Genomic DNA, 72,089 nt, shown 5'->3' on the forward strand with positions numbered 1-72,089 from the left:
TAGAGAATTAGGGCTAAATATATAAGGCTTGTGTAAACCTAAACTGTATAATCTTTCCCTATTATTTTTTTTTGGTCGATCTCTCCTCCTCTCCCTCTCTTGGCCGTCGCCCAACTCACACACACACACACACACACACTCAAACTCAATTTTTGATTAAACCTCAAGAACAAACGTTGTAATTCCCGATCTCCTCTACGCGTTGATATAGTTCTTTTAGCGATCTAAGGTATAATTGCATAAACTCTAATTCTTAAAATCTGATTTTTATTAGAGTTTCATAGTTATGTTGTCAATTGCTCAAGTCTATACGCGTACGTGTTAATTGTAATCGTTATTTTGATTGTTTGATGCGCTAGGGTTTAAAAATGAATTTGTACTTGTTTGACCAGAAAAATTAATTTTTTTCAAATGTTAATTATTATGTTATAATCAGATTCCTTACAAAAAAAAACTATTGAGTTTAGGCTTTGGATTCGCTTGATTTCGTTTCCGTATGATTAAGTTATGTCAATTTGAATTATCGTTGTGTTTTTGTTGCTTGATCAGAAATCTGGTATTGATAGACAATGAATTGGCATGTGAGACTTATACAACTGGAAAGATAATTTAAAAAAACTCAAGTTAGACTAGGATATCATGTCGTTTGCTTATGTATAGCTCGAGATATGCTTGAATTAGTGTAAAAGTAGTTTTATACAGCACTTGCATGAAAATAACATTGTATGATAAAATATGTTAACTTCTGTGATTAAATATTTGCATATTTGAAAAGTAGACAAAATGTAATTCATCTTTCATGGGGATATCATAGGCTAATTGTATCTAGATCTTCGGATAATCGCGTGCGAAGGTGACTAACTAAATGAGAATCGAATCCGTAAATTGATCACGGTTTTGTACTCTGTGGATTATGTGAATTGCATGAGCATGTATGCTTATGGGAAATGAAACTTAACATGATATGTGACTTATTTGTGGTTTATGTCAATCTCTGAAACCTTATGCATTGGGCACAATAGAGCCATACTTTATGTGAATTCTGATTTGAGCTGAAAACTGAATGTTCAACTTGCACGAATAAACTGTACAAATTGGCTAAACAAAAGTTGCTAGAATTTTGATATGTATTACTTCGGTTTGTCCTTGAACTATGGCCACTGGTCTTGTATCAATTGCATGTTCCTAACTCTGGTTATAGCCAAAATGAAATCAGTGCGCGGTCAGAAACTGACTTGCAAACCCCAAATGTATCCCTTCTGATTCCTGACTTTTAATTGTCGTATGAGTCTCTGGCCAGACTTTTTGGAATAAATTTTAAGTATATTTATGATCTGGAGTTTGCCATATTTATGTGAATTTTGTACAATGAGATAATGTCCTAAGTTTGGCATATTAGAATAGACGAGTAGGTTGTTGTTTGTTTTGCGTTTGTGGGTCTGTGTGTTTGTGTGTTTACCTGGACCTCTTCTTGGTTTTGTGTATGTATGTATGTGCTGGTTCGTATGAGTTTGTTTGGTTGTAGGGTATGTATGTTTGCTTGTGTTGGTTTGTTTGCATGTTTATGTTTAGGGTTTGGGTTATGGTTGCTAGCATGTGATGTAGGTATGTTTTTGGGTATGCATGTTTATGTTTGTTGGTATGCGTGCTTTTTTGTTGGCCGTCATGTCTATGGTTGTATGCTCGTATGTTCTCGTATGTATGTATGCGTATGCAGGTATGTTGGTATGTAGTGTAGCATTTCCCGTCATCCCTTGAGCTTCCCACGGCAGTCTAAGGTACGTTCCCATATATATATATATATATATATATATATATATATATATATATATATATATATATATATATATATATATATATATATATATATATATATATATATATATATATATATATATTTTATGGCTCTACTAAGTGAGTCAACGGCAAGCATCGATTTATTGGCGACTTTACCGCCACTTAGAGCCTAAATTAAACCCCAGGAATGATGTAAAACCCATGAAGATTTGATCTCACCATTTTCATGGCGTCTCGTTTGTATCGTTTTTTTTTTTTTTTTTTTTTTTTTTTTTACTTTCTGGCCGGAGGTCCCTGGAAGCAATCTCTCTATCTGACGAATATAGAGAGAAAGGAATTTCTCTACTCTTGGGAGTGTTACACTCGGGGTGGAGAAATGATCGCTCTTTATTCTAGGATAGAGGAAGGATTGTCTACGATCAACCTCCCCCATACCCCACATTGGTGGGATTGGGTATTGTTGTTGTTGATCATTCATGACCTAAAACGTATTGTTTGACTTAGGTTTGACATGTTGACCAATATTTGACATGAACCAACTGATGTTGACTTTAGTTGACTACTTTGACCAAGTTTGACTTTGGGTTTGACTTCGGTTGACTTTGTTTGACTTGCATGATATAGTTGACTTTTACTTTGAAACGCGTCGAGTCGAGCAATAAGACAACGTACACTATGAAACCATACTTATTTAAGATACATATATTGATCAACCTACATACGTATACTTAGGTTGCATTACTCGGCTATAAACCGTGCAAGTTAATTGTTCACTTTTCAATCCGAGCTTATTCAAAGGTGAGTCTACAGTCCCGCTTTTTACATGTTTTCAGGGATGAGAATACACGCTGTTATATTTACATTTTCAAATACTTTTGTATTGACATGAGTACTACACATATGCATAATGAGTTTGTTCAAAAAGCCTCTAGCTTAAATACTTTTAATACCATCGGTGTAAGCACAATTTAGATGGACGGATCCGTTAGGTTGACAACATCACCCGCTATAAAAACTGTGGTGCATTTACTTTGAACATTAAATACATTTGAACAAGTGTATAATATTTTACAAGGTAACGCGGGTATAGTGGCTTCTATACTCGGGTCATTGCTAGTATTCAGGTGCTCGGTTTATGCAAACGATAGAATCTCGTGGTCAAGGAAACTAAACTATTTTTCTGATAACTGCTTTTCAGATACTGTTACATTACTTTAAACCTGTAGATTCACCAACATTATTTGTTGACCTGTTTTTGCGTGTTGTTATTCTCAGGTCCTTAAGAGGTATGCTTCCGCTGTGTTTGCTGCCTGTCTGGCCATGGAGTCAGCATTTGATTTAATGAACATTATTTACTTTCGCATTTAAAACTTTTATACTGTTTAAATACTGTTGGCTTGTGGTTACGATCACAACAGTGTTTCTATTTTTGGGATTATTGACTTATGTTTTTAAAAGTTAATTTTTGAATAAAATTAAATGCGATTGCTTTAAACGTCTCATATAGAGGGCGTAACTGTTAACTGTGGGACCTGAATTAACACGCCATCAGATGGTAATTTGGTGGGGTGTTATAGCTGGCATCATATTAACGCTTGCACCCGAGTCTAACTTTTCCGCGTAAATCTTTTCATTTTGAAACTGACATATAACTGAAAACTCCCCCGGATCTCTGTATCTTATATGAGGCTTGAATTCACATTGTGATTTAGGTTTAACATACTTAACTTTAATTGTCTAACCCTCATCATTAACAAAAGACGTTTTGGCGTTGTTCATGAACTTGTCCGTGTTTTATTTACCCCACATATTCTCAAGCGTCTCTCGAATCTCTTCTACATCTACATTCGGTTCCTTTTCTAATTTAGGTGCTTCCTTAACCATGTTAACACTAATGGTTTCAACTTTGCTTGAACTCGCATCACTCTTCCTTTTCAATTGCCTTTCCAAGTAGTGCGGAAAAGACTTTTCTTCTTCAATGATATCTAAAAGTACATCATGTTCTTCCGGTCTTAATTTGAACAACATCTTCTCGGTTAGCTTGTGGTCACCCGTAGTTTTCTTGAACTCTTTATACTTTTGTTTCATGGAGTCATACAAAATTTCAACTTTTGCATCTTCACTCAACTCAAAATCTAAGGGTTGATCGAGGCGAATACCCTCACACTCAACACTTTGATAGATCTCGTCCATGTCTATAGTATCTTCTACCATTTCTTCACTAACCACTTCATTCGCATCAACCTCTTGTACCCCGAGCATCATGCAATAGCCCTCATCAAATTCTCTCTCAACTATATATGCCGAGGGAAACCGCATATTTTCCGAATTATAAAATCTAAAAGTTCCGTTCCCTCATTCAAAAGTGATAGAACCCGCCCCCGGGTCTATTTTACAAATCGCGGTTACAATGAATCCACGCCTTACTAATAATGGAACATCTTCATCCGTTGGCATATCAAAAATGGTGAATGGTACTGATAATGCTAAAAATGAACACATATTTCATAGCATTATCCTTCAAGAAAGACAAGCTTTTGGTTGCAATTGTTCTATTTACAAGTGATATTCGTTTAAATAATAAAAGGTGAAGACAAAAGACAGATTCGACGATTTGAAGATGCAAATGACAAAAATGCTAAAAAGTACAAAGTACAATCCAAGTGGTTCAATTTATTGATGAGAAACGTCTAAAAGTTACAAGAGTACGAGTCGCGAAACGCAAAGTACAAGATATTAAATCGTACGAAAGGACGTTCGTAAATCCGAAACCGGAACATGAACCAACTATCAACGCGCGACGCAACGGACCTAAAATTACAAGTCAACTATGCACAAGAATATAATATATATATATATATATATATATATATATATATATATATATATATATATATATATATATATATACATATACATATATATATATATATATATATATATATATATATGTATATACATATATATATATATATATATATATATATATATATATATATATATATATATATACATATATATATACATATATATATATATATATACATATATATATATATATATATATACATACATATATATATATATATATAATTATATAAAATTATATATATTATATTATATATTATAATAAAACTCAGCAGCCCACGTTTTAATCGACGTGTGACCAGTGGAAGGTGGCCACGCGAACGCATGACCATGAAGGCTTAATCCCATGCGATCGCATGGGATACTGTTTCTGGTCAGGTCTATAAATAGCAATCGAATTCGGACGAGAGGAGTACACCATAAATCTCAATTACTCTCTATCTCTCAATATATATATTTATTTTATAATTATAATTTTAATATTAAGTTAATAATAATAAGGTTATAGTGGCGAATGTTTTAAGTTTGTAAGTCGAAATTCTGTCCGTGTAACACTACGCGAATAATACTCATTGTAAGTTATGTTCAACATTTTTAAATTAATGTCTCGTAGATAAGTTATTATTATGTTTATTTATGCTGAAGTAATCGTGATGTTGGACTAACTATAAAGACTGGGTTATTGGGCTTTGGACCATAATTGGGGTTTGGACAAAAGACCGACACTTGTGGAAATTGGACTATGGGCTATTAATGGGCTTTATATTTGTTTAACTGAATGATAGTTCGTTAATTTAATATAGAGATTTACAATTTGACGTATCTATAAATAACCACATATACTCGATCGGATACGATGGGCGGGATATTTATAAATACTAATAATCGTTCATTTAACCGGACACGGGGATGGATTAATAGTCAATGGACTCATTAAAACAGGGGTGAACTACATACAAGGACACTTGGTGTAATTGTTAGCAACATATTAAGACCTTGGGTTACCCGCAGTAGATAACCTGGTGTAATCATTAACAAAGTATTAAGACCTTGTTACAGTTTAAGTCCCCTAGTAGTTGGAATATTTGACTTCGGGTATAAAGTTAATTTGACGAGGACACTCGCACTTTATATTTATGACTGATGGACCATTATGGACAAAAACCAGATGGACATATCGAATAATCCAGGACAAAGGACAATTAACCCATGGTAATAAATTAAAATCAACACGTCGAACATCATGATTACGGAAGTTTAAATAAGCATAATTCCTTTATTTTATATCTCGTCGCACTTTTATTTATCGTCATTTTAATTATCGCACTTTTAATTATCGCACTTTTATTTATCGTCATTTACTTTACGCTTTAAATTAAGTTATATTTATATTTAATATTTTACATTAGGTTTTAACTGTGATTTAAATCTTAAAATCGACAAACCGGTCATTAAACGGTAAAACCCCCTTTATAATAATAATACTACTACTTATATATATATATATATATATATATATATATATATATATATATATATATATATATATATATATATATATATATATATATATATATATATATATATATATATATATATATATATATATATATATATATATATATATATATAAATATAGTTTAAAATATATATAGCGTTAAACTCAGCTAGCTCCCTGTGGAATGAACCGTACTTACTAAAAACTACACTACTCTACGATCAGGTACACTGCCTATAAGTATTGTAGCAAGGTTTAGGTATATCCCATTCAATAAATAAATAATTTGTGTAAAATTGTATCGTATTTAATAGTATTTCGTAGTAAAATATAATCTATTTCGTACTACACCTCGCACACATCAAGTATTTTTGGCACCGCTGCTGGGGACTTCATCAACACCGAAGCGAAACGCTATATAAAAAAAATTAGTTTTTAAGCTATTTTTGTAAAAATATATTTACATAAGTTTTAAATATTAAAAACAAAAATATAAAAACAAGAAAAAGAAAAAAATATATATCTATATTTTTAAAGTTTAGTTAAATTAAAAAAAAATTATATTTTTATTTATTGTTAATAGTTATAAAAACTAATAAGTAAATATTTTTTTTAATTTATAAGTTTTATTTAAATTATTTTATTTCTATAAATTAAAAATCAAAAAAAAAATAAATTAAAAGTATACGGGCCGTACTGTAGCAGCCCAAACTTCTGGCCTAGAACCCGAAGCCATGCGATCACTTGGCCAGAACAAAGAAACCTTATGCGGTTGCATGAGGTGATTTGACAGGCCTGAATCATCAGACGTACGATTAGGGTTACGTATTATTAATTATTATTATTAATTAATAACCTAATTAGGGTTTAAGTATTTAATTAGTTATTAATATTAGTTTATAATTAGTACTATTAAGTTTTAATATTATTATTAATTATATAAATTAATACTTTTATAAAATAATAATATAAAAATAATATTTTTTTAAAATTTATATTTTTATCATTTTAGTTATAATTTGTATTTTTATCGTTTATTTCGTAATATTCTTTTCATTAGTAACTTTTATAATTTTTCGTTCGTAATTAGTTTTAAACTTAGTATTTTGCCATAATATTTCTATATCTTTTGGCTTTGCCGTAAAATCCCTTAAGTACTTTTTTTTTAGATTAAGATTTAGGCGCTTTAGAATTTTATGACGTCACTTATCGCTTTAGTATTTAAGAGATTTTAGTACCTTTTAAGTAATTGCCGTTTTTCGTTTAGAATTCCTTTTAAGCTTTAATACCTTTAGACGCAAGTTTTAATATTTAGTTTTTAGGCTTTTAAGTTTCGACGCTTTACTTTCTTATTATTATTTTTTGACCTTTTATTTTTTGACTTTTTCGACGCACTCTTCTTCTTTCTCATTTCTACGCTCTAGTTTTTAGGACATAGAATTTTCTATATCTTCTTCAAAATTTTCTCAAAAAAGATAAAAATAAAAAAAATTATTTTAAGTTAAATTGATAGACATCCAAAATTTTCTAGTTCGTAGTAATAGTTGGATTTGTTAGTGGAAAGTTGCGGGCTTCCGATATAAAGGGTCCTGGCTACCTGCTGCATCTATTGGCTATTCGAAACGTGGGGAAAATCAGAAAAGTCTATTAATTTGATAACTTATATAATTTTTTTTATAACTAATAGGATATTCAGTGAATGCACCGAGAAAAACGCTCACCACCTTTCATAGGTTCACCACCTGTAACTCAATCAAGACATCTAGCCAATATTGTCGCCGTTGATTTTTCTTTAGAATCATCATCTAGTCGACCAAGTACTCCAATTAAAATTTCCGATAATCCATTTTTTGAACCCGACCTCACAATTGAGAACCCGGAGGATATTCAAGGACAATTCAGAGATCCTGAACCACTAATCATTCCTCCTGAATCACAAATCATTCAACCAGAGATTGTCGAGGAAGAAACCATTAAATCAGAATCCTCTAGTGATTCAGATTCAACAAATATAATCATAGAAAATCAGGAACCTCTAAGTATGGAAGATCGAATGAGAGCTATACGCACTGGCCAAGGTCACGCAATTACTCAACCAGATATTAATGCGCCAGATTATGAAATCAAAGGACAAATCCTACACATGATAACTAATCAATGCCAATTTAGTGGTACACCAAAAGAAGATCCAAACGAACATCTTCGTACCTTTAATAGGATCTGTACTTTATTTAACATCAGAGAAGTTGAGGATGAACAGATCTATCTCATGTTATTTCCCTGGACTTAATAGGGAGAAGCCAAATAATGGTTAGAATCGTTACCTGAAGGGGCGATTGATACATGGGATGTTTTAGTTGAGAAATTTCTTAAAAGATTCTTTCCGGCATCTAAAGCCGTGAGACTTCAAGGAGAAAACTTTCACACAAAAGCCAAATGAAACTCTATATGAGGCATGGACAAGATTTGGAAAGTTGTTGAGAGGATGTCCTAAACATGGTTTAGACACTTATCAAATAGTACAAATATTCTACTAAGGATGTGACATTACTACACGAAAAGACATCGACATAGCAGCTGGTGGTTCCATTATGAAGAAAACCGAACTGAAGCTTACAAAGTTATTGATAACACAGCCTCCCGCTCACATGAGTAGCATCAAGAAAAAGACATCGTTAGATCATCTAAAGCGGCTAGAGCCGATTCTAGCCATGACTTTGATTCCATTTCCGTAAAGTTAGATGCTTTCGAGAGACGAATGGAAAAGATGACTAAAGATATTCACGCAATACGCATTAGTTGTAAACAGTGTGGAGGACCACATTTGACAAAAGATTGTCTCGGTATTGAACAAACAATGGAACAAAGAGAGAATGTTTCATACATGAACCAAAGGCCTGGAAATAATTATCAAAATAATTATCAACCGCCAAGACCAAACTACAATCAAAATCAGAATTATAACCGAAATGTTCCATACAACAACCAACAAGGTCCTAGCAATCAACAAGTATCTAATAATACTTACAATCAGCAAAGACCTATTTTTCCAAATAAACCACTACAAACCGATGATAAAAAGCCAAATTTAGAAGATATGATGTCGAAGCTAGTTGAATCTCAAACGCAGTTTTTCACATCTCATAAACAAACTAATGAACAAAATGATCAAGCATTTAGAAATCAACAAGCTTCTATCCAAAATCTGGAACAAGAAGTAAGTAACCTAGCTATGTTAATCGGAGAAAGAAAACCAGGGAGTCAACCTAGCCATACAAATGCTAACCCCCAGAATGAAACAGCTAAAGCCATTACCACAAGAAGTGGTATTACACTTAAACTACCTGAAATGCCTGTAATTTCTGATGACTCTATTCCCACTACACAGGCACCACAGCCTGAGTAAGATAAGGAAACAGAACCGGTAGTTGAAAAGGTTAATGAAGATAACATAGTTAAGGCAAAGCCTTATGTTAAACCATACCAACCACCGCTTCCTTACCCGAGTAAAATGAGAAAAGAAAGACTTGAAGCCGAGCAATCCAAATTCTTGGATATGTTTAAACAAATAAATGTCAATCTTCCTTTCATTAATGTGATTTCAGGAATGCCAAGATATGCTAAATTCTTGAAAGATCTAATCACAAATAGAAAGAAAATGGAAGAACTCTCAGCTGTTATAGTGAATGCTAATTGTTCTGCAGTGGTGTTGAATAAACTACCAGAAAAATTCTCAGATCTAGGAAGTTTCACAATTCCGTGTTTTCTAGGTAATCTTAGTTCAATAGAAGCATTGGCAGACTTAGGTGCTAGTATAAATTTAATGCCGTATTCACTATACGCTAAACTAGACCTCGGAGAATTGAAACCAACACAAATAAGCATACAACTAGCCGATCGATCAGTAAAATATCCTAGAGGGATAATGGAGAACATGTTAGTTAAAGTTGGTACTTTAGTATTTCCAGTAGACTTTGTTATTCTGGATATGGAAGAAGATTCTCGAGTTCCTCTTATATTAGGAAGACCATTCTTAAACACGGCTAAAGCAATAATAGACGTGTTTGGTAAGAAACTGACCCTAAGTATAGAGGACGAGAGTGTTACCTTTTCTGTTGATAGAGCCATGCAACAACCGCAATCTGCAGATGATACATGTTATTATATTCAACTATAGATTCACATGTAGAATTGTTACAAGAATTTCCAGAATTACAAGGAACGGGAGAATGTTCTTTAGGAGAAGGAACTGAACCAATTGATGAAGCTGAAATGGTAGCTACACTTATGGCTAATGAATACGAACCAACAACAGAAGAACTTCAAATGTTAAAAGAGGAAGACAGATATCGATACAAATCATCGATAAAAGAACCACCGATATTAGAGTTAAAGCCACTTCCAAACCATTTGGAATACACTTATTTACATGGTGAATCTGAATTACCTATAATAATATCGTCTTCTCTTACGGAAAATGAAAAATCTAAACCCATTTCTGTGCTAAAAGCTCATAAACCAGCTATTGCATGGAAGATTCATGACATTAAAGGCATTAGTCCTTCGTATTGCACACACAAAATCCTTATGGAAGAAGGTCATAAAACATATGTGCAACGCCAACGAAGACTAAATCCAAATATGCAAGATGTTGTTAAGAAAGAAATTATTAAACTACTCGATGCAGTTTTAATTTATCCAATCTCTGATAGTCCATGGGTAAGCCAAGTTCAATGTGTACCTAAGAAGGGTGGCATGACTGTCATCACAAATGAAAAAGATGAGGTTATTCCTACTAGGACTGTAACAGGATGGCGTGTCTGTATTGATTATAGAAAATTAAATGACGCCACCAGAAAAGATCACTTTCCCTTACCTTTCATTGATCAAATGTTGGAAAGGTTAGCTGGGAACAGTTACTATTATTTTCTTGACGGTTTCTCTGGATACTTTCAAATTCCAATAGCACCCGAGGATCAAGAGAAAACCACGTTTACGTGCCCTTATGGTAATTTTGCTTACAAACGCATGCCATTTGGACTTTGCAATGCCCCTGCAACCTTTCAAAGGTACATGATGGCGATTTTTCACGACATGATAGAAGAATGCATGGAAGTTTTCATGGATGACTTTTCAGTTTTCGGTGATACTTTTGAAACATGTCTAGTTAATCTTGAACGAATGCTTATTAGATGCGAGCAATCAAATCTAGTACTTAATTGGGAGAAATTCCATTTCATGGTTAAAGAAGGCATCGTTCTTGGTCATAAAATTTCAAAGGAAGGAATTGAAGTGGATAGAGCTAAAGTAGATGTAATTTCTAAACTTCCACATCCCACCAATATTAGAGGAGTTAGGAGTTTTCTAGGGCATGCCAGTTTTTACCGACGTTTCATAAAAGACTTTTCTAAAATTGCCACTCCTATGAATAAACTCCTAGAAAAGGATGCTCCATTCATCTTTTCGGATGAATGCATTAAATCTTTTAATATTCTTAAAGAAAAACTCACTAATGCGTCGATCATGATAACTCCAAATTGGAATCTACCATTTGAACTCATGTGCGATGCAAGTGATTTTGCAATGGAGCCATTTTAGGTCAAAAGATTGAAAATCGATTTCAACCTATATATTACGCTAGTAAGACGTTACAAGGAGCACAAATAAATTACACAACTACTGAAAAAGAACTCCTTGCTATTGTATTTGCTTTTGACAAATTTCGTTCATATCTCATTCTAGCTAAAACGGTGGTCTATACCGACCATTCTGCTCTTAGATACCTATTTTCAAAACAATATGTCAAACCACGATTAATCCGTTGGATCTTACTCTTATAAGAGTTCGATATTGAGATCCGAGACAAAAAGGGAGCAAAAAATCTCGGAGCTGGTCATCTTTCTCGTCTTGAAAATCCCGAATTGGAAGTTCTAAATGAATCAGCCATACAAGACAACTTTCCTGATGAATATCTATTAAAGATCGATTATAATGAAATTCCATGGTTCGCAGACTATGCAAACTACTTAGTATGTGGATTCCTTGAAAAAGGGTTGTCGTACCAAAAACGAAAGAAATTCTTTAGTGATATAAAACACTATTTTTGGGAAGATCACATTTATTTAAAAGTTGTCCCGATGGAATAATACGCCGATGCGTATTCGGAGATGAAGCCAGTCAAATCTTAAACCATTGTCACACAGGACCAACAGGAGGGCATTATGGGCCTCGGCTTATCGCAAGAAAAGTTTATGACGCTGGATTCTATTGGCCTACAATTTTCAAAGATGCACTCCTTCTTTGTAAATCCTGTGATGCATGTCAAAGGGCCGGAAAAATAAGTCAACGTGATGAAATGCCACAAAATGTCATTCAAGTATGTGAAGTATTTGACGTTCGGGGTATTGACTTTATGGGTCCATTTCCAAAATCTCATAATAATCTCTACATTCTCGTTGCCATTGATTATGTATCTAAATGGACAGAAGCACAAGCTCTTCCAACTAATGATGCACGAGTTGTAGTTAACTTCTTAAAACGTCTTTTTGAAAGGTTCGGAACACCGAAAGTTTTAATAAGTGATCGGGGTACTCATTTTTGTAATAATTAACTTGAGAAAGTTCTCAAAAGATATGGAGTAACTCATAAAATCTCCACTACTTATCATCCACAAACAAGTGGACAAGTTGAAAATAGCAACCGAGCTTTAAAAGGTATTCTAGAGAAAACTGTAGGATCAAATCCAAAGGAATGGTCCATGAAATTAGAGGATGCACTCTGGGCTTTTAGAATAGCCTACAAAACTCCAATTGGCACCACACCTTTTAAACTTGTTTACGGAAAAGCATGTCACCTTCCAGTAGAAATTGAGCACAAAGCAATTTGGACTTTAAAGACATGTAATCTTGATTTACATGAAGCCGGACGTTTAAGATTAAGTCAACTAAACGAATTAGAGGAATTAAAACATGATGCATATGAAAATTCATTAATCTATAAGGACAGAACAAAGAAATGGCATGATAAAAGAATCAGAAGTTCAAAAGAATTTAAGGAAGGAGACAGAGTTCTTCTTTTTAATTTACGATTCAAGCTATTTCCTGGAAAATTGAAATCAAGATGGTCTGGACCATTCATAGTCAAAAGAGTTTTCCCATACGGAACAATAGAGTTAATAAATTCAAACGGGATTGAATTTAATGTTAATGGTCACAGATTTAAACATTACATAGATAATTCAATGGAAGTTGAAGATGAAGTTAATCACAATTTCGACACCACAGCTAACTAAGTGTGGGGAGATTCAAATGTTTTAAGGGATAATATAATGCTGTCTAGCGTTAGATTATCTGTTTTCATGTAGTTCTCGAAAATGGAATCCGAATGGTCTTTCCCTAGCAGACCCTTAAGAACTAGTCTTCTCCCTCCATTCTGAATTTTTATTTCTTTTAGGTTTTACATGATGAAGAATTCCTTTGATTTGAACCATGGTCTACTAATACACGCTATGATTACTAAACATAATAATAATATCTTCCCAAGTGAACTGGTATCATTCATAAGAGGAAAAATGGACGAAGTGAGGAAAGAACTCAGGAAGAATCATAATAAGATACATTTTGGTAAAGGAAAATCAAAATCCGCAACAAAAAGAAGAGCACGACACCTTGAAAGATGTCATAAATGCGGAAAATGGTCACACGAAGGTAAATATTCGAACAATCAAACACATTCCAATACCTAGTTCGTTACTCTATGCAGAGAAGGACCGTTCATATGTTTAGAAGAAAAGTTATTGAAAAATCGTGGTTACGCCTATGTAGCTATGGAAAACCAAATCGAATGACTCTCTTACGAGTCAACTAAAGCAGGTTTCTAAGAATTCTTTCTCACAGGTAAGTATGTACAGTTTTTATTTGTTTTTATTTATTGCTTTTAACCTTTTGATAATAAACGCTGAATAGTTCGCTATAAAGTATTAAATTGATATTCAATAAAATTATGTATGCGAAACCGAAATTATTAATATCATACAAAAATTTAATTCATCACTGCGAAATTTACCGTTTATTCATAAGGTATAAATATCTTTAATTAATCAATCCAAAATATTTCAGAAATTCGTCAGGAGTAAAACTAGGTAATATAGCCGAAATTACTTTACCCAAAAGAGGGACGTATATTTTTGTAAATATTTGATTGATTAAAGTGGGATAAAAGACCAAAAAGATTTTTATTTTTAATTTTACCTTGTTTTTAAAATTAATATATAACTATATTATTTTAAATGTAAGATTGTAAAATTAATGTATATAAATATTAATAATATTTATATGAAATTTTATGCATTTTAAATTTAAGTTTGGTGTGAATTTAAAAAAAAAATTTACTTTATTTCATTAAGTTAAAAATTTGATATCTAAAATTCATCGTGAGTTAATGACTAGGTCGTTGAACCGAAATTGCTTTACCCGAGGGTGGAACGAGAAATTTTATTATCATTATTTTTAATCTTATTGATTTAAAGTATGCCAAAAACATTTAAAAAACTCAAAAATCTTTGCTTTTAAAACGATCGCATTAAAATGACAAATTTTAAAATTTTGGCGAGGGACGAACTATGTAAACGTACCGAAACGACCTCATTCTAAATATCAAGGAACACAAAATTTTAAAATTAATTAATTAATTTTTTTATTAGTTAAAGATTTATAAAAAAAATTTACTATACCCCATGCGATCGCATGGGGTTTACACTGCCAACCCATGCGATCGCATGGGCTGGGAAATCTGGACAGGATCAAAAAGAGCAGCTCGCTGCTCCTGCCTCTCACTTCAACAAACACATACACGAACACACACTCTAAAACACTCCTCAAATCTTCAATTTTTCACCAAATTCAACGAAATTTCGTGCTATAATCCGCTATATTCATGCCTTTCTTCAAATGGGGAGCAAAAATGTAGAAATTTCACCCCTAAACTCTTTAATTTCTCAATTTTAGTGATAATTACCTAATTTAATTTTGATGATTTCTAGTTTAATTAGAGTTAAATTGTTAGTATATTATGCTTGTATAACCTAGATTGATGCTATTTGTCATGATTTGAAGCCTTAAACTTCAAAATTTTTAGAAATCTAGGGTTTGTGTTCTTGAGCAATTTAGGGCTTTTTGATATAAACAGGTTATGGCCAATTTTTGTTATGAATTATTGCTAAATTAAGTAGTGTAATATATTTAGGTTGCTAAATGATCTAAACCTTGATCCTAAACATGATTTTTGAGCATCAAAGTGGACTTTTTAAGTCTAAAATTCATGAACTTGATTATTTTGATATAAATGCCATTTGAAACTTATTTAATTGCTAGTAATGGTTATTTTAACATGATATTTGAGTTGAATGCTTATGAACTTTGTATGCATTTTCATATATGCTTATTTGAAAAATTGTAGAATTGATAAGAATATGAAAATGAGTATAAGTTTAATATGGATTAAACATGTTATTGTAATTATTTTAATTTGTTATTTTACTAACACTAATGCATATTTGGATGCACAAATTTTGTGTTTAATATGTTTTGCAGAGAAATATAGATACGGACGGTGCATCATCGTCTAGACAACCTGAACAAGAACCTGATCAAGAACCACAACCGGAACCACAAACTGAACAACAACAACATTATGATCAACACGTGCCATGCTATGAACCAGAACCACATTTTTTTATTGCCTACGTAATATTTCCAGTTCACCATGTAATAGAACACTCAAGAATTCATGAAAAGGAGTTACATCCCAATCTAAGATTTGATAGAAGCTGGAGAGATTACCTAACGTACCAACGTAATAAATTTAAGCTTTGCACCAAAAATGTGAAAATACCAAGGGTAATAGATTGGGAGTCTTTGGAAAGGGTCAACCTAGCTAACTCAGTTAGGCTATTACTAATCCAAAGGTATGGCAACTCTTCTTTTTCTGATTGAGAACGTTTATTTACCACTCGTAGGCCTGTATATAAGGAGTGGTGTGTTGAGCTAATGAGTACTATAGCCTTAAATAAGGATGTAGATAGGTTAAATGATAAGACTTTTCTTAGATTTTTAGTTGGTGGTAGGATGTACAGGATGTCCATGATAGACATGGCTAGAGCTTTACAGATTTACACCCCCGTTGAATTATTATCACCTGATTGTACAGCTTTAATTTATCAAGGTAAGAGGGTAGATAGAGATTTTGACGCTAACGCCATATGGAGGCGTATGTTAAATTTTAATGTATTTACGCGGGGTGAAAGACACTCCTACTTAGATATTGATAGAGCAGAGCTTTGGATAATACATAGATTCTTAGCGAACTCGATTACACAACGGGGTAGAAACAACAAGAAAATGACCCTCAACAATTTATTCTATCTTAAGTGTATTCGAGACCCGAGGAGCTTTGTTAATATTCCTTATTGCGTTGGCCACTATCTTTCTAAAGTGGTTGAGGGTATACAAGCAGGAAGTATTATAGGGGGAGGTATTTTTGTTACTCTCATTGGAGAGTACTTAGGTGTAGATAAAGAGCATGGGGGTCCGATGGTAGAGATTGAGGAACAAGGCGAGAGAATAGGCTTGCAGGTTTATCAAGGTGCAAAGGTACTAAAACGGAGGCATAATATGCCAATACCATATCAGGGCACCCATCCACAGGTAGAGAGAGGTTCGGATGAGGAGATGGAGGAAGCAGATGACATTAGGGATGTTATTAGGGATAGTTATACAAATGTATTCCAGCATGTAGATGAGGTGGAAATGAATAACCAGGCTAGGCATCATCAGTATGAGCAGTGGAGAGCCGCGGATGAGTATGAGCACTCCAGGCGACACCAACACGATAGCTGGCAAGTTCATTAGCACCAAATCATGAGCCACTATCATATCAGGTACCACATAACTACATCCCGACTCGGCCTGCTTTTTATCCACCACATCAGCTCGACATGCGACCACCTTTTGACCTGTACGACCCCAATCGAGCCTAGCAGGACACCTATCACCAATCATGGAACCCGAGCGATGATATGAACTGGAATCCCTATCCAAATCAATAGTGTTCCATTGGTGATTTCTTATCTTTTATTATTTTTATCTATTTATGTTAAACATTTAACATTTTGATAATTTTATGTAATGTTTAACATTTTTATTATTTTGTACTAATATTTCATTTTTGTAAGTTGAAAGTGGGATATTAAGTCCCATTTCAAAATACCATGCATGTTTATATTTGTATTGTATATATTTTATCTCATGTACACAACAGGGTAAAACAGTGCATTTTCAAAGACTGGCATTAAGTTTAGTAAAAGCAACTAATTTTGACGATAAGATGCAAAATATATGTGAAATAACAACTTCAGGAATGAACAAATGAAGTGCATCATTTATCATTCAAACAAACAACAATATGTTTGGAAACTTTGATAAAATTTAATCATTTTTCTACGCTAATCATCCTCAATAATTTAAATTGTTACTGATTTCTTGCAAATGAGGGCATTGCAAGATCTTAAGTATGGGAAGGGATTAAACTCTTTCGGATTTTAAAAAATTGACTTATACACTTGGTTTAATAGCCAACGTTAAACTTTACTAGTAACGCAGTAGTTGTATTAGAATCTAGTGCTCTCTAATAATAAAGAACACCCCTAGTCTTATATACTGACTACCCACTTCTAGTAAAATTTTTAAAAAAAATTTCAACTAAATGAACTCAAAATCATGTTTATACATATTTATGAACGATAAAACTAGGTGTTAACACCGAAATTATTGTTACCTCAGAAAGGACATAAATTGAGAAACAACCCAAAACGCTTGAATTCATTTAAAATGGAATAGAAGAGAATAAAAAGGCAAATAAAGAAAAATAAAAGCCAAGTGTGGAAAAAATTTACCAAGTTATTTAGAACATATATCACATATTTTTGTACAAATAATTGAAGAAACTTTTGTTTTGGACGATATTAATCAGTCTTACCCAGTTTATTTTAATATAAATGGAATTTAAAAGGAAGTAAAGTCTTCCGAGAAAAAGACACGCGCTTCTTGATTTAGGTCAGGAAGTTGTCGTCCAGACCAGTTGTAGAGTCTACGAAAAACCTTGAAATGTTTTCTCGAAAATCAGCAGGAAATCCATGGACCTCAGCATCAAACAGGGTCGCCAAGTGGTTAGACTTATCCTAACCATGAGAGGATCTGTCTCGTACAATGGGGGGCACCGTGCAAATTAGCTTATATGACTAATGAATCAGATTCCCAGAAAGGATAATCTCCTTAAAAGATCAAAAATCAGCTTTTAAGTCTGATATTACTCAATCCTTGAGATTGACCTTAAAGATTAAGAATTCAAACTCATGGAATTCGATGATATCTAAACTCGAGCTTGAACGAGAAAATATTTTGATTAAATTACAAACTGATTTGTTTTCTGAAAACCCATTTTCAATGCGTTCATTACCATTGAACATAAAATCCTAGGAATTCACCTGGAATTCATTAGGTCACCTGAACCAAATCGGGTGTCAACCGTAAGAATGGTGGTTGCATAGCATGGTCGAAAACAGGACCTTGTGCCAGACCGAAAAACTATAGGGTGATCTATACTATTGCTCCTACAAAGGATAGTAATTGCATCCGACATGATATAGACCATAATCAAAAGTATGTCATTAGACATTGCCTTAACAGTTGCTTGTTCAACGCTTTCCTTTACAACAGGACAGTAGTTTACCGAAAGGTAATATACGGAGCAAGTATACTGGACGTGTTGCTTTCCTAATACAAGGTTAGCAAGTGGGTGACACAAAACCATAAGTTTTGAGCTAAAATTTTCAAATCTAAAACCCATAAAACCCATAAAAACAATTTGCGAACACCGGTGAAGGGTTATTCCAGAAAACTTATCTAGGGTAAAAGCTAGAATGAATTTTCAAAAGATCAAATGTTTTCATAAAGATCCAATTTCCTAAAGGATCTAAATTTTTATAGTCATGTGGGACTGTAAACCACAACGTTACTATCATTGTTCATACCGCTGTATCAAAATCACTGATGTACAAAGTGTGAAGAATAAAGAAGTGATTCTAGTAAAGTTATATTCAAGTTCTATATTGCTTGAGGATAAGCAACGCTCAAGTGTGGAAATATTTAATAATGCTAAAAATGAACACATATTTCATAGCATTATCCTTCAAGAAAGACAAGCTTTTGGTTGCAATTGTTCTATTCACAAGTGATATTCGTTTAAATAATAAAAGGTGAAGACAAAAGACAGATTCGATGATTTGAAGACGCAAATGACCAAAACGCTAAAAAGTACAAAGTACAATCCAAGTGGTTCAATTTATTGATGAGAAACAACTAAAAGTTACAAGAGTACGAGCCGCGAAACGCAAAGTACAAGATATTAAATCGTACGAAAGGACGTTCAAAAATCCGGAATCGGAACATGAACCAACTATCAACGCGCAACGCAATGGACCTAAAATTACAAGTTAACTATGCACAAGAATATAATATAATATATATATAATTATATAAAATTATATATATTATATTATATATTATAATAAAACTCAGCAGCCCACGTTTTAATCGACATGTGACCAGTGGAAGGCGGCCATGCGATCGTATGGCCATGAAGGCTTAATCCCATGCGATCGTATTGGATATTGTTGCTGGCCAGGTCTATAAATAGCAATCGAATTCGGACGAGAGGAGTACACCATATTTCTCAATTACTCTCTATCTCTCAATATATATATTTATTTTATAATTATAATTTTAATATTAAGTTAATAATAATAAGGTTATAGTGGCGAATGTTTTAAGTTTGTAAGTCGAAATTCTGTCCGTGTAACACTACGCGATTAATACTCATTGTAAGTTATGTTCAACCTTTTTAAATTAATGTCTCGTAGCTAAGTTATTATTATGTTTATTTAAGCCGAAGTAATCGTGATGTTGGACTAACTATAAAGACTGGGTTATTGGGCTTTGGACCATAATTGGGGTTCGGACAAAAGACCGACACTTGTGGAAATTGGACTATGGGCTATTAATGGGCTTTATATTTGTTTAACTGAATGATAGTTCGTTAATTTAATATAGAGATTTACAATTTGACGTATCTATAAATAACCACATACACTCGATCGGATACAATGGGCGGGATATTTATAAATACTAATAATCGTTCATTTAACGGACACGGGGATGGATTAATAGTCAATGGACTCATTAAAATAGGGGTGAATTACATACAAGGACACTTGGTGTAATTATTAACAACATATTAAAACCTTGGGTTACACGCAGTCAATAACCTGGTGTAATCATTCACAATGTATTAAGACCTTGTTACAGTTTAAGTCCCCAATTAGTTGGAATATTTGACTTCGGGTATAAAGTTAATTTGACGAGGACACTCGCACTTTATATTTATGACTGATGGACCATTATGGACAAAAACCAGATGGACATATCGAATAATCCAGGACAAAGGACAATTAACCCATGGTAATAAATTAAAATCAACACGTCGAACATCATGATTACGGATGTTTAAATAAGCATAATTCCTTTATTTTATATCTCATCGTACTTTTATTTATCGTCATTTTAATTATCGCACTTTTAATTATCTCACTTTTATTTATCGTCATTTACTTTACGCTTTAAATTAAGTTATATTTATATTTATATTTAATATTTTACATTAAGTTTTAACTGTGCTTTAAATCTTAAAATTGACAAACCGGTCATTAAACAGTAAAACCCCCTTTATAATAATAATAATAATACTACTTATATATATATAGTGGTAGGATCAAGGGGGAAGTAACCATTCGGGGGGAAGCGGGGGGAAGCAAAAACTTTTTTTTTCGTTTTTTGAAAAAACTTTGTTCACAAACATTATAGATGAGATGAAAATATGAACATTTAGTAGAGACACTTTGTGATAAATGTTTTTATTTTGGCGGGAAAACGCTCAAAGAAGTAATATATAACAATTATCGTGTTTTTCGAACGTATTTTGAGGTTTTAGCTATTGGGGTTTAGATATTAGGGTTTAGATATTAGGGTTTATAGGGTTTGGATATTAGGGTTTAGAAATTTAGGGTTTAGGGTTTAGATTTAGGGTTTAGATTTAAGATTTAGATTGAGTTTTTAACACGACCCGAAACCCTAAACCCTAAACTCTAAATCGGGCTAAATTTTACTTCACAAAACATGAAAAAAACGTTCATATTCTACACGAACAATATTATCTTGAATGTTATTTTTGTTGATCGTTTTCCCGCCTAAATAATAATATTCATCACGAAATGTCTTCTAAATGTTCATATTTTTGTGTGATCTAGATACCGAAAAAAAAAATTCAAAAAAAAAGAATTTTTTTTTTTTGCTTCCCCCCGATTGGTTACTTCCCCATTGATCCTGCCCCTATATATATATATATATATATATATATATATATATATATATATATATATATATATATATATATATGTCCTCTTATAGTTTTTACAAGTTTTAATGTTCGTGAACTCAGCTAGCTCACTGTGGAACGAACCGGATTTACTAAAAACTACACTACTCTACAATTAGGTACACTGCCTATAAGTGTTGTAGAAAGGTTTAGGTATATCCCATTCAATAAATAAATAACGTAAATTTGTATCGTATTTAATAATATTTCGTAGTAAAATATAATCTATTTCGTACTACACCTCGCACACATCAGGTACCTCAAGGAAAACACCTTTCACACTAACCATCACATAACGAAGTACCCCAAGTGCCCTACACTTAGCATTGTTGCCAAATGTGATTACCGCATCGGATTTAATCAATGAACAAAGAGTACATTTGTCATGAAATAATCGCTTGTACGTCACGTACGACATGATATTAATTGTAGATCCCTTGTCGGCAATCACTTTGAATTCATGATGGTCGTTAGCAAAGTGAGGTAATACCCCAATGAAACTTAATTCGAACAATACCTCACCCGGATCTTCTTCTTGACGAAGGAACTCCGGCTTTCCCTTGGTATCTTCTTCCAACGACAACTTTTCATCAAACTCAACAAAACATTCATCCGAAATAACCTCGGACACCGCGTCCTCGGGCGCATCATCAAAGCGCCCATCATCATCCCAAATGCCACAATTGGGCATACGGCTAATAGTAACATTTTGATCAAGCCACACATCAATACTCTCTTTACTAATGTGATTCCCTGATTCGTTCACCCGAATTGTTCTAAGTTGATGGACTTTCATGGGTTCAAAGTGAACCATTTCAACTACTTTTGAATCTTCAAGTGATGAATTTACAGCAATTTTTAACCGTTACCCATTAACAAAGAATGGTTCTCCGCCTTTTGGATCTTGTATTTCAATTGCCCCATGCGGAGTAACCTTAGTGACAACATACGACCCATTCCATTTACATTTCACTTTCCCCGCAAATAACTTCAACCTTGAATTAAATAACCACACACTTTTCCCTACCACGAAAGTTCACCTTACAATTTGCTTATCATGAAATGCTTTCGTTTTCTCTTTGTAGATTTTCGAAATTTCATAAGCATCGCGTCTCAATTCATCTAGCACCGATAGGTCTAACTTTCTTGCTTTTCCTGCCTCATCCATGTTCATGTTCACCTGTTTAATAGCCCACTCTGCACGATGCTAAATTTCAACAGGTAAGTGACATGCCTTCCCATAAACAAGTCGGTAAGGTGAAGTACCAATAGGGGTTTTATAAGCTGTCCGGTAAGCCCAAAGCGCATCGTCTAGTCTTAAAGACCAATCTTTGCGATTAGGATTTACGGTTTTTTCTAAAATCCTTTTTAATTCCCTATTAGATACTTCCACTTGCCCACTTATTTGGGGATGGTAAGGTGTAGCAACTCGGTGACTTACCCCATAATCCCTTAAAAGTTTAGCAAAATGGGAGTTCTTGAAGTGTGAACCCCCATCACTAATTATAGCCTTTGGAACACCGTGACGACATAAAATATTCTTCTTGACAAACTTAAGGACAACTTTGTGGTCATTGGTCCGAGTAGCCTCAGTCTCCACCCATTTGGAGACATAATCAACGGCTACTAATATGTACTCAAACCCGAAAAACGATGGAAAAGGTCCCATAAAATCTATGCCCCAAACATCAAAAATTTCACAAATCAAAATTGGGTTCATGGGTATTTCATTACGTTTATAAATTCCACCCATCCTTTGACACCTAGCGCAATTTTTAACATACTCACATGCATCTTTGAAAATAGTAGGCCAAAAGAAACCTGAGTCGAGTACTTTGTACCCGGTTTTCTTTATTCCATAATGTTCTCCACATGCAAAAGTGTGGCAATGAGCTAGTATGTCTTCTTGCTCGTCTTCCACTACACATCTCCTTATGATTTGGTCGGGTCCAATTCGGTAAAGAACCGGGTCCTTCCAAATGTAATGCTTAACCTGCGAGAAAAAGTAATACTTCTTGTGCTTGTTCCAATGCTCCAGTACTTTTTTAGTCACCAAATAGTTAACAATATGAGCAAACCAAGGTACCTGCACAACACTAAACAAACACTCGTTCGGGAAATTTTCCTGGATCAGTTTAGCAGGGTCAAACGGTAGTGGGAGTATCCTAGACAAATGGTCTGCCACCACATTCTCTATTCCCTTCTTATCCCTTATTTCCAAATCGAATTCTTGCAACACCAAGATCCACCTAATTAATCTAGGCTTGGTCTCTTTTTTCTCTAACAAATGTCTTAATGCACTATGGTCCGAGAAAACAACGACCTTAGACCCCCACAAATATGATCTAAATTTGTCTAAAGCAAACACTACCGCTAGTAATTCCTTCTCGGTTGTGGTATAGTTTATTTGGGCATCCGAGAACATTTTACTAGCATAATAGATAACAACCGGTTTCCTATCAACCCTTTGACCCAGAACAGCACCAGCCGCGAAATCACTAGCATCACACATAATTTCAAATGGTTTGGTCCAGTCAGGTGATTGCAAAATGGGTGCTTCAGTCAACTTATGTTTAAGGGTATCAAAGGCCTCCTTACATTGGTCATCAAAATCAAAAGGTGCGTCTTTTAATAACAAATTCCACAATGGTTTAGAAATAACACAAAAATCTTTGATAAACCTACGATAGAAACCCGCATAGCCCAAAAACGACCTCACCACCTTTACATTGGTCGGTGGGGGTAGTGTGGAAATAAGTTGAACTTTTGCCCTATCTATTTCAAATCCCCGTTCAGACACAATGTGTCCCAAAACCACCCCTTCCCTTACCATAAAATGGCTCTTTTCCCAACTAAGGACAAGGTTGGTCTCGGTACACCACTTTAAAACTTTTTCCAACATATTTAAACATGATTCAAAAGACTTGCCAAATATTGAAAAATCATCCACGAAAATTTCTAAAGACTCGCCTATTAACTCTGAGAAAATACTCATCATGCACCTTTGAAAAGTAGCCGGTGCATTACATAAACCAAAAGGCATTCGTCTAAAAGCATAAGTTCCATAAGGACAAGTAAAAGTTGTTTTTTCCTGGTCGTTAGGGTGAATAGGTATTCAATTATATCCCGAATACCCATATAAGAAACAGTAAAATTTTTGACCTGACAACTTTTCGATGATTTGATCAATAAAAGGCAAGGGAAAATGATACTTTGAATTTGCAGCGTTTAACTTCCTGTAGTTAATACATACCCACCAACCCATCACAGTACAGGTTGTGACCTTTTCTACCTTCTTCAGTTTTCATGACCGTGATCCCAGCTCTCTTTGGCACTGTTTGCGTGGGGCTTACCCAATGACTATTTGAAATAGGGAAAATAATCCCCGCATCTAACCACTTAAGAACCTCATTCTTTACAACTTCCTGCATGTTCGGATTAAACCTGCGTTGCATGTCACGAGCGGGTTTAACCTCTGAATCTGTAACTATATAATGCATGCACACTGAGGGACTTATCCCTTTAAAATCAGCTATAGTCCAGCCCACCACAACCTTGTACTTGTGAAGCACCTCCATTAAAGTTTTTTCCTGCACACCTGTCAGATCTGAAGCAATAATAACTGGAAAAGTGCCGTTAGTACCTAAAATGCATACTTTAGATGAGAAGGTAATGGTTTTAGCTCGAGGGTTGGCGGTGATTCTAGCTAAGGTTTTGTGTTGGTGTCTATGGACTTGGGTAATGGCTCATATTTATGAGTCCAAGGTGGTAACCTAGAGTCCATTGTACTTACTATGTCCAACTCAACCGCCTTAACCTCTTCACATTCAACATCTTCTTCATCACCTAAGCAAAATACTTCCACAGGGTCATTTGCGATCAAATGAGAAGTATGTTTTTCAACTTGTTCATCAATCACATCTACCTGATAGCATTCATGGACACTTGGGGCGTGAAGAGAATTAAAGATATTAATCCTCATCTTGCGATTTCCTAATGATATTGAAATATCCCGTTCTTATTGATTAAAAATGTTCCATATTAATTGATTTCGTTGCGAGGTTTTGACCTCTATATGAGACGTTTTTCAAAGACTGCATTCATTTTAAAACAAACCATAACCTTTATTTCATCAATAAAGGTTTAAAAAGCTTTACGTAGATTATCAAATAATGATAATCTAAAATATCCTGTTTACACACGACCATTACATAATGGTTTACAATACAAATATGTTACAACAAAATAAGTTTCTTGAATGCAGTTTTTACACAATATCATACAAGCATGGACTCCAAATCTCGTCCATATTTAAGTATGCGACAGCGGAAGCTCTTAATAATCACCTGAGAATAAACATGCTTAAAACGTCAACAAAAATGTTGGTGAGTTATAGGTTTAACCTATATATATCAAATCATAATAATAGACCACAAGATTTCATATTTCAATACACATCCCATACATAGAGATAAAAATCATTCATATGGTGAACACCTGGTAACCGACATTAACAAGATGCATATATAAGAATATCCCCATCATTCCGGGACACCCTTCGGATATGATATAAATTTCGAAGTACTAAAGCATCCGGTACTTTGGATGGAGTTTGTTAGGCCCAATAGATCTATCTTTAGGATTTGCGTCAATTAGGATGTCTGTTCCCTAATTCTTAGATTACCAGACTTAATAAAAAGGGGCATATTCGATTTCGATAATTCAACCATAGACTGTAGTTTCACGTACTTGTGTCTATTTTGTAAATCATTTATAAAACCTGCATGTATTCTCATCCCAAAAATATTAGATTTTAAAAGTGGGACTATAACTCACTTTCACAGATTTTTACTTCGTCGGGAAGTAAGACTTGGCCACTGGTTGATTCACGAACCTATAACAATATATACATATATATCAAAGTATGTTCAAAATATATTTACAACACTTTTAATATATTTTGATGTTCTAAGTTTATTAAGTCAGCTGTCCTCGTTAGTAACCTACAACTAGTTGTCCACAGTTAGATGTACAGAAATAAATCGATAAATATTATCTTGAATCAATCCACGACCCGGTGTATACGTATCTCAGTATTGATCACAACTCAAACTATATATATTTTGGAATCAACCTCAACCCTGTATAGCTAACTCCAACATTCACATATAGAGTGTCTATGGTTGTTCCGAAATATATATAGATGTGTCGACATGATAGGTCGAAACATTGTATACGTGTCTATGGTATCTCAAGATTACATAATATACAATACAAGTTGATTAAGTTATGGTTGGAATAGATTTGTTACCAACTTTCACGTAGTTAAAATGAGAAAAATTATCCAATCTTGTTTTACCCATAACTTCTTCATTTTAAATCCGTTTTGAGTGAATCAAATTGCTATGGTTTCATATTGAACTCTATTTTATGAATCTAAACAGAAAAAGTATTGGTTTATAGTCGGAAAAATAAGTTACAAGTCGTTTTTGTAAAGGTAGTCATTTCAGTCGAAAGAACGACGTCTAGATGACCATTTTAGAAAACATACTTCCACTTTGAGTTTAACCATAATTTTTGGATATACTTTCATGTTCATAATAAAAATCATTTTCTCAGAATAACAACTTTTAAATCAAAGTTTATCATAGTTTTTAATTAACTAACCCAAAACAGCCCGCGGTGTTACTACGACGGCGTAATTCCGGTTTTACGGTGTTTTTCGTGTTTTCAGGTTTTAAATCATTAAGTTAGCATATCATATAGATATAGAACATGTGTTTAGTTGATTTTAAAAGTCAAGTTAGAAGGATTAACTTTTGTTTGCGAACAAGTTTAGAATTAACTAAACTATGTTCTAGTGATTACAAGTTTAAACCTTCGAATAAGATAGCTTTATATATATGAATCGAATGATGTTATGAACATCATTACTACCTTAAGTTCCTTGAATAAACCTACTGGAAAATAGAAAAATGGATCTAGCTTCAACGGATCCTTGGATGGCTCGAAGTTCTTGAAGCAGAATCATGACACGAAAACAAGTTCAAGTAAGATCATCACTTGAAATAAGATTGTTATAGTTATAGAAATTGAACCAAAGTTTGAATATGATTATTACCTTGTATTAGAATGATAACCTATTGTAAGAAACAAAGATTTCTTGAGGTTGGATGATCACCTTACAAGATTGGAAGTGAGCTAGCAAACTTGAAAGTATTCTTGATTTTATGTAACTAGAACTTGTAGAATATATGAAGAACACTTAGAACTTGAAGATAGAACTTGAGAGAGATCAATTAAATGAAGAAAATTGAAGAATGAAAGTGTTTATAGGTGTTTTTGGTCGTTGGTGTATGGATTAGATATAAAGGATATGTAATTTTGTTTTCATGTAAATAAGTCATGAATGATTACTCATATTTTTGTAATTTTATGAGATATTTCATGCTAGTTTCCAAATGATGGTTCGCAAATGTGTTAGGTGACTCACATGGGCTGCTAAGAGCTGATCATTGGAGTGTATATACCAATAGTACATACATCTAAAAGCTGTGTATTGTACGAGTACGAATACGGGTGCATACGAGTAGAATTGTTGATGAAACCGAACGAGGATGTAATTGTAAGAATTTTTGTTAAGTAGAAGTATTTTGATAAGTGTATTGAAGTCTTTCAAAAGTGTATAAATACATATTAAAACACTACATGTATATACATTTTAACTGAGTCGTTAAGTCATCGTTAGTCGTTACATGTAAGTGTTGTTTTGAAACCTTTAGGTTAACGATCTTGTTAAATGTTGTTAACCCAATGTTTATAATATCAAATGAGATTTTAAATTATTATATTATCATGATATTATCATGTATGAATATCTCTTAATATGATATATATACATTAAATGTCTTTACAACGATAATCGTTACATATATGTCTCGTTTAAAAATCATTAAGTTAGTAGTCTTGTTTTTACATATGTAGTTCATTGTTAATATACTTAATGATATGTTTACTTATCATAGTATCATGTTAACTATATATATATATATATCCATATATATGTCATCATATAGTTTTTACAAGTTTTAACGTTCGTGAATCACCGGTCAACTTGGGTGCTCAATTGTCTATATGAAACATATTTCAATTAATCAAGTCTTAACAAGTTTGATTGCTTAACATGTTGGAAACATTTAATCATGTAAATATCATTCTCAATTAATATATATAAACATGGAAAAGTTCGGGTCACTATAGTACCTACCCGTTAAATAAATTTCATCCCGAAATTTTAAGCTGTTGAAGGTGTTGACGAATCTTCTGTAAATAGATGCGGGTATTTCTTCTTCATCTGATCTTCACGCTCCCAGGTGAACTCGGGTCCTCTACGAGCATTCCATCAAACCTTAACAATTGGTATCTTATTTTGCTTAAGTCTTTTAACCTCATGATCCATTATTTCGACGGGTTCTTCGATGAATTGAAGTTTTTCGTTGATTTGGATTTCATCTAACGGAATAGTGAGATCTTCTTTAGCAAAACATTTCTTCAAATTCGAGACGTGGAAAGTGTTATGAACAGCCGCGAGGTAACTCAATTCAGTAAGCTACTGGTCCGACACGATCAATAATCTTGAATGGTCCAATATACCTTGGATTTAATTTCCCTCGTTTACCAAATCGAACAACGCCTTTCCAAGGTGAAACTTTAAGCATGACCATCTCTCCAATTTCAAATTCTATATCTTTTCTTTTAATGTCAGCGTAGCTTTTTTGTCGACTTTGGGCGGTTTTCAACCGTTGTTGAATTTGGATGATCTTCTCGGTAGTTTCTTGTATAATCTCCGGACCCGTAATCTGTCTATCCCCTACTTCACTCCAACAAATCAGAGACCTGCACTTTCTACCATAAAGAGCTTCAAACTGCGCCATCTCAATGCTTGAATGGTAGCTGTTGTTGTAGGAAAATTCTGCTAACGGTAGATGTCGATCCCAACTGTTTCCGAAATCAATAACACATGCTCGTAGCATGTCTTCAAGCGTTTGTATTGTCCTTTCGCTCTGCCCATCAGTTTGTGGATGATAGGCAGTACTCATGTCTAGACGAGTTCCTAATGCTTGCTGTAATGTCTGCCAGAATCTTGAAATAAATCTGCCATCCCTATCAGAGATAATAGAGATTGGTATTCCATGTCTGGAGACGACTTCCTTCAAATACAGTCGTGCTAACTTCTCCATCTTGTCATCTTCTCTTATTGGCAGGAAGTGTGCTGATTTGGTGAGACGATCAACTATTACCCAAATAGTATCAAAACCACTTGCAGTCCTTGGCAATTTAGTGATGAAATCCATGGTAATGTTTTCCCATTTCCATTCCGGGATTTCAGGTTGTTGAAGTAGACCTGATGGTTTCTGATGCTCAGCTTTGACCTTAGAACACGTCAAACATTCTCCTACGTATTTAGCAATATCGGCTTTCATACCCGGCCACCAAAAATGTTTCTTGAGATCCTTGTACATCTTCCCCGTTCTAGGATGTATTGAGTATCTGGTTTTATGAGCTTCTCTAAGTAACATTTCTCTCATATCTCCAAATTTTGGTACCCAAATCCTTTCAGACCTATACCGGGTTCCGTCTTCCCGAATATTAAGATGCTTCTCCGATCCTTTGGGTATTTCATCCTTTAAATTTCCCACTTTTAAAACTCCTTGTTGCGCCTCCTTTATTTGAGTAGTAAGGTTATTATGAATCATTATATTCATAGATTTTACTCGAATGGTTTCTCTGTCCTTCCTGCTCAAGGCATCAGCTACCACATTTGCCTTCCCCGGGTGGTAACGAATCTCAAAGTCGTAATCATTCAATAATTCAATCTACCTACGCTGCCTCATATTCAGTTGTTTCTGATTAAATATGTGTTGAAGACTTTTGTGGTCAGTATATATAATACTTTTGACCCCATATAAGTAGTTCCTCCAAGTCTTTAATGCAAAAACAACCGCGCCTAATTCCAAATCATGCGTCGCATAATTTTGTTCGTGAATCTTCAATTGTCTAGACGCATAAGCAATCACCTTCGTTCGTTGCATTAATACACAACTGAGACCTTGCTTTGATGCGTCACAATAAATCTCAAAATCATCATTCCCTTCAGGCAATGACAATATAGGTGCCGTAGTTAGCTTTTTCTTCAATAACTGAAACGCTTTCTCTTGTTCATCATTCCATTCAAATTTTTTCCCTTTATGCGTTAATGCAGTCAAGGGTTTTGCTATTCTGGAAAAGTCTTGGATGAACCTTCTGTAGTAACCAGCTAGTCCTAAAAACTGGCGTATGTGTTTCGGAGTTTTCGGGGTTTCCCACTTTTCAACAGTTTCTATCTTTGCCGGATCCACCTTAATACCTTCTTTGTTCACTATGTGACCGAGGAATTGAACTTCTTCCAACTAAAATGCACAATTTGAAAACTTAGCGTACAATTCTTCCTTCCTCAATACTTCTAACACCTTTCTCAATTGCTCACCGTGTTCTTGGTCATTCTTTGAGTAAATAAGTATGTCATCAATGAAAACAATGACAAACTTGTCAAGGTATGGTCCACACACTCGGTTCATAAGGTCCATGAACACAGCTGGTGCATTAGTTAAACCAAACGGCATGACCATAAACTCGTAATGACCGTAACGTGTTCTGAAAGCAGTCTTTGGAATATCATCTTCTTTCACCCGCATTTGATGATACCCGGAACATAAGTCAATCTTTGAATAAACAGACGAGCCTTGTAGTTGATCAAATAAGTCGTCGATTCTCGGTAGTGGGTAGCGGTTCTTGATGGTAAGTTTGTTCAACTCTCGGTAGTCGATACACAACCTGAATGTACCATTTTTCTTCTTGACAAACAACACAGGAGCTCCCCACGGTGATGTGCTTGGTCGAATGAAACCACGCTCTAAAAGTTCTTGTAATTGGCTTTGCAGTTCTTTCATCTCGCTGGGTGCGAGTCTGTAAGGAGCACGAGCTATTGGTGCAGCTCCTGGTACAAGATCTATTTGAAATTCAACGGATCGATGTGGGGGTAATTCCGGTAATTCTTTCGGAAATACATCGGGAAATTCTTTTGCAATGGGAACATCATTGATGCTCTTTTCTTCAGTTTGTACTTTCTCGACGTGTGCTAGAACATCATAGCAACCTTTTCTTATTAGTTTTTGTGCCTTCAAATTACTAATAAGATGTAGCTTCGTGTTGCCCTTTTCTCCGTACACCATTAAGGGTTTTCCTTTTTCTCGTATAATGCGAATTGCATTTTTGTAACAAACGATCTCTGCTTTCACTTCTTTCAACCAGTCCATACCGATTATCACATCAAAACTCCCTAACTCTACTGGTATCAAATCAATCTTAAATGTTTCGCTAACCAGTTTAATTTCTCGATTCCGACATATATTATCTGCTGAAATTAATTTACCATTTGCTAATTCGAGTAAAAATTTACTATCCAAAGGCGTCAATGGACAACTTAATTTAGCACAAAAATCTCTACTCATATAGCTTCTATCCGCACCCGAATCAAATAAAACGTAAGCAGATTTATTGTCAATAAGAAACATACCCGTAACAAGCTCCGGGTCTTCCTGTGCCTCTGCCGCATTAATATTGAAAACTCTTCCGCGGCCTTGTCCATTCGTGTTCTCCTGGTTCGGGCAATTTCTAATAATGTGACCCAGTTTTCCACATTTATAACAAACTACATTGGCATAACTTGCTCTGACACTACTTGCTCCGCCATTACTCGTTCCGACACCATTTGTTCCTTTCGTTCTATTAACTCCTGGTCCGTAGACCTCACACTTCGCCGCGCTATGACCATTTCTTTTACACTTGTTGCAAAATTTGGTGCAGAACCCCGAGTGATACTTTTCACACCTTTGGCATAGCTGCTTCTGATTGTTGTTATTGTTGCGGTTATTATTGTTGTTGGGATGATTGTTGTAGTTACTGTTGTTGTTGTTGTTGTTGTTGGGCCGTTTGTTGTAGTTGCGATTGATGTTGCGATTGTTGGGATAATTGTTGCGATTATTGTTGTAATTGCTGCTGTTGTTGTATTGGTGATTCTTATCACCGTTTTCCTCCCACTTTCTTTTGACTTGCTTCACATTAGCCTCTTCAGCAGTCTGTTCTTTAATTCTTTCTTCAATCTGGTTCACTAGTTTGTGAGCCATTCTACATGCCTGTTGTATGGAGGCGGGCTCGTGTGAACTTATATCTTCTTGGATTCTTTCCGGTAATCCTTTCACAAACGCGTCGATCTTCTCTTCCTCATCTTCGAATGCTCCCGGACACAATAGGCACAATTCTATGAATCGTCTTTCGTACGTGGTAATATCAAATCCTTGGGTTCGTAACCCTCTAAGTTCTGTCTTGAGCTTATTGACCTCGGTTCTGGGACGGTACTTCTCGTTCATCAAGTGCTTGAATGCTGACCACGGTAGTGCGTACGCATCGTCTTGTCCCACTTGCTCTAGATAGGTATTCCACCATGTTAACGCAGAACCTATGAAGGTATGCGTAGCGTACTTCACTTTGTCCTCTTCAGTACACTTACTTGTGGCAAACACATATTCAACCTTCTCGGTCCACCGTTTCAATCCGATCGGTCCTTCGGTTCCATCAAATTCCAAAGGTTTGCAGGCAGTGAATTCTTTGTAGGTGCATCCTACACGATTTCCTGTACTGCTAGATCCAAGGTTATTGTTGGTATGTAGCGCAGCTTGTACTGCGGCTATGTTTGAAGCTAGAAAAGTACGGAATTCCTCTTCATTCATATTCACGGTGTGTCGAGTAGTCGGTGCCATTTCCTTCAAAATAGTCAAATGGAACAAGTTAATCATACAGAATATTAAGAGTAGTTAATAGTATTTCGTAGCATAATATGAACTCATTTATAAAAGCTTTTTCTTCATATTAGCGTTTTATAAGTTTAAATTCGGGTAGTACCTACCCGTTAAGTTCATACTTAGTAGCTAATATACAATTCAACTACTACAATTCTATATGAAAAACTGATTATAATAATATTTCGCGTTCAAACTTTTACACAATATTTTACAAACTTACAATACCGCTTATTTTACATATAGCATGAAATATAGCACACAATAAATTTGATACAAGATGGTTGTGAAGATAATTCTAGCTAGTACACAAGTCGTTCAGCAAAGGCAATAAAGACATGTAATTCATACGTCCAGAAACAAGTCATGCATTCTGGTTTTACTAGGATTACTTCCCATCCTTGGTCTTGTGGAACATAACCGTTATGGCCGTTGATAAGACAGCGTGTTGTAACGTCGTCAAAGGTACGAGGGTTACGTAATGTCCAACAGTCCCGTAACAATCTAAAAACCTCATTTCTTACCCCAATTACCGACTCCATCACTTGTGGAAACGTTTTGTTTAATAGTTGTAGCCCGATGTTCTTGTTCTCACTTTGGTGAGAAGCGAACATTACTAATCCGTAAGCATAACATGCTTCTTTATGTTGCATGTTAGCCGCTTTTTTCTAAATCACGAATTCCAATATTCGGATATATTGAGTCAAAATAATTTCTTAACCCATTGCATAAAATAGCATTTGGGTTCCCCGCAATATATGCGTCAAAGTAAACACATCGTAACTTATGGATTTCCCAATGTGATATCCCCCATCTTTCAAACGAAAGCCTTTTATAAACCAAGGCATTCTTGGAACGTTCTTCGAATGTCCTACAAACTGATCTCGCCTTAAATAGTTGTGCTGAAGAATTCTGACCGACTCTAGACAAGATTTCATCAATCATGTCTCCGGGTAGGTCTCTTAAAATATTGGGTTGTCTATCCATTTTGTGTTTTTATACTGTAAAATAGACAAGAGTTAGATTCATAAAAAAATTACTTATTAATACAAGCAATTTTTACATATATCATAAAGTATAAGCACACTATATTACATATATTACACCACACGAATACAACTATCTTATTCCGACTCGCTTGTTTCTTCTTCTTCGGTTTTGGTTCATTTTGCCAAGTTTCTAGGGATATATGATGTTCCCCTAATACGAGCCGTCATTTTCCACATTGGTTTAGAAAAACCTGGTGGTTTAGAGGTTCCCGGGTCATTGTTACAACTTAAGGACTTCGGGGGTTGATGATACATATAAAGTTCATCGGGGTTGGAATTAGATTTCTCTATTTTTATGCCCTTTCCCTTATTATTTTCTTTTGCCTTTTTAAATTCAGTTGGGGTAATTTCTATAACATCATCAGAATTCTCGTCGGAATCCGATTCATCGGAGAATTGGTAATCCTCCCAATATTTTGCTTCCTTGGCGGAAACACCATTGACCATAATTAACCTTGGTCGGTTGGTTGAGGATTTTCTTTTACTTAACCGTTTTATTATTTCCCCCACCGGTTCTATTTCTTCATCCGGTTCCGATTCTTCTTCCAGTTCCGATTCTTCTTCCGGTTCTGACTCTTCTTCCGGTTCCTCTTCGGAAACTTGTGAATCAGTCCACGAATCATTCCAATTTACATTTGACTCTTCATTATTATTAGGTGAGTCAATGGGACTTGTTCTAGAGGTAGACATCTATCACATAATATCAAACGCGTTAAGAGATTAATATATCACATAATATTCACATGTTAAAAATATATAGTTTCCAACAAAATTTGTTAAGCAATCATTTTTCAAGTAAACACGGTCGAAGTCCAGACTCACTAATGCATCCTAACAAACTCGATAAGACACACTAATGCAAAATTCTGGTTCTCTAAGACCAACGCTCGGATACCAACTGAAATGTCCGGTTCTTATTTATTAAAAACGTTCCATATTAATTGATTTCGTTGCGAGGTTTTGACCTCTATATGAGACGTTTTTCAAAGACTGCATTCATTTTAAAACAAACCATAACCTTTATTTCATCAATAAAGGTTTAAAAAGCTTTACGTAGATTATCAAATAACGATAATCTAAAATATCCTGTTTACACACGACCATTACATAATTGTTTACAATACAAATATGTTACAACAAAATAAGTTTCTTGAATGCAGTTTTTACACAATATCATACAAGCATGGACTCCAAATCTCGTCCTTAATTAAGTATGCGACAGCGGAAGCTCTTAATAATCACCTGAGAATAAACATGCTTAAAACGTCAACAAAAATGTTGGTGAGTTATAGGTTTAACCTATATATATCAAATCATAATAATAGACCACAAGATTTCATATTTCAATACACATCCCATACATAGAGATAAAAATCATTCATATGGTGAACACCTGGTAACCGACATTAACAAGATGCATATATAAGAATATCCCCATCATTCCGGGACACCCTTCGAATATGATATAAATTTCGAAGTACTAAAGCATCCGGTACTTTGGATGGGGTTTGTTAGGCCCAATAGATCTATCTTTAGGATTCGCGTCAATTAGGGTGTCTGTTCCCTAATTCTTAGATTACCAGACTTAATAAAAAGGGGCATATTCGATTTCGATAATTCAACCATAGAATGTAGTTTCACGTACTTGTGTCTATTTTGTAAATCATTTATAAACCTGCATGTATTCTCATCCCAAAAATATTAGATTTTAAAAGTGGGACTATAACTCACTTTCACAGATTTTTACTTCATCAGGAAGTAAGACTTGGCCACTGGTTGATTCACGAACCTATAACAATATATACATATATATCAATGTATGTTCAAAATATATTTACAACACTTTTAATATATTTTGATGTTTTAAGTTTATTAAGTCAGCTGTCCTCGTTAGTAACCTACAACTAGTTGTCCACAGTTAGATGTACAGAAATAAATCGATAAATATTATCTTGAATCAATCCACGACCCAGTGTATACGTATCTCAGTATTGATCACAACTCAAACTATATATATTTTGGAATCAACCTCAACCCTGTATAGCTAACTCCAACATTCACATATAGAGTGTCTATGGTTGTTCCGAAATATATATAGATGTGTCAACATGATAGGTCGAAACATTGTATACGTGTCTATGGTATCTCAAGATTACATAATATACAATACAAGTTGATTAAGTTATGGTTGGAATAGATTTGTTACCAACTTTCACGTAGCTAAAATGAGAAAAATTATCCAATCTTGTTTTACCCATAACTTCTTCATTTTAAATCCGTTTTGAGTGAATCAAATTGTTATAGTTTCATATTGAACTCTATTTTATGAATCTAAACAGAAAAAGTATAGGTTTATAGTCGGAAAAATAAGTTACAAGTCATTTTTGTAAAGGTAGTCATTTCAGTCGAAAGAACGACGTCTAGATGACCATTTTAGAAAACATACTTCCACTTTGAGTTTAACCATAATTTTTGGATATAGTTTCATGTTCATAATAAAAATCATTTTCTCAGAATAACAACTTTTAAATCAAAGTTTATCATAGTTTTTAATTAACTAACCCAAAACAGCCCGCGGTGTTACTACGACGGCGTAAATCCGATTTTACGGTGTTTTTCGTGTTTTCAGGTTTTAAATCATTAAGTTAGCATATCATATAAATATAGAACATGTGTTTAGGTGATTTTAAAAGTCAAGTTAGAAGGATTAACTTTTGTTTGCGAACAAGTTTAGAATTAACTAAACTATGTTCTAGTGATTACAAGTTTAAACCTTCGAATAAGATAGCTTTATATATATGAATCGAATGATGTTATGAACATCATTACTACCTTAAGTTCCATGGATAAACCTACTGGAAAAGAAAAAAATGGATCTAGCTTCAACGGATCCTTGGATGGCTCGAAGTTCTTGAAGCAGAATCATGACACGAAAACAAGTTCAAGTAAGATCATCACTTGAAATAAGATTGTTATAGCTATAGAAATTGAACCAAAGTTTGAATATGATTATTACCTTGTATTAGAATGATAACCTACTGTAAGAAACAAAGATTTCGTAAGGTTGGATGATCACCTTACAAGATTGGAAGTGAGCTAGCAAACTTGAAAGTATTCTTGATTTTATGTAACTAGAACTTGTAGAATATATGAAGAACACTTAGAACTTGAAGATAGAACTTGAGAGAGATCAATTAGATGAAGAAAATTGAAGAATGAAAGTATTTGTAGTTGTTTTTGGTCGTTGGTGTATGGATTAGATATAAAGGATATGTAATTTTGTTTTCATATAAATAAGTCATGAATGATTACTCATATTTTTGTAATTTTATGAGATATTTCATGCTAGTTTCCAAATGATGGTTCCCACATATGTTAGGTGACTCACATGGGCTGCTAAGAGCTGATCATTGGAGTGTATATACCAATAGTACATACATCTAAAAGCTGTGTATTGTACGAGTACGAATACGGGTGCATACGAGTAGAATTGTTGATGAAACTGAACGAGGATGTAATTGTAAGCATTTTTGTTAAGTAGAAGTATTTTGATAAGTGTATTGAAGTCTTTCAAAAGTGTATAAATACATATTAAAACACTACATGTATATACATTTTAACTGAGTCGTTAAGTCATCGTTAGTCGTTACATGTAAGTGTTGTTTTGAAACCTTTAGGTTAACGATCTTGTTAAATGTTGTTAACCCAATGTTTATAATATCAAATGAGATTTTAAATTATTATATTATCATGATATTATCATGTATGAATATCTCTTAATATGATATATATACATTAAATGTCTTTACAACGATAATCGTTACATATATGTCTCGTTTAAAAATCATTAAGTTAGTAGTCTTGTTTTTACATATGTAGTTCATTGTTAATATACTTAATGATATGTTTACTTATCATAGTATCATGTTAACTATATATATATATATATCCATATATATGTCATCATATAGTTTTTACAAGTTTTAACGTTCGTGAATCACCAGTCAACTTGGGTGGTCAATTGTCTATATGAAACATATTTCAATTAATCAAGTCTTAACAAGTTTGATTGCTTAACATGTTGGAAATATTTAATCATGTAAATATCAATCTCAATTAATATATATAAACATGGAAAAGTTCGGGTCACTACAGATATGTCCATGGCACCCGTTCGACAATTAATGTGGGCATTTATGGTGGCCAAAAACGGGCGCCCCAAGATTATAGTGGGTTAGGCATCTCTATTCCTAGATTCAATATCTATTACAACAAAGTCAACAGGGTAATAGAAATCCTCCACTTTTACTATCACATCTTCTAATATTCCCCTAGACGCTAGTTGAATAATTATGTCGGTTCTTTTCATTAACCCCAATGAAAATCGGTCAACTAGACAAAAGGGTAAAATATTAATGCTAGCTCCTAGGTCCAATAACGCCTTTTTCACATTTACGTTGCCTACAGTCCCAGCTATCAATGGGGTCCCCGGGTCCTTAAATTTAGGTGGGAGTGTACCCGAAACAACTGTACTTAGGTGTTCGGTTAGCTCCACCTTTTTGGGTAAGGTCGCCCTTTGCTTCCTCTTTTGAGTACAAAGATCCTTTAAAAACTTAGCGTAGACGGGACTTGCCTAATAGCATCGAGAAGGGGTAAATTTATCTTAACCTGTTTAGAAGTTTCCCACATATCCTTTGGTTGTGGTCCCTTCTTCCCATAAGGGAATTGGTTCGGGGAATCTAAGGCCTTGGGAAATGGGATGGTTTTTGATTCCGTCTCCGGTTTCCCAGTCTCATTAACGATTGGTTCCTTATCTCTCTCCCCCTTCCCATGGTTATCATTTTCACTTACCTCATCTTCATCAAGAACAATAGGAGACTTATTTGACTCTTGTTGCACTACCTCTTTTTCACCAACTTTATTGTCATACTACTTTCCACTTCGCAAGGTACCTACCATATTAACACTATGCCCTTTTCCTTGATCCGTATAGCTTGAAATTGTACCCGGCTCTCGACTTCCCTTACTTTCTGCTACATTACCAATCTCCTTAGCCAATGCACCAATTGACTTGTTTTGCACTTCCACTATTTTACGCATTTCGGAGATAAACGCGTCCATCTTGGCATCCGAGCTAGATGGTTGATTGGGTGGGACATTGTTTTGATTTTGGTTTTGGTGGTGGCCTTGATTTTGGTAATTGTTTTGGTTTTGGTTTCAGTTGTTGGGATAAGGGTTTTGATAGTTTCTCTGATAGTTGCCTTGATTTTGAAAGTTCCCTTGGTTTTGAAAGTTGTTTTGCGGTCTTTGTTGGGTCCCTTGGGTGGCATTTAGAGCATTGTTATTGCTCCAACTAAAATTAAGATGATTTCTCCAATCCAGATTATACGTGTTGGAGTATGGATCAAATCTCCGTCCCTGCACTTCATTAACTTATTCCTCCACTATTTGTTGATTCACCGGTGGAATATGATTTTTACATCTATATGCAAAGTGAGAAGGATCTCCACAAATCTCACAAACTTCGTGAACCTGCGAAACATTACAAGCAAGACCATGGTTTGTGTTGTTAAATATAAGCATTTTCAAATCATCTAATTCTTGCTCTAAGTTCCTAGATGAACCACCCGAGTCGGAATCATGATTCACTCGGGAGGTACTAGGTTGTTTACGATTAACTGAAGCTTGGGTTTTCGAACCCTTTCTTAACTTGTGATGGCCCCGTCAAAACATTAACGGCTCCGTCACTTGGTCTTACAGCTTGATCGAACTTAAATGAATTTAATAAACGACATTGCATTCTTTTATTTCAAAAGTTTCCCGAAAAGGAAATATACCAATAATATGCAGTTTAAGTAACCAAACATATTTAATACCAAAGTTGACATTAAAACATTGTCAATAAAACCCACAAGTTTAAATTGTACCAAAATAGAATGCAAGTTCAAAGTTCATAATTGTTTAATAAAATCTGCCTAAATGCATGCAGACTCTTCTAACACAGCGAAAGCATCAAACAAACTCAAGTACCTGTGAAAACATGCGAGTAAACTGTCAACAAAAATGTTGAGTGAATTATAGGTTTAAATAAATGTATAAACTTTAGACCATAAGATTTAAAATGTTAGAAAACATAAAACATTATTCCATTATCAATGAGCCACCTGGTAACCACTTAACCCTTTATTTACCCTTGCCAAATACAATAATAATATACACTGAAAAAGTGTATCTACAACAAAATGCAAAGTACTAAACATTCCGATCATAAATTGGTAGCGCGACTAGCTCGAAATGGGGTTATCAAACCTGATAGATCTATCTGTAGGATTCGCGTTCACCAGTAGAAACCAGTGATTACAGTTACTAGACTAGGGAATATTTTTGTTCAACTCATAACGAATAATTTAAATTTAATTGTCATTTGTGTCTAAACGTAAAACAAAATGCATGTAATCACATCCCAAAAATATACTTTGAAAAGTATGTAAAAATGTGACTATAACTCACCTTAATAGCAAACAAAGTAACCACACAAATATGCGAACAGCAAATGAAGTAAAGTGATCAGAAATGATCACAAAGCCGGCCTATAAATAAAGCATGTCGATATAAATAACTAACTTAGGTCAAGTCTTAGTATGATAGCTATTGTACATGTTGCAAGTAGATATAGAACAACACTCAACATGCATCGGTTTGATCGGAACAGCGTACGGACACACACTTTCTATTTTTAGAAAGTTTCTATTTTTAGCAGGTTTCCATTTTTGGAAAGTTTCTATTTTAGGAAAGTTTCTATTTTAGGAAAGTTTCTATTTTAGGAAAGTTTCTATTTTAGGAAAGTTTCTAAATTTAGAAAGTTTCCATATTTAGAAAGTTGATATTTTTGGAAAGTTATTAAGTTAGGAAAATTTCCTTAATCAGAATGTCAACAAAAGTCAACTGAAAGTCAAAGTCAACCGAAAGTCAACTCAAAAGTCAACCTTGGTCAAATATAGTCAACGTTAGTTTTAAAAGTATAAGTTATATTAATAATATAAGTTATAATGTTATCCAAAGTCATATATATATAATTATGTCATAACATAAGTTTAATTAAATTAAATTGAATTATTAAAGTTAACATAAGTTTAAATGATATAATTAATATAACATAAGTATTTAATTAATTAATTAAATATTATTCATAATATAAGTATTATTAATTAATAATAAATTTTTAATCATATCATAAGTATTATTAATTAATAATGAATTATTAATCATATCATAAGTTTTAATTAAAATTATTAAATCATAAGTATTTAATAATTAAGTTATAATTAAATAAAAACTAAGTCTTATAATAATTAAATAATTAATTAATCCTTATTATAAGTCTTATTATAATAATCTCATAATATAAGTTTAATACTTACCATAAGTATTTTCATTAATAATAAAAGTATTATTAATCATAAGTTTAATTAAATGTTTAATTAAATCATAATTAATTAATAAATGATATAATAAATATATATCATAAGTCTTAAATTAAATTAATTACTTTTTATATCATAAGTAATTTATTAATAATGAAATTCATTATTTTTATCATAAGTCATAATTATTAACCATAAGTTTTAATTAAAAGATCATCGGGTCATAATTTGAGCCCCGGGAATCAGTTTTCGGCGAGTCTTATATATATCTTCGCCTAACCAACCCACCCGACACCTTAGTGTGCTCAAGAAAACTCCCAAAAACAGTAAACAAGTCGTGACTTACAGCCATAAATCAACTTGTAGCTTTAATCCGTTCAAAAACATGTTCTAGTCATACCGGGTGATCCGTGGCTCGGATTTCGATGACCCGAACATGAAAGTTCATTCTATCATAAATCCTAACACACTAGTACACCCTAAAGACTCCAAATATGAGCACAAATTCGGACCATACCTGTACCAATTCGTTTTCACATTTTAATCTCAACAAAACACCATTTTAAGCATAACTAGAGCTCCGGGAATCGAAATGACATGAATCCGGAGTCTAAAATTAATGTCTTGATGAGAGAAACTCATCTAAACACTTTAATTTCACTTTTATGTCAGTTATATTTACATAAAACAACAATCAAACCGCTGTCCCAAAACAATCAAACCGAAAACATATATAATCGAGCATTTCTACGCATACAATCAACAATACAATAACATATAAGCATCATACTATCATTATAACGTGTAAAAACAGAAAAATTAAAGAAAAATTGAAAATCTATGGTTAGGGTTTATACCCTAATCAAGAATTGAAGGATATGAACGTGTAGAGATCGAAGAGAGGAATCCGTTTATATGAACAATCAAATGATCCAAGCAATATTTTAATTGATGATGATGATGTTTGGGAGCTGGTAGTCGATGGCCAAGAACACAAGGAGAGGAGAAAAAAAAATGGTTGCTAGGTTAGGAATGAGATGAATTTTGGGGTTTTGATCAAAAAAATCACAAGTTACAAGGAATGGCAAAACCAACCCCTCCCTTGGGTGGTTCGGTCGAAAATGGTATGGGGTGGGCCCCTTATGGCCCAAATTTGATAAATGTAGGAAGTCTTGTGGCCCCAATGCCCGAACGAAACCCGAAACGCGAAAACACGATTACGCGATTAATTATTCGAAGAGATATTAGATACGCGATGAAAAATATATATAAACACCATATATAAGTATATGACATTAAAATATCATATTTAAATTAATAAGGATTTAAAAATCCCAAAAGCTAGACCGTTGGTTTGAAAACCGAAAAGATTCGCCGGATAGAAATCCGCGACACGTAGAAACGTATAATTTAAAATATGAATACGAATATTCATTTAACACATAGTAATTAATATATTAATACAAAAATAATAATATAGGTCATAGAAATGACATGGCACGAATAACAGTTAACAGTCGTTAAATAAATAACGGTAAAAGATAACGGAAAAAGTAAGGTCGTTACAGTACCTTCCCGTTACGGAAATTTCGTCGCGAAATTTAAGCAGGTGCAGGGGTTGACTCAGCATCTGGGAACAAATTCGGGTACTTCTGCTTCATCTGATCTTCACGCTCCCAAGTAAACTCGGGACCGCTGCTGGCGTTCCTTTTAACTCGGAGAATAGGAATTCTACTCTGCTTAAGAGTCTTAACCTCTCGATCCATAATTTCAACAGGTTCCTCAATAAAATCTAGTTGCTTATCAACATGAAGTTCCTCCAGAGGAATAGTCTCATCGGCTTCGGCCAAACACTTCTTTAAATTAGATACATGAAAAACGTCATGAACAACACTGAGTTCTTATGGTAATTTCAAACGATAAGCCACGGGTCCAACTCTCTCAATAATGTCAAATGGTCCAACGAATCAAGGACTCAACTTTACTCTTTTACCAAAACGTATCACGCCCTTTCAAGGCGATACCTTCAACATAATACGATCACCGACCTGAAATTCAATACCGTTCCTCTTGTTATTGGCATAACTCTTTTGCCTACTTCTGGCGGTTCTCAATCTTTCCTTAATATGACCGATCTTCTCGATAGTCTCATGAATAATCTCTGGACCTGTGAGTTGAGCATCTCCAACCTCATTCCAACAGACAGGAGACCTACACTTTCTACCATATAGAGCTTCAAACGGTGCGGCTTTAATACTTGCAGGATAGCTGTTGTTATAAGAAAATTCAGGTAGGGGCAAATATCTATCCTACCCATTACCAAAATCAATTACACACGCTCGCAACATGTCTTCTAACGTTTGAATGGTCTTTTCACTCTGACCATCAGTCTGCGGATGATAAGCGGTGCTCATATCCAACTTAGTTCCTAAAGCTTCCTGTAAGGATCGCCAAAACCTCGATATAAATCGACTGTCTCGGTCTGAAATGATTGATACAGGAACACCATGTCTAGAGACAATCTCCTTCAAATACAAACGAGTAAGCTTCTCCATTGAATCTGTTTGCTTAATCGGAAAAAAGTGAGCTGACTTAGTGAGTCGATCTACAATCACCCAAATGGTATAATAGCCACCCGCAACTCTCGGTAACTTCGTAATAAAATCCATCGTAATACCTTCCCATTTTCACTCGGGAATCTCAGGTTGCACCAAAAGTCCAGACGGTTTTTGATGTTCAGCTTTAACCTTTGCACATGTCAAACACTTAGCCACATAAGTAGCCACATCAGCCTTCAAATTAGGCCACCAATACAGCTCCTTAAGACCATGATACACCTTTCCTAAACCAGGAAGAATAGAGTACTTAGACTTATGAGCCTCATCCAAAACAAGTTGTTGCAGATTACCAAACTTCGGAACCCAAAGGCGTCCCGCAAAATATCTAGTACCATCTGCTCGTACCTCAAACTTCTTAGCCATGCCTCTGACATTCTCGTTCACAAAATTCTCCTCCTTTAAGGCTTCTTGTTGTGCCTCAATAATCTGCCTTGCAAGGTTAGTTCGAATCGTCATATTTAAAGCTCTAAATCTTCGAGGATCAGCCCTTTCTTTACGACTCAACGCATCGGTCACAAAATTGGCTTTTCCCGGATGATATAAAAGTTCGCAATCATAATCATTCAATGTCTCAACCCATCTACACTGCCTCATGTTCAACTGTTTTTGGTCAAGGATATGTTGAAGACTTTTGTGATCAGTGTACACTGTACTTTTGACCCCATAAAGATAATGTCTCAAAATCTTAAGCGCAAACACAACAGCTCCCAACTCTAAATCATGGGTTGTATAATTCTGCTCGTAAATCTTCAACTGTCGTGATGCGTACGCAATGACTTTCTTTTGTTGCATCAAAACACAGCCAAAGCCCTGACGCGAAGCATCACAATAAACAACAAAATCATCATTACCCTCAGGCAGTGACAATATCGGAGCGGTAGTCAACTTTTTCTTCAAAGTTTGGAAAGCAGTCTCTTGTTCATCCTTCCACTCATACTTCTTCCCCTTATGCGTTAAAGCAGTCAGAGGTTTCGCTATACGAGAGAAATCTTGAATGAACCTTCGATAATAACCTACCAACCCTAGAAACTGACGAACCTGAGTAGGAGTTTTTGGAATTTCCCACTTCTCGATTGCCTCAATCTTAGCAGGATCAACTTGTATTCCCTGTGTACTAACAATATGTCCAAGAAATTGAACTTCTCTTAACCAGAAAGCTAACTTAGAGAACTTAGCGTACAACTCTTCTTTCCTCAACAGATCAAGCACCAACTTCAAATGTTCTTCATGCTCTTCATCACTTTTGGAATAAATAAGGATGTCGTCGATGAATACAATAATGAATTTGTCCAGATAGGGTCTACACACGTGATTCATGAGGTCTATGAACACAGCAGGTGCGTTTGTCAATACGAACGGCATAACAAGGAATTCGTAGTGATCGTAACGGGTGCGAAAAGCGGTTTTCGAAACATCAGATTCTTTAACACGCAGTTGATGATAACTGGAACGAAGATCAATTTTAGAATAAACAGATGAACCCTGAAGCTGATCGAACAGATCATCGATTCTTGGAAGAGGGTAACGGTTTTTAACAGTAAGCTTGTTCAATTCACGATAATCAATGCACAAACGAAACGAACCATCTTTCTTCTTAACAAATAGAACATGAGCTCCCCAAGGGGACGAACTAGATTGATTTGAAGTTCGGAAGGTGCAAGTCGATATGGAGCACGTGCTACAGTAGCAGCACCGGGAATAAGATCGATTTGAAATTATACCGCGCGTTGCGGCGGAAGGCCAGGTAAATCTTCGGGAAGTACCTCGGGAAAATCTCTAACAATAGGAACATCACCAACGCTCTTCTCTTCTCTATCAGAATCAACAACATGGGCTAGAATAGCATGACAGCCTTTGCGAAGATGTTTATGAACTTTCAAACAGCTAATAAGGTTTAACTGTCTGCATTTCTTATCCCCAAAAACCATCAGCGGCTCTCCAACCATATTAATAAGACGAATAGCTTTCTTGTAACACACAATCTCAGCACGATTCGCAGACAACCAATCCATACCAGTAACAATGTCAACACTGCCTAGGTCAATCGGTATCAAATCTACCTCAAAATCTCTACCAGCCAGATTAATGTTACATTTACGATACACAGTCTTAGCAGTAAGCACTTTACCATTAGCTATCTCTACAACATAAGTATTGTCTAGAGGAGTTCACGGTGTTTTGATTTTTGACTTAATTTACTCGACAAATCAGCCTCTGAATCAAATAGTACATAAACTGATAAATCGTTGATCGAGAACGTACCCGTAACAAGTTTAAGATCTTCCTCAGCATCCCTGGCATTAATGTTGAATGCTCTTCCATGTGCATTCTCAGTAGTCTTCTTGTTAGGGCAGGCATCACGGAAATGCCCCGGCTTACCGCATTCATAACAAACTCTCTGATTACCACCATTTCTCGGCTTCCCATTACCGTTACCATTACCACCATTGTTACCAGCATTGTTACTACCACCTGTAGCAGGAGTAGCAGAACCCGGCAGAAGCACCGTATAATCTTTAGCGATGTGTCCCTGCTTGGAACACCTCTTACAAGTAACCGTACAGTAACCATCATGAGCCTTATAACATCGAGGTCACACACGCTGATTTTGGTTATTAGCACCAGAAGTATCCTATTTCTTTTACTGATTTTGGTTCTGGTTGCAGTTGTTATCCCACTTCCTTTTCCCATTATCAGCCTTTTTAACAACTTCCTCACTGGCATCGGTCACAGCAGCCTTACTTCTCCTCAAAATCTTATCATTAAGTTTATGAGCCATAGACATAGCAACTTCAATAGTCTGAGGCTCACTAGACTCAACCACATGCTCAATTTTCTCAGATAATCCATCAATATAAGCTTCAATCTTAAGATTCTCATCAGCATAAACATTTGGACATAACAAAGTCAACTCGAAGAACCTTTGCTCATAGGCATCTAATTCGGTGCCCTTCATCTTCAAGTTCTTAAGCTCAGCCTTCAATTTCTTAAGTTCACCCCTAGGACGATAACGGGTGATCATTCTTTCTTTAAAATTGTTCCAAGTCAAATCATACACCACATCATTACCCAAACTACTAACCAAGTTGTTCCACCAAGTTAATGCACTATCTTTAAGAATGCAGCTTGCGAAAATGACCTTATCCTCATTACGAACTCGGCTAACCCTGAAAATAGACTTAATCTTCTCAAACCAATAAGTAAGTCCAATGGGTCCTTCAGTGCCACTAAATTCTTGTGGACGACTTGCCATAAACATTTTGTGGGACATCCCACCTGATTGGTGTTATTTGCATTAGCATTAGCATTAGCATTAGCTGCCATAGCAACTGCAATTCCTTCAGATATAAGTCGTTGCGTACGAGCTTCGTTGGACTCACGGGGAGGCATGATCTTCAAAACAGAATAACACAACCGTTAGTACTAAGAATAATACCGGTGTTATAAAGGAATAGATCGAACACGAAAAGATTAACCATTAAAATAATAGTCAATAAACACTATGAGTAATAACATGACAGTTATGATAGTTATAGAAATAGCCACCACATGCATACATACTTTATGATAGAAATCATACAACATACATAGCACTTAACATACATGAACTATATTACGCATAATATAACATGCCAAGAGTCACAATATCAAAAATAAAATATGATAATGATAGTAGATGTCATAAAGAAACAACCATCCATACATAATGAAAAATATTCCATAACAAAACCTTAATAAAATCCTCGGCAAAACGCCGTACATAACCCAAAAATGTATGCATAAAAGAACATTAAGTCCTATAAAATAAGTAATCAATCATGAATAATTATATCACATCTGCTTGGAGCGGGTGTGATAATCTGGGCCGGTATGAGGCTCGGCAGGAGTCTCATACTTCCTCAACATTCTCTTCACCTCTTCCAACTCTGTCTTCAGACCACGAACTACGCTCTCAAGAGCCTCGAACTTAGCGTCCACCTCACGGTTATGCTTCTGGGTCTCGAAACCAACATTATGCTTGAAACTGAAAAACAAATCCATACTAGCTCTAATCTCGTCCATCACCTCGTTATGTGGCAAGATCCACATACAGTCGCTGAGAGCATTAATACGCGAATAATTCAAGTATGCTCTAGTCACGTGAGTGTTGGTAGCCATGTAGTGGTTAACAGGATCATCGATTAAAGGCTGATTAGCACGGCGTCTAGCAGTGGACGAAGGAGCAGGAGCAGGAACAGAATTGTTGCTCGAAGTTGACATATGAAAACAGTAAAACCACATTTACGTTGCCTACAGTCACAACTATCAATGGGGTCCCCGGGTCCTTAAATTTAGGTGGGAGTGTACCCGAAACAACTGCACTTAGGTGTTCGGTTAGCTCCACCTTTTTGGGTAAGGTCGCCCTTTGCTTCCTCTTTTGAGTGCAAAGATCCTTTAAAAACTTAGCGTAGACGGGACTTTCCTAATAGCATCGAGAAGGGGTAAATTTATCTTAACCTGTTTAAAAGTTTCCCACATATCCTCTGGTTGTGGTCCCTTCTTCCCATAAGGGAATTGGTTCGGGGACTCTAAGGCCTTGGGAAATGGGATGGTTTTTGATTCCATCTCCGGTTTCCCGGTCTCATTAACGATTGGTTCCTTATCTCTCTCCCCTTCCCATGGTTATCATTTTCACTTACCTCATCTTCATCAAGAACAATAGGAGACTTACTTGACTCTTGTTGCACTACCTCTTTTTCACCAACTTTATTGTCATACTTCTTTCCACTTCGCAAGGTACCTACCATATTAACACTATGCCCTTTTCCCTGATCCTTATGATTCGGATTTAGAACCGTGTAGCTTGGAATTGTACCCGACTCTCGACTTCCCTTACTTTCTGCTACATTACCAATCTCCTTAGCCAATGCACCAATTGACTTGTTTTGCACTTCCACTATTTTACGCATTTTGGAGATAAACACGTCCATCTTGGTGTCCGAGCTAGATAGTTGATTGTGTGGGACATTGTTTTGATTTTGGTTTTGGTGTTGGCCTTGATTTTGGTAATTGTTTTGGTTTTGGTTTTGGTTGTTGGGATAAGGGTTTTGATAATTTCTCTGATAGTTGCCTTGATTTTTAAAGTTTCCTTGGTTTTGAAAGTTGTTTTGCGGTCTTTATTGGGTCCCTTGGGTGGCATTTAGAGCATTGTTATTGCTCCAACTAAAATTAGGATGATTTCTCCAACCCAGATTATACGTGTTGGAGTATGGATTAAATCTCCGTCCCTGCACTTCATTAACTTGTTCCTCCACTATTTGTTGATTCACCGGTGGAATCCCATTTTTACATCCATATGCAAAGTGAGAAGGATCTCCACAAATCTCACAAACTTCCTGAACCTGCGAAATATTACAAGCAAGACCCTGGTTTGGGTTGTTAAATATAAGCATTTTTAAATCATCTAATTGTTGCTCTAAGTTCCTAGATGAACCACCCGAGTCAGAAACATGATTCACTCGGGAGGTATTAGGTTGTTTAGGATTAACAGAAGCTTGGGTTTTCGAACCCTTGCTTAACTTGTAATGGCTCCGTCAAAACACTTAATGGCTCCTTCACTTGGTCCCACAGCTTGATCGAACTTAAATGAATTTAATAAACGACATTGCATTCTTTTATTTCAAAAGTTTCCCAAAAAGGAAATATACCAAAAATATACAGTTTAAGTAACCAAACATATTTAATACGAAAGTTGACATTAAAACATTGTCAACAAAACCCGCAAGTTTAAATTGTTCCAAAATAGAATGCAAGTTCAAAGTTCATAATTGAAATGTCTCGTTCATATCGATTATAAACGTTCCATATTAATTGATTTCGTTGCGAGGTTTTGACCTCTATATGAGACGTTTTTCAAAGATTGCATTCGATTTTAAAACAAACCATAACCTTTATTTTATCGATAAAGGTTTAAAAATATTACGACGATTATCAGATAATGATAATCTAAAATATAGCGTTTTCACACGATTATTACATAATGGTTTACAATAATATTACACATCAATTTAAGTCTTTGAATGCAGTTTTTAAACAATATTATACAAGCATGCTGACTCCAACTCTTGTCCATAAATTAGCATGCAACAACAGAAGCTCTTAATAATCACCTGAGAATAAACATGTTTTAAACGTCAACAAAAATGTTGGTGAGTTATAGGTTTAACCTATATATTTATCAAATCGTAATAATAGACCACAAGATTTCATTTCTCATAAATACACATCTCGTATTAGGCATTTCGCAAACTGCATAGAGATAAAAATCATTCATATGGTGAACACCTGGTAACCGACCTTCGGACATGATAAATTCGAAGTACTAAAGCATTCGGTACTTTGGATGGGGTTTGTTGAGCCCAATAGATCTATCTTTAAGATTCGCGTCAATTAGGGTGTCTGTTCCCTAATTCTTAGATTACCAGACTAAAAAGGGGCATATTCAGTTTAATAATTCAACCATAGAATGTAGTTTCACTTACTTGTGTCTATTTTGTAAAACATTTATAAAACTGCATGTATTCTCATCCCAAAAATATTAGATTTAAAAAAATGGGACTATAACTCACTTTCACAGATTTTTCCTTCGTTGGAAATAAGACTTGGCCACTGGTCGATTCACGAACCTATAACAAATGTGTACATATATATCAAAGTATGATTGAAATATATTCACAACATTTTTTATTACGTTTTTATGATTTAAGTTTGTTAAGTTAGCAGTCCTCGTTAGTAACCTACAACTAGTTGTTCATAGTTAGATGTACAGAAATAAATCAATATATATTATCTTGAATCAATCTATGACCCAGTGTATACACGTCTCAGGCTAGATCACAACTCAAAGTATATATATATTTTTAGAATCAACCCCAACCCTTTATAGCGAACTCGAACATTACAGCATATAGAGTGTCTATGGTTGTTCCAAATAATATATATATATGGGTCGATATGATATGTCAAAACATTGTATACGTGTCTATGGTATCCCAAGATTACATAATATATGTTAGAATACATGTATAATACAATATAAGTTAGCTTTATCCACGTTTTTTAGTTTCCAACCTTATTCATGTTCACGAATTCTTGCCTTGGGCCCAAAGTCAGAATCCAAATTATAAAAACCGAAAGCTAATGGCCTGTTGGGCCACTGGTGAAATCTGCTAGCCCATCATTAACGTTACCCAATTCTACATCACATTCGACTCGCCTTTTATATGGAGGCAGGCTCGTGTGAACTTATATCTTCTTGGACCCTTTCTGGTAACCCTTTTACAAATGCGTCAATTTTTTCCTCTTCATCTTCGAACGCTCTTGGGCACAATAAACACAACTCTGTGAATTGTCGTTCGTATGTGGTAATATCAAATCCTTGTGTTCGTAATCCCTTAAGCTCTACTTTGAGCTTATTGATCTCGTTTCTGGGATGATACTGCTCAGTCATCAGATGTTTGAATGCTGACCACGGTAGTGCGTACGCACCATCTTGTCCCACTTGCTCTAGATAGGTATTCCACCATGTTAACGTAGTACCTTTGAAGGTATGCGTAGCATACTTTACTTTGTCTTCTTCAGTACACTTACTTATGGCAAACACCGATTCAACCTTTTCGGTCCACCGTTTCAATCCGATTAGACCCTCGGTTCCATCGAATTCCAGAGGTTTACAGGCAATGAATTCTTTGTACGAGCATCCTACACGATTACTTGTGGCGTTATTTGCATTGCTAGATTCAGAGTTATTGTTGTTGTTTTGCATTGCAGCATGTACTGCGGCTATGTTTGCTGCAAGGAAAACACGGAAGTCTTCCTCGCTCATGTTCAAATTCTGACGAGTCGTCGGTGCCATTTCCTTCAAAAATAGCCCAAAAGAATTAAGTTAATCATATAGAATATTAAAAGTAGTCAATAGTATTTCGTAGCATAGTATGAACTCATTTATAAAAGTTTTTTCTTCATATTAGCGTTTTATAGTTTTAATTCGGGTAGTACCTACCCGTTAAGTTCATACTTAGTAGCTAATATACAATTCAACTACTACAATTCTATATGAAAAACTGATTATAATAATATTTCGCGTTCAAACTTTTATACAATATTTTACAAATTTACAATACCGTTATTGTACATATAGCATGAAATATAGCACACAATAACTTTGATACAAAACAGTTGTGACAACAATCCTAGTTAATACACAAGTCGTTCAGCAAAGACAATAAAAACACGTAATTCATAAGTCCAGAAACAAGTCAAGCATTCTGGTTTTACTAAAACTACTTCCCATCCTTTGTCTTGTGGAACATAACCGTTGTGACCGTTGACAAGACATCATGTTGTAACATCGTCAAAGGGATGAGGGTTTCGTAATGCCCAAAAGCCTCGTAATAATCTAAAAACCTTGTTTCTCACCCCAACTACTGAATCCGTCACTTGTGGGAAGGTTTTATTTAAAAGTTGTAATCCGATGTTCTTTTTCTCACTTTGGTGAGAAGCGAACATCACTAACCCGTAAGCATAACATGCTTCTTTATGTTGCATGTTAGAAGCTCTTTCTAACTCACGAAGTCCTACGTTGGGATATGTTGAGTCAAAATAGGTTCTTAACCCGTAGCGCAAAATTGCATTTGGATTCCCCGCATTTAACGCTTTAAAGAAAACACGGCGTAACTTACGGTGTCCCCAATGTGATATAACCCATCTTTTAAATGAAGCCTTTTATAAACTAAGGCATGCCTGGAACGTTCTTCAAATGTTCTACAAACTAATTTTGCCGTAAATAATTGTGCCGACGAATTCTGACCGACTTTAGAAAAGATTTCATCAATCATGTCCTCGGGTAGGTCTTCTAAAATTTTTGGTTGTCTATCCTTAACGTCCATTGTGTTTTTATACTGTAAAACAGACGAGAATTAGATTCGTAAAAGATAATTATCAAATAATACAAGCAATTTTTTTTCTACATACAACATGAAAGTACAAGCACACTTATATTACATATATTACACCGCATGATTACAACTCTTTATTCCGACTTACTTATTTCTTCTTCTTCGGACTTGGTTTGTTTCCCTAATTTCCTAGGGATATATGATGCTCTCCTAATACGAGCCGTTCTTTTCACAAATGGTCTAGAAGGACCCGGTGGCTTAAATGTTCCCGGGTTATAGCTAAAACTTAAGACATACGGGTGTTGACGGTATTTTCCATCGGGACATTTCATGTTAACATAGAGGTCATCGGGGTTGGACTCGTGTTTTTCTATTTTTATGCCTTTTTCCTTATTATTTTCTTTTGCCTTTTCAAATTATGTCTGGGTAATTTCTATAACATCATCGGAATCCTCATCGGGATCCGATTCATCGGAAAATTGGTAATCTTCCCAATATTTTGCTTCTTCGGCGGAAACACCATTGACCATTATTAATTTTGGTCCATTGGTTGAGGATTTTTTTTTATTTATCTTTTTTAGTTCCTAATATTTCCTCCCCCAGAACCTCTTCTTCTTCGGGTTCCTCTTCTTCCGGTTCCTCTTCTTCCGGTTCCTCTTCGGGAATTTGTGAATCTTTCCAATATATATTTGACTCTTCATTATTATTAGGTGAGTAGATGAGATTTGTATTAGAGGTAGACATCTATCACACAATATCAAACATGTTAAGAGATTAATTTATCACATAATATTTAGATGTTAATAATATATAGTTTCCAACAAAAAAATGTTAAGCAATCGTTTTTAAAGAAAACACGGTCGAAGTCCAGACTCACTAATGCATCCTAACAAATTCGGTTAGACACACTAATGCAAATTTCTGGTTCTCTAAGATCAACGCTCGGATACCAACTGAAATGTCCCGTTCATATCGATTGTAAATGTTCCATATTAATTGATTTCGTTGCGAGGTTTTGACCTCTATATGAGACGTTTTTCAAAGATTGCATTCGATTTTAAAACAAACCATAAACTTTATTTTATCGATAAAGGTTTAAAAATATTACGACGATTATCAGATAATGATAATCTAAAATATAGTGTTTTCACACGATTATTACATAATGGTTTACAATAATATTACACATCAATTTAAGTCTTCGAATGCAGTTTTTAAATAATATTATACAAGCATGCTGACTCCAACTCTTGTCCATAAATTAGCATGCAACAGCGGAAGCTCTTAATAATCACCTGAGAATAAACATGCTTTAAACGTCAACAAAAATGTTGGTGAGTTATAGATTTAACCTATATATTTATCAAATTGTAATAATAGACCACAAGATTTCATTTCTCATAAATACATATCTCGTATCAGGCATTTCGCAAACTACATAGAGATAAAAATCATTCATATGGTGAACACCTAGTAACCGATCTTAACAAGATGTATATAGAATATCCCCTATCATTCCGGGACTCCCTTCGGACATGATAAATTCAAAGTACTAAAGCATCCGGTACTTTGGATGGGGTTTGTTGAGCCCAATAGATCTATCTTTAGAATTCGCGTCAATTAGGGTGTATGTTCCCTAATTCTTAGATTACCAGACTAAAAAGGGGCATATTCGGTTTAATAATTCAACCATAGAATGTAGTTTCACGTACTTGTGTCTATTTTGTAAAACATTTATAAAACTGCATGTATTCTCATCCCAAAAATATTAGATTTACAAAAAGGGACTATAACTCACTTTCACAGATTTTTCCTTCGTTGGAAATAAGACTTGGCTACTGGTCGATTCACGAACCTATAACAAATGTGTACATATATATCAAAGTATGATTGAAATATATTCACAACATTTTTATTAGGTTTTTATGATTTAAGTTTGTTAAGTTTGCAGTCCTCGTTAGTAACCTACAACTATTGTTCACAGTTAGATGTACAGAAATAAATCAATATATATTATCTTGAATCAATCCACGGCCTAGTGTATACACATCTCAGGCTAGATCACAACTCAAAGTATATATATTTTTGGAATCAACCTCAACCCTGTATAGCGAACTCGAACATTACAGCATATAGAGTGTCTATGGTTGTTCCAAATAATATATATAGATGGGTCGATATGATATGTCAAAACATTGTATAAGTGTCTATGGTATCCCAATATTACATAATATATGTTAGAATACATGTATAATACAATATAAGTTAGTGTAGATTTGTTATAAAATTTTCGTAGCTACAACAAGTAAAATTTTCCAATTTTGTTTTACCCATAACCTCTTCGTTTTAAATCCCTTTTGAGTGATTCAAGTTGCTATGATTTCATAATGAACTGTAATTTATGAAAATAAATAGAAAAAGTATAAGTTTATAGTCAGAAATACAGGTTACAAGTCATTTACTAAAGAGGTAGTCATTTCCGTTGAAAGAACGACATCTTGATGACTATTTTGAAAAACATACTTCCACTTTGTGTTTAACCATGATTTTTGGATATAGTATCATGTTCATATGTAATATAATTTTTCCAAAAAAAAAACTTCCAATTCAAAGATTAAGATAGTTTTTATTTTTCTAACCCAAAACAGCCCCTGGTTTCACTACGACGGCGTATGTCCGGTTTTACGGTGTTCTTCGTGTTTCCAGGTTTTAAATCATTAAGTTAGCATATCATATAGATATAGAACATGTGTTTAGTTGATTTTAAAATTCAAGTTAGAAGGATTAACTTTGTTTGCGAACAAGTTTAGAATTAACTAAACTATGTTCTAGTGATTACATGTTCAAATCTTCGAATAAGATAGTTTTATATATATATGAATCGAATGATATTATGAACATCATTACTACCACAAGTTTAGTAGGTAAACCTACTGGAAGTGACAATAATTGATCTAGCTTCAAAGGATCTTGGATGGCTTGAAAGTTCTTGTAGAATCATGACACGAAAATAAGTTCAAGTAAGATTTTTACTCGAATTAAGATAGTTTATAGTTATAGAAATTGAATCAAAGTTTGAATATGAGTATTACCTTGAATTAGAAAGATAAACTACTGTAAGTAACAAAGGTTTCTTGATCTTAGATGATTACTTGGAATGGATTAGAAAGCTTAGTAGTAGACTTGCAAACTTGAAAGTATTCTTGATTTTATGAAACTAGAACTTATAGAATTTATGAAGAACACTGAGAACTTGAAGATAGAACTTGAGAGAGATTAATTTGATGAAGAAAATTGAAGAATGAAAGTGTTTGTATGTGTTTTTGGTCGTTGGTATATGGATTAGATATAAAGGATGTGTAAGTTTGTTTTCTTGTAAATAATTCATGAATGATTTATAATACTTTTGTAATTTTGTGAGATATTTCATGCTAGTTACCAAATGATGGTTCCCATATGTTTGATGACTCATTAAGGGCTGCTAAGAGCTGATCATTGAATGTATATACCAATAGTATATACGTCTAGGAGCCAGGTATTGTACGAGTACGAGTACGAATACAGTTGTATACGAGTAGAATTGTTGATGAAAATGAATGGGAATGTAAATGCAAGCATTTTTGTTAATTAGAAGTACTTTGATATGTGTCATGAAGTCTTTAAAAAGTGTACTAATACATCTTAATATACTACATGTATATACATTTTAACTGAGTCGTTAAGACATCGTTAGTCGTTACATGTAAGTGTTGTTTTGAAACCTTTAAGTTAACGATCTCATTTAATGTAGTTAACCCATTGTTTATTATATTTAATGAGATGTTAAATTATTACATTATTATGATATTATGGTGTATGAATATATCTTAATATGATATATATACATTAAAATGTCGTTACAACGATAATCGTTACATATATGCCTCGTTTCGAAATTCTTAAGTTAGTAGTCTTGTTTTACATATGTAGTTCATTGTTAACATACATAATGATATATATAATTATCATTTTATCATGTTAAATATAGTGTAACAATACCTTAATAAGATACATATGTATTTAGTAAGGCGTTGTTATAACGATAATCGTTATATATATCGTTTCGAGTTTCTTAACTTAGTAATCTCATTTTTTATGTATATAACTCATAGTTAATATACCTAGTGAGATACTTACTTATCATAATATCATATTAACTATATATATATATATATATATATATATATATATATATATATATATATATATATATATATATATATATATATATATCATATAGTTTTTACAAGTTTTACCGTTTGTGAATCGCCGGTCAACTCGGGTGGTCAATTGTCTACATGGAACTCATTTCAAATAATCAAGTCTTAACAAGTTTGATTGCTTAACATGTTGGAAACATTTAATCATGTAAATATAATTTTCATTTAATACATAATCATGGAAAAGTTCCGGTCACTACAATAATTGTTTAATAAAATCTGCCCAAATGCATGCAGAATCTTCTAACACAGCGTATGCATCAAACAAACTTAAGTACCTGTGAAAACATGCGAGTAAACTGTCAACAAAAATGTTGAGTGAATTATAGGTTTAAATAAATGTATAAACTTTAGACCACAAGATTTAAAATGTTAGAAAATATAAAACATTATTCCATTATCAATGAGCCACCTGGTAACCACTTAACCCTTTATTTACCCTTTCCAAACACAATAAAAATATACACTGAACAAGTGTATCTACAACAAAATACGAAGTACTAAATATTCCGATCATAAATTTCTAGCGCGACTAGCTCGAAATGGGGTTGTCAAACCCGATAGATCTATCCGTAGGATTCGCGTTCACCAGTAGAAACCGGTGATTACAGTTACCAGACTAGAGAATATTTTTGTTCAACTCATAACGAATAATTTAAATTTAATTGTCACATGTGTCTAAACGTAAAACAAAATGCATGTAATCACATCCCAAAAATATACTTTAAAAAGTAAGTAAAAATGGGACTATAACTCACTTTAATAGCAAACGAAGTAACCACACAAATATGCGAACATCAAATGAAGTAAAGTGATCAGGAATGATCACAACGCCGACCTATAAATAAAGCAGGTCGATATAAATAACTAACTTAGGTCAAGTCTTAGTATGATAGCTATTGTACATGTTGCAAGTAGACATAGAACAACACTCAACATGCATTGATTTGATCGGAACAGCATACGGACACACACTTTCTATTTTTAGAAAGTATCTGTTTTTAGCAGGTTTTCATTTTTGGAAAGTTTCTAATTTAGGAAAGTTTCTATTTTAGGAAAGTTTCTAAATTTAGAAAGTTTCCATATTTAGAAAGTTGCTATTTTTGGAAAGTTATTAAGTTAGGAAAGTTTCCATAATTAGAAAGTCAACAAAAGTCAACTGAAAGTCAAAGTCAATCGAAAGTCAACTCAAAAGTCAACCTTGGTCAAACATAGTCAACGTTAGTTTTAAAAGTATAAGTTATATTAATAATATAAGTTATAATGTTATTCAAAGTCATATATGTATAATTATGTCATAACATAAGTTTAATTAAATTAAATTGAATTATTAAAGTTAACATAAGTTTAAATGATATAATTAATATAACATAAGTATTTAATTAATTAAAGGACAATGCTAAACGTAGCCCTTAGGGCTACGTTTAAGCATACCATAATTAGGTTTGTAAACTCTCCTTAATTAATTATAAAGTATTAATATTCCTTTTTAATTATCGACTTTCCTTATATAAATTTGGCATTAATATTATTCATGGCATGTTTGAGTTATAAATAGGGAATTATATTATTTATGGTATGCTTAAACGTCGCCCTAAGGGCTACGTTTAGCATTTTCCTTAATTAAATATTAGTCATAATATAAGTATTATTAATTAATAATAAATTTTTAATCATATCATAAGTATTATTAATTAATAATGAATTATTAATCATATCATAAGTTTTAATTAAAATTATTAAATCATAAGTATTTAATAATTAAGTTATAATTAAATAATAACTAAGCCTTATAATAATTAAATAATTAATTAATCCTTATTATAAGTCTTATTATAATAATCTCATAATATAAGTTTAATACTTACCATAAGTATTTTCATTAATAATAAAAGTATTATTAATCATAAGTTTAATTACATGTTTAATTAAATCATAATTAATTAATAAATGATATAATAAATATATATCATAAGTATTAAATTAAATTAAATACTTTTTATATCATAAGTAATTTATTAATAATGAAATTCATTATTTATATCATAAGTCATAATTATTAATCATAAGTTTTAATTAAAAGTTCATCGGGTCATAACTTGAGCCCCGGAAATCAGTGTTCGGCGAGTCTTATATATATCTTCGCATAAACAACCCACCCGACACCTTAATGTGCTCAAGAACACCCCCAAAAACAGCAAACAAGTTGTGAATTACAGCCATAAATCAACTTGTAGCTTTAATCCGTTCAAAAACATGTTCTAGTCATACCGGGTGATCCGTGGCTCGGATTTCGATGACCCGAACATGAAAGTTCATCCCATAATCAATCCTAACACAATACTACACCCTAAAGACTCCAAATATGATCACAAATTTGGACCATACCTGTACCAATTCGTTTTCACATTTTAATCTCAACAAAACACCATTTTAAGCATAACTAGAGCTCCGTGAATCGAAATGACATGAATCCGGAGTCTAAAATTAATGTCTTGATGAGAGGAACTCATATAAACACTTTAATTTCACTTTTATATCAGTTATATTTACATAAAACAATAATCAAACCGCTGTCCCAAAACAATCAAACCGAAAACATATATAATCGAGCATTTCTACGCATACAATCAACAATACAATAACATATAAGCATCATACTATCATTATAACGTGTAAAAATAGAAAAATTAAAGAAAAATTGAAAATCTAGGGTTAGAGTTTATACCCTAATCAAGAATTGAAGGATATGAACGTGTAGAGATCGAAGAGAGGAATCCGTTTATATGAACAATCAAATGATCCAAGCAATATTTTAATTGATGATGATGATGTTGGGGAGCTGGTAGTTGACGGCTAAGAACACAAAGAGAGGAGAAAAAAAATAAAATGGTTGCTAGGTTAGGAATGAGATGAATTTTGGGGTTTTGATAAAAAAAAATACAAGTTACAAGGAATGGCATAACCAACCCCTCCCTTGGGTGGTTCAGCTGAAAATGGTATGGGGTGGGCCCCTTATGGCCTAAATTTGATAAATGTAGGAAGTCTTGTGGCCCAAATGCCCGAACGAAACCCGAAACGCGAAAACACGATTACGCGATTAATTATTCGAAGGGATATTAGATACGTGACGAAAAATATATATAAACACCATAGATAAGTATATGAAATTAAAATATCATATTTAAAATAATTAGAATTTAAAAATCCCAAAAGCTCGACCGTTGGTTTGAAAACCGAAAAGATTCGCTTGATAGAAATCCGCGACACGTAGAAACGTATAATTTAAAATATGAATACAAATATTCATTTAACACATAGTAATTAATATATTATTACAAAAATAATAATATAGGTCATAGAAATGACGTGGCACGAATAACAGTTAACGGTTGTTAAATAAATAACGGTAAAAGATAACGGAAAAAGTAGGGTCGTTACATAACTGCTTAAAGAAGGTCCATTCGTCCTCACTAGATCGAGTTAAAAACGGCCCACCACTAGCCGCCAAAAGAAATTTCATGTTTTGGGAATCCAAACTATCATAGAAAACTTTAACCAATTCCCACTTTGGTATCTCATGGTGCGGGCATGCTCTAAGTAACTCCTTCAGACGCTCGTACGCTTCATGAAATAATTCACTGGGTAGTTTTCTAAAAGATTTTATTTGCGTACGCATGTCTAAAGTTTTACTTATAGGATAAAACTCCTCTAAAAACCATTTTTTCATCTCGGCCCAAGTATTAATACTCCGGGCGGGCAAAGAGAGAAACCATCGTTTTGCCTTATCTTTAAGTGAATAAGGAAATAATCGCAGACGTACCTCATCATCAGTGATACCGTTTACCTGATTTGTAGTACATATCTCATTAAATTCAGTGATATGTTCATATGGTTCCTCATTAGCCATACCTCGGTACGTTGGCAAGATCGAAATGAGTTGAGGTCGAACCTCAAATCGTCGTGTGTTCCCCCTGCCGGTGCGGGAAAAACAATGGGTGAATGATCCTCATAATCACCCGGTTGGTAGTAGGTGTCTACCCCTCTTTGTCATTCAGCCATCTCGTTTCGTTGATTAAAAACTTCCTCTTCAGTATCGAAATCTGATTTAGGAGAGTTTGGTGGAACAATCGGATGTGACTCTAACTGTGGTTGAGTGGAAGCGGAAGCCACTGTCGAGCCCTTTAAGATTCTTGTAGCTTTTCGATTAGCTTTTGCAGATTTCTCGATTTCTGGATTTAAAGGCTCAAGATTTTGATCTCCTGAACTCCGAGTTTGCAAACAATAACCTGCAATTCAACAAAAACAAGAATACCGAGCGTAAAACTGACAAACAAAATAAAAGAAACAATATTTTTGGATTTTTTTTATGTTTTATAATTTTCATTGTTTTTCTAATTTAACAAGAAAGCAATTAAAAAAAGAGCTTTCAATCAAGCGCACACCTCCCTGGCAGCGGCGCCAAAAATTTGATCGGTGTCGAAGGGCCAGTCAAAAATAGCCTAATTACTCTACTTTAGATAGGGTAAGCAGGATTCGTTCCACGGGAAGTTATGGTTAACTAGCAAGCAATTTCAAGGTTGGTTTGGTTGTTTAACTAAAAACTACTAAGATTTATCAACTAATATTAAAACTTAAAACTTAAACTATTAAAACTTAAACTAAAGTGCAATTGAGAGTATTGAGATGTAAACAATGAGAGTAAAGCCTTTATCCTTTCACAATCCCAATCTAACATGTATTCATTCAAACAAGTATTATGTTTACCAAATGTTGATCAAATCTCATAGACAAGACTTCTTAAGTTCATTACTTCTATTATCTTGGGATTAAACTATGTAACCTAGACAATATGTCTTTATCCCTAATCTAATTAACAGTAAGTTGGATCAAGAACACACTGTTAAATCACAATAATTTAACTTGCAATAACAAAACATAGAACTTGCATTAATCAAAAATTGATTTGGTTTACAATAACATAATTCATAAGTATTAAAACATCACAAACCACATAATCTTGAATGAAATCGTACATATTTTAATTGTTCATAGAAAGGATAAAGTTAAGAAGACTAGCCAAGCATGTTGGTGATGATGATCATGGAGATTCTTGAAGATTGCATGATGAACAACACTTTAATCCTAGCTTGAATCATTGAGCAATGATGATTTGGGAGTGTTATGGTGTGTTTTAGGATGATCTCTGCTGCAAAAGCTGATGGAAAAAAGTGTTCCTTTCGTAACCCTAATGGTCTCCTTATATAGGGGTTGGATAATGTAACATCCCGCCTTTTTCCATTTACTTTTCCGTTATACTAATATAAAGTCCGTTATATGTTTATAACATCTCCCGTTGATACGCGTTTTAAATTATCTCGTTTAGGTAATTCCCGCACCCGAACGAAAGTTGAGGGACTAAACTTGACAAGGGATCAAACCCTTGACTAGGTCAAAGGGTCAACCCCTTTCATCCATTCATTATCATCTCCATCTCTCTCTTTCTCTCTAGCAAGAACACACACCCATTTACCAAATTCATTCAATCATCATCTAAATTCGATCTAGGAGGCTTACAACAAAATAAACTACATATTCGTGATCCTCTCTTCATCCTCTTCATTTTGGTACCAACTTCATCTCGTTTGGGTAACTTTCTAAAATCACTAGATTTTGTGTTCTTGATGTTTTTAACTTATAAAAGTGTTAATTAGTGTCTATGGCTCAAGTCTAACATGAATATATGATTTATATGCTCGATCTCGTTGTTTTAGTGTAACTAGCATGAACTTGAATTTTGGTGTGTTGTTCTTGAATTTTGGATGATCATATGTTGTTAGATGTTAAAAGTTGATGCTTTAATTGTGTTACTAGCATCACTAGCTTCAATTTGATGTGTAGGTTGCCTTAGAAAACTTCATGAACTTGATTATTGATTTTGGTGAATTTGGGTTAGGGTTTGATGAACTTGAAATGAACTTTTGATGCATTGAATGCCATGGATTATTATTGGTAAGTGTTTAGTTGGATTGTATGCTTGATTACCTTCGAAACGGCATATCATTCATGTAAATTGGTTGCCCGAATCATTGAATTTCGTTTATGAACTTGTATGCGGTTAATGTTAAGCATTAGATGCGGTTTTGGTTGTTGTAATAGGTAGATTGATTGATGAATTGTGTTTAGTTGCATTCTACGTCAAAAGAGCTTTCCAACGATATAAGGTGCGAGTCCTAAGTGTTAGCGGTTTGTGTTTTATGCACAAAAAGGTTTTGGATTGAGACTTGAACATTTGGGACTGGCCAGGTACCAGCACCCGGCCTTTGCCGCAGCGCGGCCATTTCATGTCGCGGCGCGACATATAAGGTGGTCAAGTTCTGACCACCATGTCCAAATTACGAAAAATGTTTGGCATACTACGGACCTCCGATTCACATGAAACTTGTTCTAACATGTTCATATATGATTAAAAACCTCAGAAAAATAGTTCGGAACCCGACCCGAACGTGTTGACTTTCGTTGACTTTGACCGACCAAAGTTTGACTTTTAATCAAACTTAACCAAATATTTGTGCAATCGTTCTAACATGTTTTTATACTTGTACCTTGCATGAAACATGACAATTTGATTCACATGCTATTATGATCGAGTCTTAACGAGCCATAGGACTAATTGAACATCTTTGACCTATCGTGTTTAGCGTTATTGATACAAACCTATTGTTTAGGTCAAGACTAGCATTGTTCTTTGCACACGTTTACTTGTTGAAGTACTTTACTACTCGTGCACTCAAGGTGAGATCATAGTCCCACTTTTACTCTTTTTGAACTTATATTGGGATGAGAAAACATAAACGATTCTTTTGAACTAAGTGAACACAAGGACGGGAAAACAAACATTCTACATACGAGTTTAGAACAAAATCCTCAATTCGATTATCATTAGTTACACTTGCCGGGTGTAAGCGAGAACTTATGTTGTATGGATCCATATGGGTTTGACAAACCCTCATTCAAACGGTTCGCTACCGTTTACGAATGAAATATATTTTCGAGAAACAGTGTTTGTTCTAGCACTAAGTGATGGGGTATACAATGGAAGGAATGTTAAGCTTTGATAATTGGGTGCTCGTGAAACAAACTTTTGGAATGTATTACAATTATTTCATTGATGCAAATCTTGTGGTTCACTTGTACTTACTTACTTAAACCTATGATTTCACCAACGTTTTCGTTGACAGATTTCTATGTTTTTCTCAGGTCCTTGAACGATACATGATACATGCTTCCGCTCATTATTTGATACTTGCATTGGATGTCGAGTATATGTGCATTTCATGGAGCGTCTTTTGACTTTACTTTAAACCGTGTCGCCTAGATTTCATTCGTATTATAACGTTGTAACTTAACTATTGGTTGAACAATTCTTGTAAACTTTGGGAACAATCTTTATTTTGAAATGAAGGCGACATATTTTGGTCAAACTTTGTCTTAAAGACTTATGACCACGTAACGGGACCTAAGTAGACGGCGCCGTCAAACATGATTTGGTCGGGTCGCTACAGATGGTATCAGAGCGTTGGTTGTAGGGATTTAGAGTTCATTAGTGTCAACCCCGAGTCATAGGGTACATTGGTGAGTCTAGACTACAACCGGCATATAGACTTGAAGTAGGAATTACTTGACTACTTGTGCATTTATACTCGAACGCTTCTACTCATATCTACTCTTAGTTCATCTTAATCTCACGTTGTTTAATTTGATTGACGCGCCACCTTGACTATATGAAATGATGTCGAATGCACATATGAATCAGGGTAATATAATTTCCGGGATTATATTACGGTGACTCATATGAACGTTCCGACATTATGGCATAAAGAATTTAAGGCGAGTCGAGGAAAAACTTCTCTTTATCTTTATTCTATATCACGGTTAGTATTATTGAGAATACTAATCAATGATATTCTTGTGTCTTGAAGGAACAATGGCTCCTCGTCGTGTACGCCGCAATGAAACTCCCGAACAAGCTCTCGAACGGATGATAGCTACCGCCGTAGATGCGGCCATGGCCGGTCACTCATCCAACAACAATAATAATAACAACAATAACAACCACAACCACAACAACAACAACAACAACAATGGAGCCGGAAACTCAAACGAGGGATGCTCTTATAAAGCTTTCATGGGGTGCAAACCTCACACTTTTGATGGAACCGGGGGACCGGTCGTGCTCACCCGATGGTTTGAGCAAACGGAAGCCGTCTTTAGCATAAGCGGTTGTCGGGACCAAGACAAGGTCAAATACTCCACTCACACCTTCGCCGGTGTCGCTCTTACATGGTGGAATACTTATGTACAATCGGTGGGTACTGATGAAGCTCATGCCCTCTCTTGGGCCGATCTAAAGGAAAAGATGATTGTTGAATATTTTCCGCGCGAAGAAACCCGAAAGCTTGAGGAAGAACTAAGAGCTTTGAAAGCGGTCGGAAACGATCTTAAAGCTTATAATCAACGCTTCGCCGAACTATCCTTGATGTGTCCTAATCTTGTTAACCCCGAATCTCAAAGGATTGAGCTCTACATGCTCGGTCTTCCAAAAAGCATCAAACAAGGGGTGATGTCATCCAAACCCACTACTCATCAAGCCGCTATGAACATGGCTCGCCAACTAATTGAAACGGTTGACGAAATCGTAGTTCCGGCACCTAAGGCCGAGGATAAATCGGGCGGCAACAAAAGAAAGTGGGAACCCTCCCAATCAAGCAACAACAACTTTGCCAAGAAATCTTTCACTTCCGACGGCAAGAGGGGTTATGCCGGGAACCTACCTCTTTGCAACAAATGCAACAAACATCACTTTGGTGAATGTGGCAAGTTAATTTGCCACCGGTGCCAAGGAGTTGGTCATAAGGCCAACGATTGTAAAAGTGCCACTCCCGTTGCTCGAAAGTGGCCCAATGCACCAAAGACGGGCACTTGTTACGAATGTGGCCAAACGGGTCATTATAGAAATGCATGCCCAAAGAAGAAAGATAACCCCAATACGCGCGGCCGAGCTTTCAACATCAACACCGAGGAAGCCCGGGATGACACTGAACTAGTCACGGGTACGTTTCTTCTCAACAATTCTTATGTCTCTTGCTTATTCGATTCAGGTGCCGATAAATGCTTTGTATCCAAGACTTTGACTCATTCTTTTAGCACTCCACCTCTTCCATTAGATACCCCTTATACCATTGAAGTGGCTAACGGGAAACTATTAAGTGCCGACACATATTACCGGGGGTGTACGTTAAACATTTTGGGTAAGGAATTTGAAATTGACTTGATACCCATGGAACTAGGAAGCTTTGATGTAATAATCGGTATGAATTGGTTAGTCAAAACGAAATCTCACATTCTTTGTGATCTTAACGCAATCCGAATTCCTATCGAGAATGGTGAACCTTTGATTGTCTATGGCGATAAGAGTTGCACCAGACTCAACCTCGTTTCGTGCCTTAAAGTTAGAAAACTGCTCCGTAAGGGTTGTTTTGCGATCCTTGCCCACGTTAAGAAAGTCGAGTCCGATGAGAAGCATATCGATGATGTGCCAATTGTTAGTGACTTTTCCGATGTATTTCCCGACGAATTGCCGGGTCTTCCACCTCATCGACCGGTTGAATTCCAAATCGATCTTATTCCGGGAGCCGCACCCGTAGCACGTGCACCATATAGACTCGCTCCATCTGAAATGCAAGAATTGCAAAGTCAAATCCAAGAACTACTTGATCGTGGTTTTATCCAACCTAGCCATTCACCTTGGGGCGCTCCGATTTTGTTTGTTAAAAAGAAAGACGGATCCCTACGAATGTGCATTGATTATCGTGAACTAAATAAATTGACGGTTAAGAACCGATATCCTCTTCCTCGCATCGATGACCTCTTTGATCAACTACAAGGGTCTTGTGTATATTCGAAAATCGATCTCCGCTCGGGTTATCATCAATTGAGGGTTAAGGGGGAAGATGTCTCCAAAACCGCTTTCCGAACTCGTTATGGTAGTTATGAATTCCTTGTCATGCCATTTGGTCTCACTAACGCACCGGCGGTGTTCATGGATCTTATGAACCGCGTGTGCAAACCGTATCTCGATAAATTCGTTATTGTGTTCATCGATGACATATTGATTTATTCTAAAAATGAAGAAGAGCACGAACAACATCTCCGACTTGTGCTTGAACTCTTGAGACAAGAACGACTTTATGCCAAATTCTCCAAGTGTGAATTTTGGTTGAAGGAAGTTCAATTTCTTGGTCATGTTGTAAGTGATCAAGGTATTAAAGTCGATCCCACGAAGATCGAAGCCATTAGTAAATGGGAGACTCCTACTACTCCTACTCACATTCGTCAATTCTTGGGTCTCGCCGGATACTACCGTAGATTCATCAAGGATTTTTCTTTGGTTGCTCGTCCTCTAACCGCATTGACTCACAAGGGAAAGAAATTCATTTGGGCGACCGAACATGAATCCGCATTCCAAATCTTGAAAACGAAGCTAACCACCGCTCCTATCTTGTCACTTCCCGAAGGCAATGATGACTTTGTTGTATATTGCGACGCCTCGAAACATGGTTTTGGGTGTGTATTGATGCAACGAACGAAAGTCATTGCTTATGCTTCTCGACAACTCAAAATTCATGAACGAAACTATACGACACATGATCTCGAACTCGGAGCCGTCATCTTTGCACTTAAAATGTGGAGACACTATCTTTATGGAACCAAGAGTACTATCTTTACCGACCACAAAAGTCTCCAACACATTTTCAATCAAAAGCAACTAAACATGAGACAACGACGGTGGATTGAAACTTTGAACGATTACGATTGCGAGCTTCGTTACCATCCCGGGAAGGCAAACGTAGTAGCCGATGCCTTAAGTCGAAAAGAAAGAGCGGTGCCTCTCCGTGTCCGAGCTTTAAACATCACCATTCACACAAACCTTAATAGCCAAATTCGGGTAGCCCAAGATGAGGCTCTCAAGGATGAAAACATCTCTCTCGAACACTTGAACGTCCTCACCTCTCGATTCGAAGTTAAAGAAACCGGACTCCGATATTTCGCTGGAAGAATTTGGGTGCCTAGTTATGGGGATCTACGAAGCCTTATTTTAGATGAAGCCCATAAGTCACGATACTCGATTCACCCCGGTGCCAATAAGATGTACCACGACCTTAAACAACTATATTGGTGGCCGAACATCAAAAGGGACGTAGCTACTTATGTTTCCAAGTGTTTGACATGTTCCAAAGTCAAAGCCGAACACCAAAGACTGTCCGGACTACTTCAACAACCCGAGATCCCGCAATGGAAGTGGGAAAGGATAACGATGGATTTTATCACCAAACTACCAAAAACGACGGGCGGTTATGATACCATTTGGGTTATTGTTGACCGTCTCACCAAATCCGCACACTTCCTTGCCATGAAAGAAACGGACAAAATGGAGAAACTTGCACAACTTTACATTAAGGAGATCGTAGCCCGACACGGTGTACCTTTATCGATTATCTCCGACCGAGATGGCCGTTTCGTTTCTAGATTTTGGCGTACATTGCAAGAAGCGTTGGGAACGCGTTTAGACATGAGCACCGCATATCATCCTCAAACCGATGGACAAAGCGAACGTACAATTCAAACCTTAGAGGACATATTACGAGCTTGCGTGGTTGATTTCGGAAAAGCTTGGGACAAGCACTTACCTCTCGCCGAGTTCTCTTACAACAATAGTTATCACGCGAGTATTAAAGCCGCACCTTTTGAAGCGCTATATGGCCGCAAATGTCGTTCACCTCTTTGTTGGGCCGAGGTAGGCGACGTGCAAATCACCGGACCCGAACTCATTCACGAAACCACCGAGAAAATCGTTCAAATCCGAGATAGGCTTAGGACGGCCCGAAGTCGTCAAAAGAGCTATACCGACAAACGACGCAACGATCTTGAATTCCAAGTCGGTGACCGAGTAATGTTAAAAGTCGCACCTTGGAAGGGTGTAATCCGTTTTGGGAAACGCGGGAAACTAAATCCGCGGTATATTGGTCCTTTCGAAATCTTGGAGCGTATTGGAACCGTTGCTTATCGTTTAGATCTTCCGCCTCAATTGAACTCCGTTCATCCTACCTTCCATGTATCTAACTTGAAAAAGTGTCTTGCTGAACCCGATATCGTCATCCCTCTCGAAGAACTTACTATGGATGACAAACTTCATTTTGTGGAGGAACCGGTTGAAATTGTGGACACCTCCGTCAAGACATTGAAACAAAGCCGAATCCCGATTGTTAAAGTCCGTTGGAACGCCAAAAGGGGACCCGAGTTTACTTGGGAAAGACAAGATCAAATGCAAAGGAAGTATCCTCATCTATTCGTGAATTCAGAAACGCAAGATCTCGAGGAAGAAACAACGACTACTACGCCTACTTAAATTTCGGGACGAAATTTCTTTTAAGGAGTAGGTAATGTAACATCCCGCCTTTTTCCATTTACTTTTCCGTTATACTAATATAAAGTCCGTTATATGTTTATAACATCTCCCGTTGATACGCGTTTTAAATTATCTCGTTTAGGTAATTCCCGCACCCGAACGAAAGTTGAGGGACTAAACTTGACAAGGGATCAAACCCTTGACTAGGTCAAAGGGTCAACCCCTTTCATCCATTCATTATCATCTCCATCTCTCTCTTTCTCTCTAGCAAGAACACACACCCATTTACCAAATTCATTCAATCATCATCTAAATTCGATCTAGGAGGCTTACAACAAAATAAACTACATATTCGTGATCCTCTCTTCATCCTCTTCATTTTGGTACCAACTTCATCTCGTTTGGGTAACTTTCTAAAATCACTAGATTTTGTGTTCTTGATGTTTTTAACTTATAAAAGTGTTAATTAGTGTCTATGGCTCAAGTCTAACATGAATATATGATTTATATGCTCGATCTCGTTGTTTTAGTGTAACTAGCATGAACTTGAATTTTGGTGTGTTGTTCTTGAATTTTGGATGATCATATGTTGTTAGATGTTAAAAGTTGATGCTTTAATTGTGTTACTAGCATCACTAGCTTCAATTTGATGTGTAGGTTGCCTTAGAAAACTTCATGAACTTGATTATTGATTTTGGTGAATTTGGGTTAGGGTTTGATGAACTTGAAATGAACTTTTGATGCATTGAATGCCATGGATTATTATTGGTAAGTGTTTAGTTGGATTGTATGCTTGATTACCTTCGAAACGGCATATCATTCATGTAAATTGGTTGCCCGAATCATTGAATTTCGTTTATGAACTTGTATGCGGTTAATGTTAAGCATTAGATGCGGTTTTGGTTGTTGTAATAGGTAGATTGATTGATGAATTGTGTTTAGTTGCATTCTACGTCAAAAGAGCTTTCCAACGATATAAGGTGCGAGTCCTAAGTGTTAGCGGTTTGTGTTTTATGCACAAAAAGGTTTTGGATTGAGACTTGAACATTTGGGACTGGCCAGGTACCAGCACCCGGCCTTTGCCGCGGCGCGGCCATTTCATGTCGCGGCGCGACATATAAGGTGGTCAGGTTCTGACCACCATGTCCAAATTACGAAAAATGTTTGGCATACTACGGACCTCCGATTCACATGAAACTTGTTCTAACATGTTCATATATGATTAAAAACCTCAGAAAAATAGTTCGGAACCCGACCCGAACGTGTTGACTTTCGTTGACTTTGACCGACCAAAGTTTGACTTTTAATCAAACTTAACCAAATATTTGTGCAATCGTTCTAACATGTTTTTATACTTGTACCTTGCATGAAACATGACAATTTGATTCACATGCTATTATGATCGAGTCTTAACGAGCCATAGGACTAATTGAACATCTTTGACCTATCGTGTTTACCGTTATTGATACAAACCTATTGTTTAGGTCAAGACTAGCATTGTTCTTTGCACACGTTTACTTGTTGAAGTACTTTACTACTCGTGCACTCAAGGTGAGATCATAGTCCCACTTTTACTCTTTTTGAACTTATATTGGGATGAGAAAACATAAACGATTCTTTTGAACTAAGTGAACACAAGGACGGGAAAACAAACATTCTACATACGAGTTTAGAACAAAATCCTCAATTCGATTATCATTAGTTACACTTGCCGGGTGTAAGCGAGAA

Source organism: Rutidosis leptorrhynchoides, chromosome 8, assembly GCF_046630445.1.
Source record: "Rutidosis leptorrhynchoides isolate AG116_Rl617_1_P2 chromosome 8, CSIRO_AGI_Rlap_v1, whole genome shotgun sequence".
In the NCBI taxonomy this organism is placed as follows: Eukaryota; Viridiplantae; Streptophyta; class Magnoliopsida; order Asterales; family Asteraceae; genus Rutidosis; species Rutidosis leptorrhynchoides.